This window comes from Phaseolus vulgaris, chromosome 10 (genome assembly GCF_000499845.2).
Source record: "Phaseolus vulgaris cultivar G19833 chromosome 10, P. vulgaris v2.0, whole genome shotgun sequence".
Taxonomy (NCBI): domain Eukaryota; kingdom Viridiplantae; phylum Streptophyta; class Magnoliopsida; order Fabales; family Fabaceae; genus Phaseolus; species Phaseolus vulgaris.
In genome coordinates, this window is record NC_023750.2 from 32,273,512 (window position 1) to 32,345,600 (window position 72,089).

A 72,089-nucleotide genomic window follows, 5' to 3' on the forward strand; every position below is an offset into this window, starting at 1 on the left:
CAAAGATAAAATGGTTTGTACGTGGTTTGAGAAGAGATATTAGAGAAATTGTAGAATTAAATGAGTACTCTTCTTTAAAGAAAGTGTTTCGCCAAGCCATCAAGGTGGAATCCTATCTTTTGAAAACAACTTTAAAAAATACTCATGATGATGATTTCTACAACTCTTCTAGGAAGGATGTCAACAAAATTTCTACTCAAAATTCTCCTTCCAATTTTTCCAAAAAAACCATGTTTCCAAAAAAAGTTTCTACTACAAATCCTTCTACTCCTAAGTCACCTACCAAAACTTCAAATATCAAATGTTTTAAATGTTTAGGTTTTGGGCACATAGCTCTTCATTGTCCACAAAAGCAAATCTTAAAAATAAACAAGGTAAAACAAGACCTAACTCACCCACCTACCACAAGTAAAAATGAAAAAGACAAAGAAGGCCAAGTTGACATGGGTCTTATCCTTCCACATCCAAGGTGTTTTCCTTCCTTATCTTTTTCATTACCAAAGGTTCTTACTTCACCACCATCTTGGTTAAAAAATGTTAGGGATGATTTGTTCATACCTCCTAATGGTTGTCACCATTTAAGAGGCCTTTTTCAAAAGATATGATCATTCCCAAACAAATTTTTCCAACTTGGTCGATTTATAGAACCTCATTTTCTGCAATCCCATTGTTTACAAATGCTAAGTCATGTTTGCCTTTTTCTTCCACTTTTAATTGTAAAAATAAACTGACTTTGTTATATGCAGGGATTTAGAATTCGTGGACGAATTCTATCCAACTCGAGGAGTATGATGAGAATCAAATAAAGGAGGCTTTTATTAATGAAGGAAGAGGACATTCGCCTTCACATTTGAAGTTCTTCCTTCTAGTCTTCTCAAAATTAAAAGAAGACATAAAATAAAGATGAGGCCCAAGCCCAAAGCCCAAGCCCAAGTCCATCCCATGAGGGGCAAGGCCAAGCATTAAATAAAAGAGCGTCATTTGAATTACTCTTGTATAGTTGTAGGAGGTGTGGATATTAAATAAGGAAGTGTGAAAATGTAAAGTAAAGTCACATTATCCATGTGACTTAGGAGAGTAGGTGTAGGTGTAGTTTTTAGGAGGTGTCATAGTAGAAAAAGGTCACACCTCCCATGTGACTTGTTTTTGGTGGGAATTTCAAATGAGTTTATTTGAATTTTCCCACCTATTTTTCAGCACCTCTTAGGCTATAAATAAAGGTGCTTGCCTTTGAAAAAATCAGATTGGAAATTAGCAATAGAGAAACTCTACTCAATTTGAGAGAGAATTTGTGAGAATTTGATTTCTCCTTTCACCTTGTCTTATCTTGAGTGCATTTGGTTCTCTCAAGTGGCGGCACTAGCTCACTCATCTTGGAGCCTTCATCCTCTAAGTGGCGTGATCATCAAACCAAAGCATCCATCTCCATAAGTTCTTCTTTCTTTCATCAACATTTTATATGAAGCTTAAACAAGTCTTAGTTTCTTTTGTTCGGTTCATCTTCCTTTCCTTGCATTTTTGTTCGGCTGTTTTCATTTGATTCTATTTTAATCCAGTTCAGTAGCTTCTTTTCATAATTCTGTTCGGTTCATTTCCTTTCTTAAGAGTTTCAATCGGTGCTTTTGCCTTTTTACACAATTTGTTCTGTTCAATTGACAATAGATGGCTCCTCCAAATGAGTTTGGTGTTTGGTGCAAGTCTTGGTGAGTTCTTGAAACATAGAACCTTGATCCAATTCTATTATAAGTGCCTAAGCTATCTCCAACTCAAGTTGAGTCCATAGAATGTCAAAGAATCATCTCTTCTTTGCTAGTGGATTCATATCATGAGGTGTACCCCAGACGCACCTACCAGGGAATTGTTTAGTCTTTGATATTTGTATCCTCAGCCCCGATGTTGGAGATCGATATCGAACCTCACCAGTAGAGGGAGAAGATCGGACATCGGTCGTCAGGACGTTGTAGAGGGCCACATAAGGTGGGCCTTAGAGTTTTGTTAAGATAACAGCTAAAGACAAGAGATATGTGGGAAGCCTAAGTCACGAGGGATCCATCCACGTGGTGCGTATGACGCATGAAGGTGTAGCACGTGTGGATAATCCTAGGAGGCGTTAAGGCCCATTAGGGTTAGGGCTTCCAGGGAAAGTTGCATGCATGGCACGTGAATACTTAGGGCACCCACGAAGCAGATGGGGCTAGAGATTAGGTGCACAAGTGATGAGAATCAAAAAGATGTTGTTAATAGGAAGAATGTACAAGGGCCAAATCATTTAAAGTTCTTCTTATTAGTCTTTTCAAAAGATGAGGCCCAAGCCCAAAGCCCAAGCCCAAGAAGGACCAAGCCCAAGAAGCCCAAGTCCATCCCATGAGGGGCAAGGCCAAGCATTAAATAAAAGAGCATCATTTGAATTACTCTTGTATAGTTGTAGGAGGTGTGGATATTAAATAAAGGAGTGTGAATATGTAAAATAAAGTCACATTGTCCATGTGATGGAGATCAAGCTCAAGAGGAAATAGAAGCCGAAGATCAAGGACAAAAGGAGGTAGAGGCCGAAGTAGAAGAAGGTCAAGGAGACACTACCTTACCTCAAAGGCTTACAAGGAGCAAGTTTAAGGAATTAGGAAGTAGTGGTAGATTGTTTTCTCTTTTTATAGTGTCTCTTGTATAAAAAGTAGAATGTTTAAATACATAGTCTTTAGGAAGGTGCTTAGAGAGAAACATTAGACACCTCTTTTGTAAAAGCATCTTTAAGCTTTATCTTAGAAAATTCTAGAAGCTTAGGCATTAGCTTAGGAGGGGCAGTAGCTTAGGAGACTCTTGAGTAGCTTAGGATGCAAGCTTTGTAAGCTAATGACCGGTCATTGCTCCTATAAAAGGAGGGCTTGGGTCCTTCATAATTGAGATTTGATATTTGAAGTAACAAAACTCTCCCAAATTGGTGATTGAGTGTAGTGAGAACTTGCCTTCTCCTCTTCCTAGTCTCATCTTGAGAGCCTTGGTTCCCTCAAGTGGCGGCATTTCACACTTATCTTGGAGCATTCACACTTCAAGTGGCGTGTTCATCAACCAAGAACTACAACCACATAAGTCATCTTTCTTCTCCATCTTCTCATTCCATTTCCGTGCCTATTTGAATTCCTAAACATGTCTTAGGTTCCTTTCTTGCTTTCTATTCGGTGTTCTTGCTTATTTTCATGTTTCAATCGGTTCATCTTCTTTCTCCTTTGATTTTGTTCGGTGCATTTCAGTTTTAAAGCATTTTAATTGGTTCATTTAATTTCTTAAGCAATTTAATCGGTTCATTTGCTTTCTTACTCCTTTTAATCGGTTCAATTGACAAGAAATGGAACTTCCATGTGAGCTTTGGTGTCTGGTGCAAGTTTTGGTGAGTTCTTGAAACATAGAACATTGATCCATTTCTATAAAAGTGCCTATTCAATCTCCAACTCAAGTTGATTCCATAAAATGTCAAAGAATCATCTATATCTTGCTATTGGAATCATATCACCATGTGACTTAGGAGAGTAGGTGTAGGTGTAGTTTTTAGGAGGTGTCATAGTAGAAAAAGGTCACACCTCCCATGTGACTTGTTTTTTGTGGGAATTTCAAATGAGTTTCATTTGATTTTTCCCACCTATTTTTCAGCACCCTCACACTATAAATAGAGGTGTGGGCTCTTGTAAATTCAGAATTTGAAATTTGATATAGAGAAACTCTACTCATTTGGAGAGAGATTTGTGTGAGATTTGAATCTCCTTGCTTGGTCTCATCTTGTGATGCATTGGGAGCATTCAAGTGGCGGCAAATCTGCACTTATCTTGGACCTTTCATCATCCAAGTGGCGTGTCCATCTTCCAACCGATCTACAACCACATAAGTCATCTTCCTTCACCTTGTTTCTTCAATTCCATTCGGTAGTTTGTTTCTAGGCTTCGTTCTTCATTTTTAATCGGTGCATTTTGTTCCTTGATAATTTCAATCGGTAGATTTACCTTTTCTTCCAATTCTGTATGGTGCCTTGTGTTCTTGATTCATTTGTGTTTAGTAATCTTGTTCCATGGATGTTTACAAGGAGATAGCACTCTTAATGGGTTTGGATCATCATTTTGGATGGCTATGTCTCCATTGATGATTCCTTAAGCTTCCTTGAAGTCCAATTCTGTTTTCAACATTCTGTTTTGTTGATGTAATTTCGTTTTCATTGTTTAGGCACTCTTTGATCCTTGAATTGTTGTTTTCATTCACATATAATGTTGTGTTCAAGAGTTTAAAAGTGTCTATGTTCAATCCAACTCATATCATGTGGTATCTAGAGCTATGGTTGTGTGCAAAATTTTTTTTGAGTTGCTGGACACTTTGATTCTGTTTTTGTGATTAGTGATTCTATTTTTTTTATTTTTTTTTGAGTATTTCTTGCTGTTTTACTTGTTAATTCATTGTGCTTGAGTCTTTTCAATTTTTGAATCCCTACTTGTTTTGTCTAGTCATGTTTTTTCCTATAATGTCATCAATTCCTTGTAGTACTTTTCTTGCTATCTTTGGTTGATTGCTTTTATTTGAGTACAAATTTTGGTTTCTGTTTTTCTTGATCCTTTGGTGCATTGTTTTTTTAGTTTTGAGTTCATGCTTGTGTATTAGATCTATACAAGTTCTTAAACATCAATTCTATTGTGTCTTTTGAAGTTTCTCCATTCTGTTTGTCATTCCAGTATAGGTTCCTCTGTTTTTCATAAAAACGTGTTGACTGTTTGGTTTATCAAAATTTCTGTGATTACTGGAAAATTATGAACTTCTGGATTTAAGTAGTTTAAAGTGTTACAAAAGAGTGAAAAAGAGAAGTACATCAAAATTCAATATACACAAAAAATGATAAATGAAATACGTACAGTGTGTAAAATTCTAACGCTGGAAAACGGTGATTCGGCAGTAATTTTCGGAAATTTATCACAATTAATTGGCTTACTGTTTTTGAGTGATTCCAGTGCCAATTTTTAGATAACATCTTGAATTTCCAGTGGTTAAAATTTCACATTCCAGTTCGCTTTCTACAGTTACAGTTAAATCTTTAAAGTCACGCACAGTTTTAACAAAAAAAATTTCAGTAGCATTGTTTTTGTTTTCTTCATCTATTCTAGTACTATTGTTTAGGACTCCTTTGTGTGCTATCCTTTCATTGTGTGCCTTACTTTTCTTGCTTGTCTTTTAATTCATATTCTTTTCCAGTTTTGTCATATCTTACATTCTGTTTTGGTTTAGCTTTTCTTGCTTATACCTTTTCTTGCTTGTCTTCTTTGTTTCTCTAGTTTTTGTGGTGATGTTGTTCCTTGATTAAGTGTGGTTTGCTTTGGCATATTTCACTTGAAGCTCATCCAATCCACAAGAGAGGCTTGGTAAAGGACAGAAAATTATTTTCTTGGAGTGGTTTGAGTGCTTTCTTTTGGCCTTTTCCAGCAAGCTACATCTTGCTTTATTTTGCTAACAAGTTTCCTTAATTGTTTGTTTCTGTTTTTGTGCCTTTTATTATCATGGATAATTTTTCTAGCAATGAATCTTGTAAGCCTCACTCACCTCAAAAGGCAGCTGTCATTGAAGATTTTAAAAATGCTAGACAATCAAATGCTCAATTTCTTGAGATGATGAGACAAATGGAGGCAAGGCTTCGAATCTTAGAAGTAAAACGCATGGAGAAAAGATTGTCAAAACTTGAATTGAAGTACGAAAGATCTTCACATTCCATTCATGAAAGACATCCTTTTCCTAGGCATTCTTCCAAAGATTTTTCCAATGCTCACGACCAACATCATCATGGGCATGTTTTAAAGAGTTCCAACACCTATGGGAGCTTTGAAAAAAAGGAAGAATGGAAAATACATAAACGTGAAGATAGAAGCCAACATGTGATATTGCCTTATTTTCAAAGTGTTAAAGTACCTAGCTTTAGTGGTGAGAGTGATCCTAATGTGTACTTAGGGTGGGAGGCCAAGGTTGAGCAAATATTTGATGTAAATGGGGTTATAGATGATCATAGGGTTAGATTAGCATCTTTAGAATTCTTAGACTATGCCATGCAATGGTGGCATCAATCTCTCTTGGACATTGACCTACACAAGAGATCGCCCGTGGTCTCTTGGGATGATTTCAAAGCTTATCTATGCGCTAGATTTGTGCCTCCACACTTTAGGAAAGACCTATTGTTGAAACTCCAAAGGTTTCATCAAGGCACGCTAAGTGTGGATGATTACTTTAAACAACTAGACACACTTTTAATTAGAGTTCATATGGATGAGAGTGAGGAAGCTAAAATAGCTAGGTTTGTTAGTGGCCTTCGAAGGGACATTCAAGACGTGGTAGAGCTACACGAATATTTTTCATTACAAAATGTAGTTCACCTTGCTAGTAAAATTGAAAATCAAATTGCAAGGAAAAATGCTTTAAAAAATTCTTCTAAAGATAGCTACTACCACTCTTCTTGGAAAAATAAAAATAGCTCTTTTTCAAATCTCCCTTCTAAGGACTCTACTTTCAAATCTAGAGATTCTAAGCCTTCCACTTCCACTTCTAGGCCTAAATCACCAACTAAATCATCTAGTACGAAGTGTTTTAATTGCTTAAGCTATGGACATATTGCTTCTAATTGCCCTTCTAAACGAAATATGTATATGCATGATGGGGTAGGGGTTAGTGAGCATGAGTCCGAAAACTCTAGACATTCCTCACCTTCTAGGTCCCCAAGTGAGAATGAGACTGAAAGCCCACATGAGGGTGACCTACTGGTAATAAGACGCATGCTTGGACAAGTTTAAAAACCCTTTGATGAAAGTCAAAGAGAAAATATCTTTCATTCAAGGTGTCTTATTAATGATAGGCTATGCTCTTTGATTGTGGAGGGGGGAGTTGTGCTAATGTGGCAAGCACAAGAGTGGTAGACAAGCTTGGATTATCTACCATCTCTCATGCCAAGCCCTACAAATTACAATGGTTAAGTGAGGTAGGTGAGATTATTGTTAACAAGCAAGTCCTTATTACATTTTCTATTGGTAAATATAAAGATGAGGTCTTGTGTGATGTTGTCCCAATGGAAGCCACGCATATTCTTTTAGGTAGGCCATGGCAATTTGATAGAAAAGTTTTTCATGATGGCTTTAACAACAAAATTTCTTTTAACTTCCATGGGCACAAAGTCATTCTTAAGTCTCTCTCTCCAAAGAAAGTGCATGAGGACCAAGTTAAAATGAGAGAAAAGAGAGAGAAAGAAAATGATATAAAAAGTTCCAAGAGAAGCCTTCTCATGTCCACACAACAAGTTAAAAAGGTAATAGTTACTCAAAAGCCTATTTTTTTAGCTATTCCTATGACTATTGAATGTGAGTCGGCTAAGGATAGTCCCACATGTTTGGACAATTTGGTAAAGGAATATGAAGATGTGTTTCAAGATCCTCCTAAAGGCTTACCACCTCTAAGAGGGATTGAACACCAAATAGACTTCATGCCTGAGGTTTCTTTACCAAATCGCCCTGCATATAGGACCAATCCCAAAGAAACTAAAAGAAAAATGAAAAAGCAAATGAAGTACATGATAAATCGAGTCTTAATACCTTCTCAACTAAATCACTTTTTTTGACTCGCGCTACGCCTACAAGGTATTCTTCTTCTTTGTCTTTTTCATTAACCAAGGTTCCTACTTATACACCATATTGGATAAAGAATGTTAAGGATAGTTTTTTCATACCTTCTAGTTTTCCAAATAATATCATTTCTAAACAATCTTTTCCAACATGGGTTATGTATAGGACATCTTTTTCTGAACTCCCAACGTTTCAAAGTGATAAGTCATGTTTACCTATTTCTTCTTGTATTCTCTTATCTAATTGCAAACTGACTTTGTGTTATGCAGGAGTACTAAATTGGTGGACGAATTCTCTCCAACTTGGGGAGTATGATGAGAATCAAAAAGATGTTGTTAATAGGAAGAATGGACAAGGGCCAAATCATTTAAAGTTCTTCTTATTAGTCTTTTCAAAAGATGATGCCCAAGCCCAAAGCCCAAGCCCAAGAAGGCCCAAGCCTTTGAAGCCCAAGTCCATCCCATGAGGGGCAAGGCCAAACACTAAATAAAAGTGCATCATTTGAATTACTCTTGTATAGTTGTAGGAGGTGTGGATATTAAATAAAGGAGTGTGAATATGTAAAACAAAGTCACATTGCCCATGTGACTTAGGAGAGTAGGTGTAGGTGTAGTTTTTAGGAGGTGTCATAGTAGAAAAAGGTCACACCTCCCATGTGACTTGTTTTTGGTGGGAATTTCAAATGAGTTTCATTTGAATTTTCCCACCTATTTTTCAGCACCCTCACACTATAAATAGAGGTGTGGGCTCTTGTAAATTCAGAATTGGAAATTTGATATAGAGAAACTCTACTCATTTGGAGAGAGATTTGTGTGAGATTTGAATCTCCTTGCTTGGTCTCATCTTGTGAGCTATTGGAGAGCTTCAAGTGGCGACTTCCTTCACTTATCTTGGAACAATTCCTCCAAGTGGCGTGATGCAGTTCCAATTCCCCATTCCAGTCGAGCTTCATTCCATAAGTTTTCATTCCTTTCATCTCCAATTTCAATTCCAATCGGTAGTTTAGTTTTCCTTTAGTGTTCTTCATCTTTCCACCGATTGATTTTGTGTTCTTAGCTTGTTCTTCAATTTTCTGTTCGGTTCCTTGTGTTATTATTTCATTTGTGTTTAGTAATCTTGTTCCATGGATGTTTACAAGGAGATAACACTCTTATTGAGTTTGGATCATCATTTTGGAAGGCTATGTGCTATGAGTTGGACACCTGAATCTGTCGACGCCCGCTCCTAGCGACGCCCATACCTGACGACGCCCATAGTTGGTGATGCCCACACTTGGCGACACCCACACCTGGCAACGCCCAAAGTGGTCAACCTATTGACTTTCTCCCTTGGAGCCCTTGGTGGGTCCCACCATATGTTTGACTTTGACTTTGACTTTGGTCAACGCCCGGGGATGGGCGGGTACAACTCGGCTTCAAAAGTAACACCAGAATTTTGAATAGTACTCTTTTCATCCATGGACTTCGTGTAAAATATACATTTATTCACTTCGTACGCTGTACATGAGATGACATCAAACTTCAATCCAGCAGCCAACCAGGTCAAGGTGTCTGATGCCGTTGAATCCTTGAACACCTCGTCTTTAAACCAAGGCATGAAAGTTCTATTATGTTCCATCAAGACCCATTTCTCTGCTTGTCTTGGGTTATTTGCCTTCACAATGGCTTTATGAGTTTCTATGTAAGGTATAACTTCATCTGTGTTATTCAATATGTACAAATGTGCTTGCAAGACTTCTGATCGAGATTTGCTTAGAATATTCACACCACGTAAACAATTACTTGTAGAATGCCTGTGGTGCCATGAATTAGCTGGAAGTCCTATTGGATTTGCTTTTGTCATGTACTCTGAACAAAATTCAATAATTTCTTCAGCTATGTACCTTTCAATCATTGAAGCCTCTGGAAGATAACATTTCAAAATTTTCATATACCGCTCAATAGGATACATCCATCTTAAGTACACTGGTCCACATAATCTAACCTCTCTTACCAGATGCACCACTAGATGAACCATGATGTCAAAAAAAGACGGAGGAAAAAACATCTCCAATTCACACAAGATAACAACAATTTCATTTTGAAGTTCATCTAGTTTTGATGGATCAATAACTTTACAACAGATAGAAGAGAAGAATGAGCACAAACGGGTTATGGTATGTCTAACATTTTTTGGTAAGATCCCACGGATAGCTACCGACAACAATTGTTGCATCAAGATGTGACAATCATGAGACTTCAACCCAATTAACTTCAAATCTTGCATTGACACTAGGCTCTTCACATTTGAGGAACGTCCTTGTGGCACTTTCCCGTTAATGTTAAGAAGTGTACCAATTAAGCTATCACACACATTCTTCTCAACATGCATTACATCTATATAATGTCTAACTTCTAACCTCGACCAGTACGGAAGATCAAAGAAGATTGATTTCTTCTTCCAAATGTTTGTCACAGATGACTTTTTTTTTTACTTACCGAAGGTGTGGTCTATGTTATTTACCTTTTCGTAAACCTCAACACCGGTTAATGGAGTTGGTGGACCACTAGCCTCTTGGTGTCCATTAAAGGCTTTTTTCAACCTCCGGTAAGGATGATGACTTCTAAGAAACCTCTGATGCCGAAGATATACTGTTTTCCTTCCATGTTTCAATTGTTGAGAAGCAGTGTCTTCTTCACATATTGGACATGCTTTATGACCCTTAACACTATAACCTGATAAGTTACCATATGCCGGAAAGTCATTGATGGTGCAAAATAACATGGCATGAAGCTTGAAAGTTTCATTAGCAAATCTGTTAAATACTTCAACACCCTGGTCCCAAATTAACTTCAAATCTTCAATTAGAGGACTTAGATATACATCAATATCATTCCCTGGCTGTTTCAGACCGGATATCATCATAGACAACATCATGTATTTTCGCTTCATGCACAATCCAGGAGGTAAGTTGTAAATAACTAGTAAAACAGGCCATGAACTGTGATTTGTAGTCATATTACCAAACATATTCATTCCGTTTGTAGCTAAACCAAGTCAGATATTTCTTGATTCTTCACCAAACTCTGGAAACTCATCATCAAATTTCTTCCACTGAATAGAATCAGTTGGATGTCGGTACATGCCATCACATTTCCTCTCATCTACACGCCATCTAAGATTCTTAGCATCGTTTGAGTTTGCAAACAAACGCTTCATCCTTGGAATGATGGGAAGATACCACATAACCTTCATTGGGGGTCCATGCTTTTCTATATCTTCAATAGTATCATCATCTTTTTGTTTCAACTTATAACGTGATAACCCACACCTCAGACAACTTTTCAACAATTCAAAATCTTTTCGGTATAATATACAATCATTAGGATATGCATGTTGTTGAACCAAGTGGTGTTCATGTTTTGAAGAATCCAAATCTTTTGAAGGATGTTGAAGCCTCTGCTATGCTTGATGTTGCTGTGCTGGTTTAAGCTTTGTTTTGGGTAGTTTATATGTTGTAATCCACCCTGTGATTAAATCTAAAGCATTAGCATTCTCAATCTTTGTGAAAGTAAAATGTTTTCAAACTAAGTTAAAACAACCTATTGTTTTGTCGAAACAACCGATTGTTTATACTTAGGTGTTTTGAGAAAAAGATTGAAAACTGTTTTGAATGGTTGAACTGTTAAAGTACCAAACAACCGATTGATTCGAGGAAACAACCGATTGTTTGTTTTGGGACCATAACAGAAAAAATGTTTTCTCTTTGACTGAGCTTTAAATGTTTTAACTGCTTACGCTTCAGTCATTAAATGCTTTGACCAATCTTTTAATGCAATTTAAGAGTTTGTTAAGATTTGATAACAAGCTACATCTTTGAATAAATTCAGAAAAACAGATTTGACAATTAAGAATCTTTAACAAAGTTTTTCCAAATAGTTTTTCAAAGTGCTGAGATTGCTAAGAGTTTGTGATTGATCAAAGTGTTGGAATAGGATTCTGCTTGTATTGATTTCAGATTATCTTCTGTAACAAGTGTAATCCTTGTACTCTGTTGAACAATTTGTTTCTGTGTTTGCTGAGATTGGCTGTGTGTTCTTGAGGTGTTCAAGATCAGCAATCTTAGTGTTGGCAAAGGAGAGTGTGTTTCTTGAGGTGTTCAAGGTCATTCTCTTGGTTGTTGTGTAAGTGATCAAGTGGTGATTGCTTAGTGGATTTCCTCAGGGTTTCTGAGAAGACTGGATGTAGCTCTGGTTTGGAGTGAACCAGTATAAACAACTGTGTACAATCTCTCTATCTCTAACTCTTTAAATTCAGTTTATTTGTTGTTTGCTGGTATAAACAACCGATTGTTTTTCTGGTACTACAGCTTTTGCTTGCTGTTTTGGCTAACTGAATTGCTGAATCAATTGGTTCTTGAGATAAATTCATTATAGTTTTGAAAAGTTTGCGAAAACCCTCTTTAAACAATTCACCTCCCCTCTAGTTTAAAGTTATCTTTTCTAACACATGTATCTTTTTATACTCCATACCCATTGGACAAAGAATCTTTTTGTCCTCATAATTACGATTAGGTAGAGTATTTCCCTCTGGAAGCATATCCTTCAACAATTAAAGCAATTCCGTGAAGCTTTTATCAGTCCATCCATTTATTGCCTTCAAATTCATCAATCTTAACACCGCCGACAACTGTGTGAAGTTAGTTGATCCAGGATACAATGGAGTCTCTGCATCGCTTGACAAACTTCCATATCCATGCGCTTTTGCAAAAGACTCAACTCCTACATCACGAATCATGTCCTCCAATCGATCATCATCTACATCATCGTGTACTGCTTCATCCATGGTGGACCCCATGTATTCTTCAGTTATGGAAACACTTGGTAAATTTAATAATTCACCATGCCATGTCCAAGTTGTATAAGATCGAAGAAACCCATCACATAGCAGGTGCTCCCTCATTATATTAACATCCAGTATCCTTCCATTCAAACAATTAACGCACGGACACCTGATCTTTGCTCCATCCTGACCACTATTAATCGTGTTACATTGTGCAAATTGTATAAATTCTTCTACTCCTCTTTCGTACTCCTCACTTATACGAACACAATTCATCCAATTTCGATCCATTATATATTCTGCAATAGTCATTCAGAATCAGGGTTCTATCTCACATGTTTGCCGAGGGTCGAACACCCCAGACTCAATCCCAGCACGTATTATTGTCGAGGGTCGAACACCCTCAGACTCAATACAACAATGATATTCTATTCAAAACTAACAACTAACATAACATAAGTACAAATTATAATAATTACTGAATAATATAAATTTTAAAAAATAAAAATTATAATTAATACATAAAAAAAACAAATTCATAACATTCAAAAAAATCAAAAAATTTTAAAAACCCACCAACCTTGTGTGAGAAGGCTTCATTGGTGAAGAGTGCACAAGGAGCGGAAGCGGGGGCGGCGACAGCGGAAGCAGTGGTGGACAATGAAGCTGCTACAGAGCAAAGAGAAAAACCCATCAAACCCACACAAAGGCAATGTAATAGTAGCTAACTAAACCAGAGAAAAACGAAAAAAATTCTATATACATTCGGTGCAACACAAAACGAGGACGAAGAACTTACAAAATGATTGAAGCTGAGAAGAACAGATTGAATGGAGTAGAAATAGCGCAAACACGAGTTGGAACGGAGCAGGAACAGTGAAAGGAAACACAAAGAGGAGAAAGAAAGTATGAAAAAATGTGGCGCGCTCCAAATGTTAGGGTAAAAAAGATTTACAACTGCGGCTATTAGGTAAAGCCGCATTTGTAAATCAACATAATTTCAAAAATGTCACCGTATTTTTTACGAATGCGTGTAAGCGCAAAACCGCACTAAATAAATAACAGTCTTTTCTTCATTTTGCACTAGTATATTCCAACTATATAAGATTGATCCTTTGTAGATGGTCTACCAGTTGCTCAATAATGAAAGTTGTCTACTACAAAACACTATGATCCTGAAGGAAGCATTCCTGTTGTCAACCCTGGCTTTCTAGGTGCGAGATTTGAACCGTCCATATTTATACTCCTAGAGCATCCATCTGTTCCTTTCACTATCAGCAAAAACCTTTCCCAGTTTATTCAAACTAATCTTAACTGACCAAAAATGGGTCATAACAGATACCAAGAGATAAAGACCTCCCACATGACCAAATCAAATACAATAAGGAAAACACATAACACAGTCTAAAATCTTTGTTTCTATTTCAGCTTAGCAAGAACACTACATTTACAAAGCTTGGTCTAATTTGACTGATGAATACAAACTTACTCACGTAAGCAAGTACCAATGCAATTGAGAACTCACTACTAGCGAGACTTTTTATAACGAATTTATAAAACTTTTTATGATGGTTCTAGAATTACATCAAAGTGTGAGTTACTATGATAGTTAACACCACAACCATCATAATATAAATTACTTTTTCTTATGATGGTTATTAAGATAACATAGTAAGTTATTGTTTTCTTAAATTTTTTATTTACGAGATTTCCTGTACTCATGATAATATCATTCATCTGAACACATATTTGAAAAAGAATTATTTCTAGATTAATCTGTTTTGCTTCAAAGTTTGAGTTAATTTAAAAACACTATAATGACAATTATAGTGATAGTAAGCAAATGATTTTGTACTAGTATTTACGCTGATATCTAACATTATGTAATCATCTTATTAAAATAAAATAAAATATTTGTTTATGCCATTTATTATTAAAAGATAGGAAGAAAGAGATAATACAACAAATACATATGCATGTACCTGCGCTACAATTACAACTACTAGAATCGGTAATGTTTCATTCTTATTCTCACTATAATCAAAGGTGCAAGTTACATGTTGGTATTTTTTTTTTATGGATTAGCTTATAAGGAGTCCTAATCAATTGGCTAATATCAACCTCTAAATTCCCCTCTCAACAACTTTAAGACGGTGATCCAAAACTTTCGGATCAACACGCATAACATGTTTTTTTGTATTGTAGATTTTGGAGGGTGGTTAATATATATTTAGCTTTAATGACAATTATATCACTCATTTCTTGTTAAAATTGAAATATAAGTCATTCAATAAACACCAGTGTCATTGCCTTGTACACATTCATAATAAGTACCTGGATAGAAATGTTCGCCTTGTGCTTCTTCAGAATGTCCAATACCCTTTGTAGCTTAGTAGTCCAAGGTCTCAAAGGGATCTTTCAGGTGTCCCAACTTTCCCTCCTTCTTCTTGGACAATATATGACTTTCAATGATTAAAATTTCAACAAATTTTAGTCACACTTTATCATCTAGGAACTTTAAATAAAAAAAAGTGCCTTTTGTAGAAAAAGAGAACTTACGAGAAGTAACTAGAAATTTGTCATAGCCTTTCCTTTTGTAAGGTGGAAGGGTGAAGAAGATACATGTCAAATTGTAAGATTCTTTGGAATGTTTTTCCTTCATAAGAAAAAAAATAAACAAAATCAACAAGATTAATAAAATAAATTTGTCGCTTCCCCACTCATTTGTTCCAGAAGGAACAACAAACCCTACTTTTCTTAACTTTATGCCATATTTTAGTGTCTTAATTAGCAGTTTGCTCTTCAAAAATTTCTTATTTTATGTTAAATCCTTTATGTGAGTTGATTTTAGGATTGTTCATTTACTTAGATTTGGATTTTAAGACAATTATAGGTGAGAACCTAAGGAAAGTCCCCGCTGTACATTAACTTAATCAAGTGGTTAAGTAGATACGAAGGTTCATTTCACAAAGGCAAAGGAAAAACACAATTCAATGGTGAGAATGATGACAATTATGTTGCGTAAATTTAACAAACACTAGAAGAGTAAGAACATGGACCGAATTGTAAGCAAGGAAACAAAACTAATAACAAGAATAGAAAACCGAATTAACACAATCAATATATGGAATGGATTAATGGAAGAGAAGATGAAAGAAGAACTTATGGAAGTGGAGCTAGGATGAGACACGCCACTTGATGGGATGGAATCACCAAGATGAGTGCATGAAAGCCGCCACTTGAGAGCTCATTTCTCACAAGATAAAATCAATTTAGGAGGAGATTCAATCACTCACAAATCACACAAAAATTGTGCAGGATTTCTTTACTCTAATTTCAAATTGTGAATACATGAGGTAGGCCTCCCTATTTATAGATTTAGGAGCCTTGGAAGAGAAGAAAATAAGGTAGAATGGGAAGGCACAAAATATGGTGCGGCTAGGTGTTGACATTGGTCAATGCCGCACCATTTCACATGTTCTAGAAGGTAGGGTTTCCTTCCTACCCTAATGGACATCTCAAAGGCCCAATCTTATGTCTTCACCTCCTATTATTGCTATATAGACCTACTCTTGCTTATTTTACTATTTGGACCCCTCAAGAGAGCCTAACTTGTTTACAGCAATTTTCTAGATATTAAAAAGACTTGCAGGAAGAACTTTAGGTGCTCTTGTCTTTGTCTAATTCTCCCTCTGGTGAGGTCTCTACTTTGAGATGATTCTTCTTTGTGTGCTTTAACATCCTTGGGCATCTCCTTGTGGGCTTGGTTTGCATCAAATCCCATTTACTAGTTAACACATATATATACCTTCATTTTGTGATGTTTTTATACAATTATAAAACTAGTTATAGAAATTGGAATAAACTAAAATTCTTCATTTTTAAGACTTAGATGTAAAAATTTCAATATACGAATCATAATGAAAAGTTGACATAAATATAGGAGCTAATTAATGTTTAATTCAGTAATTTTGTAGTTCATTTGAAATCGCTCACCTGTTTTACTAGGGAATGAAGAGGAAATGTTATGTAAATGCACACGACTTGCAAGGCTATCCCAGTGAAAACCCTTGTTAGTATTAGCGACAAGTTTTAATGGATGAAAAATGTGATCTTAAATTCATACTACAATTTGAAAACCTCGTTAAAAACAATGAAGTACTCAAGTTTGAAACCCCAAAATATTTTTAGAAATAAACATTTGGGTTATACATGCTACTAACCCACGTCCACAACAAAAGACTATTTGGAATGTGTACCAGTGAGGACCGTACGTGGGGCCGACCGACAGCACAAGTCCAATTACGCCCAATCAAGGTCAGCGAAGCTAATTTTCAATTAAAAGTTAGGTAATGTAGTCCTAATGTTATCCAACTCCTTAACCTGACCCAATAAGGAAAGCCCACCAAAGGTACTATAAATAACATATATTCCAAGAATCAGGTACGTCTTTGCTGACTTGAGCGTCGGAGTGCCTTCTACAGGTACCCTGCGAGCTTTGATTACGAGAAGACCGAGAGATGAAGCAAGGAAGAAAAAGCGAGGAGTTTGCAAGGAAGGGAGCTTAAGGATAGTACGATCGACTGATAGAAAGAGATAGAAGAATCCTCTCAATAGTTCTCTAGGCCCCAACCCTCATATGAGAACAATTGGTGCCCATCGTGGGCCGAGAGAAATCGAGAAAAAAACGCTAGTAGATAGTATCAACCCGTAGCATGACAAGCGAGAGGATGATCGAAGCTGACCAAATGATGTTGTTGTTGTCTTTGTAGAGAGAGATGGCTGAGCTGAGGAGGAGAAACAAAGAAGTGAGCAGGAGATCCAAGCTCTTCATAAGGAAAACGAGGATATGAAGAAGAAGTTGGTCGAGGGACGACCATCCGTTGTGTCAACTAATCTTGTTGGTAGGTCATTCACCTCCCCTCCCAACCCGAGAGTGATTGAAGAGACCAAGGATAAGGCCCCCACTTGGGAGATGGATGGTGAGTTTTGTCCTAACAAGTCGGTCCGCACGACTAACACCCTGGATTCGGTGCGCCGACACCCTTTCATCGATTCTATTATCGGAGTTTCACTACCGGATATGTGGAAAGGCTTCAACAGGGATTTCTATGATGGCACGACCGATCCAGATGAGTACATGGATGCGTACACTATACACATGAGCCTATATACCTCATACAATGCGGTCCTGTGCCGATTGTTTCCCACGTCACTGAAGGGAGGAGCTCTTACACTAGTAGAAAATGCGTAATTTACGACTTCCTATAAAGACGGTTCTTTAAGAACATTCGTACCAAGAGACGCGGTGGCCGTTTTCGTAAATTTAATAAAAATTTCTGGGTTTGTAATGACGGTTCAGGAAACAAAGACGGTTCTTAATTTTTTGATGGTGTGTGGAAACAAAGACAATTTTGTCTAGAACCATCGTGGATACGCTGCTCACAGAAAACAAAATCCCACGCGCGCACTTCTCTTTCCTTTACTCATTTTCACTCTCATTTTCGCACATGCTCTCCACTCTCATTTTCTCACACTCCCAACCCACCAGTCGTGTCACTTGCTCCGACCGCGCCGCCAGCTGCTTCGACAATGCCTTCTGCTCTGAACGCGTCGCCTCAAGCAGTCGCTGCTCCTTCAGACCCAGCTCCCGCCGCGACCTCGAGGTTCTTCCCAGTACCCGTCGCGACCAGGAGCGTCGTTCCACCTCTCGCTGTGAGCTTCCCTTCCTCGTCAGCCTTCTCCGTCGCACCAGACACCACAGCGTGTCGCTACCAGATCTGTGTTCGGCTTCAGCATCCGCCGCCAGCCACCTCTGCGTGCCACACCAACCAACTTCCACCACCGCACCAGCCACCGTGTTTCCCTAGCCGGCTCGCTTCCCGCTTCCTCCACCGTGGGACTTCCATTTTCCTCTAACTGAATGCCAAAACGAAAATGGTTAGTTTATTTATTTATTTAATTATTTTTATAATAAATATTTTGCATGTATATTTATATTAGTAATATTTTAATTAATTTAATTTAATTTATAATAAATATTATCCTAGGTTATTATATTTATTTATTTAATAATTTTTATAATAAATATTTTGCATGTACATTTATATTAGTTAGTATTTTAATTTATTTAATTAAATTTATAATAAATATTTGTATTTATATTTATAGTAGTTAGTATTTTAATTTATTTAATTAATTTTATAATAAATATTTGCATGTGCTGATTAGTAATGATTAGTATAGGTATTTATTCAACACTTTGTGAGTCAAGGAGTGTCTGACCCTCGACACATTTGATTTAGTTATAGGATTTATATTTATTGTACACGTTGATTCTGAGTCTGGGGGTATCCGATTCTCGACACATTTGATTTAATTATAGTATGTTATTTATATAAGACGTTGATTTTGAGTCTGAGAGTATCCGTCCCCTGGCAATTTTGATTTAATTATAGAATTTGTATATATTGAACATGTTGATTATGAGTTTGGGGGTGTCCTATCCTTGACAATTTTGATTTATATTTTCTTAGTTTACCAGTTCTATGGATCGGAGTTGGATTAATACACCAAGGATAACTGATGCTTACGAAAAACGGGTCGAAGAATTCTTACAGTTTGCGCAACAAAATGCCTTTAGTAATCATAATGGAGTAAAAATAAGGTGTCCTTGTGTCAATTGTTTGAATGGAAGGATATTGAGTGTTTTCGAAATTAGAGATCATCTTTTATGTGATGGATTTTTGAAAAACTATACAACATGGACGTGGCATGGTGAATTGTTAGACTTGCCAATTGTGCGCGGAGCTTCGGAGGAAGTTGATTTCTCAATGGACGATAGATTTGAAGACATGATTTGTAATGTGGGAGCAGAATCTTTTGCTAATGCAGTTTTTGAAAATATGTCTAATGATGCAGAGACTTCTTTGTATCCTGGTTCAACTAACTTCACACGATTATCAGCAGTGTTAAGGTAGATGAATTTGAAGGCAATGAATTGATGGACCAACAAAAGCTTTACTGAATTGCTCCAATTGTTGAAGGACATGCTTCCAAAAGGAAATACATATACCCAATCGAAATTATGAGGCAAAAAAAATTCTTTGTCCGATGGGTATGGAATATAAAAAAATACACTCATGTCTTAACAATTGTATTTTATTCAAAAATGAGTACGAAGATTTAAGAAGATGTCCTAGGTGCGGTTTGTCACATTATAAGGTTAAAGTTGGTCAGAATGATGAAATTGATGAATTCACAAAAGAAGGTTCTCCTACTAAGGTTGTTTGGTATCTTCCAATAATTCCAACACTTAAGCGTTTGTTTGCAAATGCAAATGATGCTAAAAACCTTAGGTGGAATGTAGATAATAGAAAATGTGATGGACTACTTCGTCATCCAGCTGATTCTTTGCAGTGTTAAAAGATTGAAAAAGAATTTCCTGAATTTGGAAAAGAATAAAGAAACTTAAGACTTGGATTAGTGACTGATGGAATGAGTCCCTTTACAAATTTAAGTAGTAATTATAGTTCATGGTCCATTTTGTTAGTGATTTACAACTTACCTCCTGTTTTGTGTATGAAGCGCAAATACATGATGTTATCTATGAGGATCTCTGGTTCAAAACAACCTGCAAATGACATAGATGTTTATCTTAATCCATTGATTGAAGATTTGAAGTTATTGTGGAATGAAGGGGTTGATGTGTTTGATGCGTTTAGGAATTAATCTTTTCGATTTCATGCGATGTTATTTTGTACTATCAATGACTTCCTTGCATATGGGAACTTGTCAGATTATAGTGTGAAAGGCCATATAGCATATCCAATATGTGAAGACAAGACATCTTATGAGCAGTTGAAACACGGAAGAAAAACTGTGTATCTTGGGCATTGTAGAGTTTCAGAATGCTAGTTTTGAGAGGTTCTGTGAGAAGCATGGGATATCACACACCTTTTCAGCCCTAGGACTCCCCAACAAAACGGTGTAGTTGAAAGGAAAAACAGATCATTAGAGGAACTAGCTAGAACTATGTTAAATGAATCCAAGCTTCCTAAGTATTTTTGGGTAGATGTAGTCTATACTGCAGCTTATGTGTTAAATTGAACCTTAATTAGACCCATCCTTAAGAAAACTCCATATGAATTGTATAAGGGCAAAAAACCTAGTGTGAGTCACCTTAGAGTTTTTGGGTGTAAATGTTTTGTATTGAATAATGGCAAAGAAAATCTAGGTAAGTTTGATGCTAAATCTGATGAAGGTGTGCACATTGGTTAGGCTTTGAATGGTCATGCATATAGAGTCTTCAATAAAAGGTTGCTCATAGTAGAAGAATCAATGCATGTTGTATTTGATGAAACTGATCATAGCATATCTAAAATTGTTGCTGATGACCTTGACAGTGATGAATTTAAATCTGTTTTAAATCAAAATGAATCGATTCATATTGATACTGCTGATGCACATGTTATGCAAGAACCTACTGTGTCTGCAGGTTTGCCAAAAGAGTGGAAAACCCCGAGAGATCTAACCCTTGATAATGTCATTGGGAACATTGAGAAGGGAGTGTCAACTAGAAAATCCTTGAATAACTTCTGTGAAACAATGGCCTTTGTATCTCAAGTGGAACCCAAAATTCTGAACGAAGCTCTCAAGGACAACAACTGGATTCTGGCCATGCAAGAGGAACTGAATCAATTTGCTTTTAATGAGGTCTAAACTCTTGTTCCTAGAATACCTGAGATGAATATAATTGGAACAAAATGGGTATTCAGAAACAAGATGGATGAGCATGGGGTGATTACCAGAAATAAGGCTAGGCTAGTGGCTAAAGGGTATAATCAAGAAGAAGGAATAGACTATGATGAGACATATGCACCAGTGGCTCGGCTAGAAGCTGTCAGATTACTACTTGGCTTCTCCTGCATCAAAGGGTTCAAGCTATTTCAAATGGATGTGAAGAGTGCCTTCTTGAATGGTTATATAAATGAAGAGGTATTTGTTTCACAACCACCAGGTTTTGAAGACCATCAGCATCCAGAATACGTGTTCAAACTCAAAAAAGCTCTCTATGGGCTCAAGCAAGCTCCTAGGCAATGGTATGAGAGGCTAAGTGATTTCCTCACCTCACAAGGCTATGACAGAGGCACATCAGATAAGACCTTGTTCATCAAGAAGAAAGGGGATGACACAATTCTAGTACAAGTATATGTGGATGATATCATTTTTGGATCAAACAATGAAGAATTGTGTGAAACTTTTGTGGAATTCATGAAGAGTGAGTTTGAAATGTCAATGATGGGTGAGTTGAACTATTTTCTAGGCTTGCAGGTCAAACAACTCAAGGATGGCATTTTCTTGAATCAAGCTAAGTATTGCAAAGATCTGCTGAGGAAATTTTAAATGGACAAGTGCAAACCAATCAGCACACCCTTCTCAACTAGCTGTCACTTGGATCATGATGAAGCTGGAATTTCTGTTGATGAAACCAAATACAGAGGACTCATAGGACCTCTATTGTAACTCACTGCCAGCAGGCCTGACATAATGTTTGCACTGTGCATGTGTGCTCAGTTTGAATATGCTCCTAAAGAATCACACTACAATGCTGCCAAAAGGATTTTGAAGTATTTGCAAGGAACTAAAGAAGTTGGCTTGTGGTATCCAGGTAACATCTCATTAAGTTTAACTGGATATTCTGATTCAGACTTTGCAGGTTGCAAAATTGATAGGAAGAGCACCAGTGGAACCTGTCACTTGTTTGGATCAAGCTTGATCTCATGGCAATGCAAAAAAAAAAGGCTTGTGTTGCTTTCTCCACTGCTGAAGCAGAGTACATTGCAGCAGGGAGTTGCTGTGCTCAAACCATATGGCTAAGACAACAATTGAATGACTTTGGTATCTTACTTAACCATATATCTTTGTTGTGTGATAACACAAGTGCAATCAACTTAACCAAAAATCCTGTCATGCATTGAAGAACCGAACACATTGAAATTAGGCATCATTTCCTAAGGGAACACATTTCAAATGGAACATGTGAGATTAAGTTCATTGGTACAAATTTACAGCTTGCAGATTTGTTCACAAAACCTTTGGCTAAAGATAGGTTTAATTTTCTACTTAATGAATTGGGAATTATCAATGCCAATTGTACCTCACAGTGAAAAATTAAATCTATTTATTTGCAATTAAATGTGTTTATTTTTGGTATTGATATGATTTGATGACTAGGAAAGAGAAATTCTGATCTTTGACTGATTGACTGACTTAGTGGGCATTAACCTCTGTACCTTTGACGGTTTTGGTTATGGTTATGTAACTGATTGATGGTTTGGGTGCTCAATCAAGGTGTGGTATGTGTGCTTCGTGACCCTAAATATTTACTTCATATTTTCAAAGATTCTCTGCACAATTTCAGAGCATAAAATCTTCATGCATATCCATTCATAACTGCCACATCAACTCATTCATTTTACAATATAAATCTGTGTAAAAATCTGCTACCCACATTGGTTGTCCATTTTCGGTTCTCACCATTTGAAACTACAAGAAAATTCTGGTTCAACCATGGCTTCTTCTTCAACACAGAAAAAGAAAAACCAGGACAGGCAAAGCACATTTCAAGGAGAGCTAGAAGGCTGGTTCGCTGGAGACGAAGAGGGTATCAATGCCTACATCCACGAGATGAGCAGAAAGCATATTAACATACCTAAGGTACTGGATTTCAACTGGCTGACATCAGAGAAATTGATTGAAGACTGCATTGAAGCACCAGAAACTGAAAAAGCTGCTGGAATTAACGGGTAATGTGTATCCTGATTTTGTCAAAGTGTTTTACACTAACCTAACCTTGGATGGAAAGAACATTGTCTCCTATGTGAAAGGGATCAAAATGAAGGTCACCAGTGAAGTCTGGAATTCAGTGGTTGGAATCAAATATTCTGGTCTAAAGGTTGGAAAAGGGAACACAAGTGGGATTCAGGAGTTCAACAAACTTTAGTATTACAAAAGCTGTATGAGGAATCCTTCCCAGAGCATAAGCAGATTCCATGCAGTTCATTTGAACCTAACACCACGTCTTGTTGCCTACATTATAGCATGGCAGCTCATCCCAAGAGATACAAATCATGTTGTTTTACATGAAGAGGATTTAATCCTTTTATACTGCATCATGAACCTGATCAAGGTTAATTGAGTGTATATCATCAATGAGCATATGCTGAAATCCAAAAGATTAACTGATTATCGCTTTCTTTATGCTATACTTGTTTCAAAATTGATTGACCACTTTGGCATTGACACTTCCAATGAGCGAAATGATACCATCAAAGATGTGAGTGAGATTGACAACTCAACTCTCACAAAAATGGGGTTTCACAAAGTGGAGGACAACTGGGTGATTCTCAAAGGTAAGGATCCTCAAAAAGAACGTGGAGCCTCAAACCTCAACAATGAAGATGGAGATGAGGTTGTTCCCATGGAAGATGACACGGTTCAAGCTGCAGAACACTCATGTTATGTTATCCATCACTCCTACAGGCAAGAGCCATCTGCTGGTCATGCTGGAAGTCATAGGACAAGCTCTCCATCTATAGAAATCAGAGGACACTCACCTGCTCCCCAATCAGTGCATGAAGAGGCTACTGCAACTCATCAGAATGTTATTGTTGCCTATCAAACTCCAGAGTACAGAGGTGAACCATTATCCATATTTGAAAGGCACGTTCTGTATCGCCTTGATGCCATGACAACAGAATAGAGAGCATATTTTGAGACCACTCAAGCAAGGTTTCAGCATCTTGATGATAAAATTGAAGGAGTTCAGTTGCAGCTTGCAGAGTTATATTACAAAGATTAGAAGTATCTTGCTTTCCATGCTTTTCTTTCACCAGTTTATATTTCTGCAATGTTGAACAATTTGTATTTGTTTATGGACTATTATGGTTATGTTTTTGTTTTATCTTCCCTTATGCTTAAATGTTGTTTGATGAATCCAAAGGGGTAGAAAAATAGCTCACCATGCTAGGTGAAGCTAGCTGAAACAGAAAGTTACATTCTGCACCTTAAAACTAATTCACATGTTATGCAATGTTTCAATTTTCTGGTTTAGTATTTGGTGCAGTACAGGTTCTTAAAGCAACAGAGCTATGGGGATTTGTCTCCATCAAACAGGGGGAGATTGTTGAAGATGGTTGCTGCCCCTTCAAGACATGTGTTTGATGAAGCCATTTGTGTACATTTCATGTATATTTACCTTTGCTTTAAGAATGTCTTAGGTAGAGTTTAGAGGTTGTTTAAGAGTAGGCTTTTTGCTGAGTAACTCACCTCTTAATCCCTGACCATGTGATAAGAGCAAGCACAAAATTTCTTAAACAATTTTTCACATGTTTTGCAAAAAACACCTTTACTGCATAAAAATAAATTTGTTCTTTTCTAAATAAACAGATTCTTTTTTAAACTGATGCTTTGGCTAAGTCTTGTGAAAATCAAATTTTGTGCAATCAAGTAGTTTGACTAAGTCTTCACTCTTTCAAAACGACTGTGTTTCAATAGTTAAGTCTTTTCTTTTATCGTTTTGAAAAATAAATCTGTTGATTTGTAAATGAATAGATTCTTTCTAGTCTGGTGCAATGCTTATCTTAAACGGTTTTTTCGTTTTTTCCCTGCACCAGAATGGTTAACTGAGTCACCTTCACGTAACAAATTCTCTAACTGCTTTTTGAAAATAAATCTGTTCATTTTATTTTCAATTTGTTCTTTTTATAACAGCTTTAACTGTATTTTGAAAATCTGTTATAAGTTGTTTTTCTATAAAAAGGAAACTTGTTCCTGCGTTTAAAGATCGATCATACAATTGAGAAAACAAGTTTTGCATCAGAGAATTAAGGATTTACAAAGAATTAGCATCTGTTCTTGAAAGATTTCCAAAAATCAAAAGTGTACTTGTTCTTGTTTGGTTCCAAAGCTTGGTGAGAGGTGCTGCTACTATTTAGGCGATCTGTTCTACTGGTTTAAGGCAGATTTCTGCATCCTCTATCAGGTGTATTCGTTTCACATTTCATTTCTTGTAAAAGTGTGGTTGTAAACTCTTCTTGATAGGGTTTCTTGAAGAGTGTGTATGCTGAAATAGTGTTTTTCAGCAAGTGTACCAAAGTTCTTGTAGGGTTCAAAAACAGTGGTGTTTGTGGTTGTTTGAATTGTGATTTAGTGAATTTCACCTTGGTTTAGGTGAAGACTGGATGTAGCTCATTGGAGTGAACTAGTATAATTGCTTTGTGTTCATTCTCCCTTAATCTTTGCACTCTAATTCACGCTTATCTGTTAATCTTCCAGAAATTGAATCTGTTCAATTAAAAATAAATCTGTTCTTTCTGGGCTTGTTCATACAATTCTTATTTTCTGGAAAAACAGTTTGATTCTGAATAGAAGATATATGATCTGTTAAATATCACTGGAACAGGTTGATTGTGATAGGTTACCCAATTGATTGTCAAGCTAATAATTGAACCTTAATCACTTGCTTAAAATTGAAGGTTGCTGTTTTGTGTGATTCACTGTTTTTCTCTGTTATACCAGTGTGTGTGTGGCTTGCAAATTAATCTGCATAATATCAAGAATTACTTGGTTGATATAAACGTTTTCAAACATAAACAGTGCCAAAATAAATCTGTTCATTTCCAAATAGATTGATTTATTTTCTGTGTACTGTGATAGATACTGATTCTGGGAGAAACTTTTAAAAGGTCAATTCCCCCCCCCCCCCCCCCCCCCTCTTGAACTTTGACACTATTAAACCCAACATCATGTTCCCTAAGCTTCCCAGACAAAGAAGCCATACTCAATGATGTTAGATCTTTAGATTCAGATATTGCAGTTACCTAAGGTTGCCAAGCTCTATCAAGACATTTCAAAATCTTGATGTTTAGCTCTTCCTTTTCAAAGGTCTTGTCAAGGCTCATGAGATGATTGATGATGTGCGTGAATCTTTTCTAGACTTCAGCAATTGTCTCACCCTTGAGCATTCTGAACATTTCATACTCTTGGATTAGAGTATGCTTTCTAGCTCGCTTCACCTCATTGGTACCTTCATGAGTTACCTCCAAGGTGTCCCACATTTCCTTTGCTGATTTGCATTGAGAGACCCTGAAAAACTCATCTGAATTTAAGGTAGAGGTTATTATGTTTTTAGCAATGCAATCAAATTTGGCCTTCTTGCTTTCAGAATCAGTCCATTGAGACCAAGGCTTTTCAATGCAAGATCCATCTTTTTCAAATTTTGGGACAAAAGGACCATTTTCAATTGCATCCCAAATACCTTTGTCAAGTGATTCCACAAAGATTTTCATTATGACTTTCCAAAATTGGTAGTTCAAACCACAAAACAGAAGTGGTCTGTTGATTGAAACACCTTTCACAAACTTTTAAGGCAAGAATGAAATTACTTTGAGAAACACTTGAATCAGAATTCAGTTTGCCAAAACACAAAGCAAATAAGCACAGCACCAGAAAAACAATCGGTTGTTTCGCAGAAACAATCGGTTGTTTATACCAGTTCACAAATATAAAAACTGAATTTAAAGAGATTAAGGATAGAGAAAATGCACACAGAGGTTTATACTGGTTCACTCTAAACCCAGAGCTACATCCAGTCTTCCCAGAAACTACTGGGGAATCTGTTAGAATATATGACCTTAAACGAGAGGGGGGTGAATTGTTTAAGAAGGATTTTTGAAAACTTTTAAGCTTAGAATGAAAATACTTCAGAAGAACCTTGATTAAGGATTCAATTTTTCCAAAACAAACAGCAAAAGCACAAAGCTGGAAAAATAATCGGTTGTTTTAGCGAAACAATCGGTTGTTTATACCAGTTCCAAAATATCAAACTGAATTAAAAAGACAGGGATAGAGAAAAAGTACACAGTTGTTTATACTGGTTCACTCCAATCCAGAGCTACATCCAGTCTTCTCAGAAACCCTGAGGATATCCACTAAGCAATCACCACTTGATCACTTACACCACAACCAAGAGAATGACCTTGAAAACCTCAAGACACACTCTCCTTGGCCAACACTAAGATTGCTGATCTTGAACAACTCAAGAACACACAACCAATCTCAGCAATACACGCAAACAAATTGTTCAGCAGTTTAAAAAGATTACACTTGTTACAGATGGAAATCTGAAATCAATACAAGTAGAATCCCTATTCAACACCTTGATCAATCTCTCAACTCTTTAGCAATCTCAGAATACTTTGAAAAACTCTTCTTAGATCAAAACTCTGTTGCAATATTCTTAATATATCAAAACTGTTTTTCAGAATATATCTAAGAATATAGTTTGTTATCAAATCTTAACAAACTCTTAATTGCATTTAAAATAGATTGGTCAAAGCATTGAATGACTGGAGCGTATACAGTTAAAGCATTTAAAGCTCAGTCAAAGAAAACAGTTTTTCTGTTATGGTTTTAAAACAAACAATAGATTGTTGCCTCGAATCAATCGGTTGTTTTGTTACTTAACAAAAACACCATTCAAAAACAGTTTTCAAACTTTCTCAAAACAGCTAAGTGTAAACAATCGGTTGTTTCGATAAAACAATCGGTTGTTTCGACAAAACAATCGGTTGTTTCAACTTAGTTTGAAAATCATTTTGCTTTGATAAAATTGAGATGCTAATTGCTTTGAGATTTAATCTAAGTGTTGATTACAACATTGAACTACCCCAGAACAAGGCTAAAAGCAGCACAACAGCATCAAGCAAAGCAGAGGCTTCATCATCCTTCAAAGGATTTGGATTCTTCAAAACATTGAACACCACTTGGTTCAACAATCTCCCCCTATTTGATGAAGACAAATCTCTGGTGCTTGTGTTGTACTGATTAAATCTGAAGCAGGTCCTGCAGAGAAAGCATTCATACTATCCAAAGCTTCTTACAGCAGCAAGTTGGATTTCTCTCATTAAGCATAATAAACAATCGGTTGTTTACACGAAACAATCGGTTGTTTCTATCAGCAGCAGCAGAAAGCAATTTTAAATTCAGAGATTTAAACATTTTATGCTTATAAGACATAGATATACAAGAACCAATAATTCTCCCCCTATTTGTCTTCACAAATAGACTTTAACACGTATTAAAAACAGATTTAAGAGAGATTATTAAGATCAAGAATACCTAACTCATTTCTCAAGAAGAAAAACCTCTCTTTTGGCAAAGGCTTTGTGAAGATGTCAGCTAGCTGCAGTTTGGTCTCCACAAACTTCACTTCACAGTTCCCATTTTGCATATGATCTCTGATGAAATGATGTCTTATTTCAATATGTTTTGTCCTTGAGTGCTGAATCTGATTTTTGGTAAGATTGATTGCACTTGTGTTATCACACATCAAGGGAACTTTGCTGATTTGTAATCCAAAATCTGCAAGTTGTTGCTTGAGCCATAGGATCTGTGTACAGCAGCTACCGGTAGCTATATATTCTGCCTCAGCAGTAGAGAGAGCAACACATGCTTGCTTCTTGCTATGCCATGAGATTAGGCTTGAGCAAAGAAGGTGACAAGTGCCACTTGTGCTTTTTCTATCTAGCTTGCAACCTGCAAAATCAGAATCTGAATAACCAATTAAATGTATAGGAGAATGAGAAGGATACCATAGTCCTACAGAAGATGTTCCTTTGAGATATTTCAGAATCCTTTTTGCAGCTTTGAAGTGTGACTCTTTAGGATTTGCTTGATATCTTGCACATAGACACACCGCAAACATGATGTCCGGTCTACTTGCTGTTAGATAAAGCAATGATCCAATCAAACCTCTGTATTTTGTTTGATCTATACTCTTTCCAGCAGTATCTGCATCCATATAGCAGCTTGATGGCATTGGAGTGCTTGCCTCTTTGCAATTCTCCATGTCAAACTTTTTGAGAATTTCCTTGCAATACTTTGATTGACTTAGGAAGATCCCATCCTTTGTTTGTTTAACCTGCAATCCAAGAAAGAAAGATAGTTCTCCCATCATAGACATTTCAAACTCACCTTTCATTGCAGCCACAAATTCTTCACATAGCCCATCTTGTGTAGCACCAAAGATGATGTAATCAACATAGATTTGCACAAGAATAATTTCTGCAATAGACTTTTTGATGAAGAGAGTCTTGTCTACCATTCCTCTTTCATAACCATGTGATAGCAGAAAGTTGCTAAGCCTCTCATACCACTGCCTTGGAGCTTGTTTCAGACCATACAAAGCTTTCTTCAACTTGAAGACATGGTTAGGAAACTTGTGATCTTCAAAACCCGGTGGTTGATCTACATAGACTTCCTCATTGATGTAGCCATTCAAAAAGGCACTCTTTACATCCATTTGGAAGAGTTTGAAGCCACTCATACAAGCAAAAGCCAGCAGCAGCCTCACAGCCTCCAATCTAGCCACAGGAGCAAAGGTTTCACCATAGTCTATGCCCTCTTCTTGATTGTAGCCTTTGGCAACTAGCCTTGCTTTGTTTCTAGTCATCACTCCATCCTCATCTAGCTTGTTCCTGAAAACCCATTTTGAACCAATAATATTCATTTCATTAGTTTTAGGGACAATAAACCATACCTCATTTCTTTCAAATTGGTTTAGCTCTTCATGCATAGCCTCAACCCATTTTTCATCTTTGAGAGCTTCTTCAATTGACTTTGGTTCAATTTGAGAAACAAAAGTGCAGAAGTTTAAGATGGAGCTACGTGTGGAGACACCTTCCTTTATCTGCTCTATGATGTTATCCACTGACAGATCTCTAGGAATCCCCCACTCTTTGGGTATCTCACTCTGTTGCAGAATTTCAATCGGTTGTTTCTGCGAATCAACCGGTTGTTTTTCTGCACAGATATCTAGCTTCTCCAAACTGATGCTTTGTTCGTCTTCCTCAACACTGATCTTTGGGTTCTCACTGATTCTGCGATCTACCTCATCAAAGACTACATGTACTGATTCTTCTACAGTCATCAATCTTTTGTTGTAGACTTTATATGCATGGCTTGTGAGAGAATAACCAATGAAAATGCCAAGGTCAGCTTTTTCATCAAACTTTCCCAAGCTTTCCTTTCCATTGTTGAGAACAAAACAGCTACAACCAAATACTTTGAGGTGACTGATGTTAGGCTTCCTTCCATTGAACAACTCATATGGGGTTTTCTTCAAGATGGGCCTTATAAGCACCCTATTCATCACATAACAAGAGGTGCTCACTGCATCTGCCCAAAATACTTAGGAAGTGATGATTCACTAAGCATTGTCCTTGCAAGCTCTTCAAGAGATCTGTTCTTCCTCTCTACAACTCCATTCTGCTGTGGTGTTCTTGGAGAAGAGAAATTGTGTAGGATCCCCAACTTCTCACAGAACTTTGCAAACTTCTCATTTTGGAATTCTCCTCCATGGTCACTTCTTATGGAGCCAATGTTGCTGTTCTTTGTGTTTTGAAGCCTTTTTGCTAGCTTTTTGAATGCAGCAAACGCATCACTCTTTGATTCCAAGAACAAAGTCCAAGTGTACCTAGAGAAATCATCAACAATAACAAGAGCATAATAATTTCCACCAAGACTCATAGTTCTAGAGGGTCCAAAGAGATCCATGTGAAGGAGTTCAAGAGGTCTCAATGAAGAGACAAGATTTTTGGTTTTAAAAGAACTCTTCACTTGTTTCCCCTTTTGGCAAGCTTCACAAATGTGATCCCTCTCAAACTTGAGTTTTGGCAGCCCAATCACAAGATCTTTTGATATTAGCTTGTTCAAATAATTCATGTGAATATGAGCAATTCTTCTATGCCAAAGCCAAGATTCATCTTGCTTGGATAGAAGACATCCAATTGAACATGGTGTAGAGATATCTAGAAGATACACATTATTAACTCTCTTACCTACCAACATTACCTCTTTGGTGTTGGGTAGACAGATTTCACATGTGTTTGTCTTGAACATTACTTGATATCCCTTGTCACATAGTTGGCTAATACTTAGAAGATTATGCTTTAGGCCCTCAACAAAGAGCACATCATGAATCACCAAGATGCTTTCATCTCCTATGGATCCTCTTCCAAGTATTCTTCCTTTGTTGTTGTCTCCATAGGTGACTTAACCCTCTTGCTTGAAGGATATTCTCAGGAACTTTGATTTGTCCCCTGTCATATGCTTGGAGCATCCACTGTCCAAGTACCAAAGATGTTTTCTTTCCTCCAAGATGTCCTACAAAAAGATTATCAAGTACATAGGTTTGGTCCCCTTATGAATGTGGGTCCATTTGGTTTATACTCATCAATACAAGCTTTATTTTTCTTGGGAATCCACTTCATAAGCCCTTTAGGAACAGCATGTTTTCTGATTTTACAAAATCGCACATAATGACCTCTTTTCATGCAATAGAAGCATGTAACAATCGGTTGTTTCGATGGTCCAATCGATTGTTTTTCTGGCATTTTCGAAAATGATTTTGAAAATCTATCTTGCTTGTTTTGTGGATAAAAACCCAATCCTGATTTTCCAAAAACAAAATTTTGAGATGCTAGCACACTCTCAAAGTTAGATTGGCCTTTAGAAAGCTTATCCACTGTTTTAACAAGATAGTGGACCTTCTTTTCAAGATTTTCGCAATTTTCACAAACTAGAGTATCACACTTGCAAGAGGAGTTTTTGTAAATGATTTCCAGATTTTCAAAATCCACTTTTGAGTTTTCTAAATCCTCTTCCAGTGCCTTTACTCTGTTTTCAAGCCAGCTATTCTTTTCTTTCAACCGATTGTTCAAGAGAGCCAATCGGTTGCTTCTTCATGAGTTTCTTGAAAGGCTTGAAGCAATTGACCATAATTTTCAGAGTTTGAAGAGTTTGATGAACTTACACTACATGAGTCATCTTCCGTTCTGGCCATTAAGCAAAGATTGAGGCTTTTCTTGTTTTGCCTTTTCTTTCTTCTTGCTTGACTCTTTGTCATTGCTTCCTTTGGTTCATGACCAGCTTTGAGTGTCTCCCACATTTCCTTAGCAGTTTTGCACTTTGATATTCTGAAAAATTCATTAGTTTCTAGTGCAGAAGCTATAATATTTTGGGCAGACTTATCAAGCTGAGCCATCTTACATTCATCATCTATCCATTTGGACAAAGGTTTTGTAAAGAAAGCATTTTCCTTTTTGAACTTTGGAATGTAAGGACCATTCTCAATTGAGTCCCAAATTCTTTGATCAATAGATTCAATAAAGATTTTCATTCTTGCTTCCCAAAACTTGTAATTCAATCCACAGAATAAAGGTGGTTTGTAGATTGAAGCACCCTTCTCAAAAGATAGTTTTCCAGCCATAGAAAAAAGATTTTTGGATCAACTTGAATAACTTTCAAGAACCAAGCTCTTGATGCCAATTGTTAGAATATATGACCTTAAACGAGAGGGGGGGTGAATTGTTTAAGAAGGATTTTTGAAAACTTTTAAGCTTAGAATGAAAATACTTCAGAAGAACCTTGATTAAGGATTCAGTTTTTCCAAAACAAACAGCAAAAGCACAAAGCTGGAAAAACAATCGGTTGTTTTAGCGAAACAATCGGTTGTTTATACCAGTTCCAAAATATCAAACTGAATTAAAGAGACAGGGATAGAGAAAAAGTACACAGTTGTTTATACTGGTTCACTCCAATCCAGAGCTACATCCAGTCTTCTCAGAAACCCTGAGGATATCCAGTAAGCAATCACCACTTGATCACTTACACCACAACCAAGAGAATGACCTTGAAAACCTCAAGACACACACTCTCCTTGGCTAACACTAAGATTGCTGATCTTGAACACCTCAAGAACACACAGCCAATCTCAGCAACACACACAAACAAATTGTTCAGCAGTTTACAAAGATTACACTTGTTACAGATGGAAATCTGAAATCAATACAAGTAGAATCCCTATTTAGCACCTTGATCAATCTCTCAACTCTTTATCAATCTCAGAATACTTTGAAAAACTCTTCTTAGATCAAAACTATGTTTCAAGATTCTTAATATATGAAAGCTGTTTTTCAGAATATATCTAAGAATATAGTTTGTTATCAAATCTTAACAAACTCTTAATTGCGTTTAAAATAGATTGGTCAAAGCATTTAATGACTGGAGCGTATACAGTTAAAGCATTTAAAGCTCAGTCAAAGAAAACAGTTTTTCTGTTATGGTTTTAAAACAAACAATCGATTGTTTCCTCGAATCAATCGGTTGTTTTGTTACTTAACAAAAACACCATTCAAAAACAGTTTTCAAACTTTCTCAAAACAGCTAAGTGTAAACAATCGGTTGTTTCGATAAAACAATCGGTTGTTTCGACAAAACAATCGGTTGTTTCAACTTAGTTTGAAAATCATTTTGCTTTGATAAAATTGAGATGCTAATTGCTTTGAGATTTAATCTAAGTGTTGATTACAACATTGAACTACCCCAGAACAAGGCTAAAACCAGCACAACAGCATCAAACAAAGCAGAGGCTTCATCATCCTTCAAAGGATTTGGATTCTTCAAAACATTAAAAACCACTTGGTTCAACAAAATCCACTAAGCAATCAACCCTAGATTACTTACAACACAACCAAAGAAGTGACCTTGATCCCCTTAAGACACACACTTCCTTTGGTCCAGCACAACACCACTAAGAATGCTGATCTAGATCCCCTCAAGAACACACATCACTTCTCAGCAATACACACAAAGTTTCTTTCAAAAGTACAAAGGATTACTCTTGTTATAGAACAAATCTGAAATCAATACAAGATGAAAATCCTATCTCACACTCTTTGATCAATGCAATCTCTAAGCAATTCTCAACTTTTTAAAATCTCAAATCAGTCTTAAAAACTCAAATCTGTTTTTCTGTATTTAAAACAAAGTTGTTTGTTGCATAATCTTAACAAACTATTAATTGCATTTAAAGATTGGTCAAAGCATTAAAAACCAGAGCGTAAACAGTTAGAAAATCATTTAATGCTCATTCAAAGCACAAAACAATTTTTCTGTTATGGTCCGAAAACAAACTGATCCTGCCTGTTGACCGGGACGCAAGAACCTTGCCTCGTCAAACCTGGATCGACTTCTGCGCCGTGTTAGCCTCCGTCCTTCACCGCAATTCACCTCAAGAACCTGCAAAAGACAGAACGGCGTCGCTGCGGCTGATCACGCTCCGACGCCCAAGTCAGCGACTGAACCACCAAATACTAAGAGAAAAACTCAAGAACTCTCTGGAACCGTGCAAAATTCTCTCTCAGCGTACTCAAGACTCGCAAGCGTAAAGAAGTAATCTAAACGTGCGTACCTCAGAAGTTCGTTAGAATCTCTTATATACCTGTGCACTTTCTCTCTCCTGACAGTTACACATCTGGACACGTGGCTCGCATCCAGCTGTACACGTGTCACCATCTGGAGCATCCTTGACTTGGGCGCCGCTTCTTACTCTTCAGGCTTTTTGGCTAAGTTACTTATGCATGACACAACTCAGTGCATAGCTGCCTTAGAGCGTGATCTCTTCTGAGTGGCGAGTTTGGGTGCCTTCGTACACACCTTCCCTGTGGTCTCGCCGCCCGCCTTCATGATCTACTTTACTTGCTTCACCGTGTATGTTCAGGTAAGCTGTCTCCCGACCTCATCCTCTGGCTAGCTAGGAAATGACTATCTGACTTCATCTTCGGCGATGTCCTCCTTTCGGCGATCTCTGATCATTTGGTCGCCTGGGTTTGCATCCGCCGGTTTAGATATGCTAGAGACCGGGGCACGCCAACTTAATAACTGGCGACCACACGAGCCCCCCGACTTCCTTCCCTTCTGCCAGCCATGGGCCCTGCTCAACACGCCTACATAATAGCTCGCTGCCACGTCATCACTTCCGACTACCAGGACGGTACACAAACAATCGGTTGTTTCCACGAATCAATCGGTTGTTTTGGTATGACATCAAGTCAACCATCAAAAACAGTTTTCGTCCTTTCTAAAAACATCTAAGTTATAAAACAATTGGTTGTTTCGACAAAACAACAGGTTGTTTTTCACTTAGTTTGAAAAACAATTTTCAATTAAAAGGTTTGAGAATGCTTATGCTTTGTGATCCTGCCAGTTGACCTAGCGCAAAAGCGTTGCGTCGTCACGAACCTCCTCACCAGCTTGACACCACGTGCCCTTCAAGTCCACACCACAAAAAATCTCTCTCTGAGAACCTGAAAACACAAGATGGCGCCTCTGCGGCCGGTGGCGCTCCGACGCTCAAGTCAGTAACAAGAACACCAAAAAATTGAGAGAAAATATACTCTGCAGAACCGTACTAAAGTGCACACAACCCATAGCAATGAGCCGTAATGAAAAACGTACCTCTGCAAATTCTGTTAAGTTTACCTTTATAGCTAGGTTTTTTCTCTCTCTAGGTAGTTACGCTTTGGACGCGTGGCTCGCATCCAACCCTGCACGTGTCACCATCTGGACTGGGGTCGAAGGTTGTACCCAGCCCTACACGTGTCATCATCTAAGATAGGATAACTCGAGCATCATTTCTATATTGCATCCAACCCTACACGTGGCATCATCTGGGTTGGAGGAACAGGTAGCATCCAACCCTACACGTGTCGTCATCTGGGTTGGGGGTAACTTGAGCGCTATTTCTGAATAGTAGCCAATCACGCGGCTAAGTCTCCCACTCAAGGAGTAAACTGGCAAGTAATGCGCTCTGGAACATCACCAGACAAGGCGAGTATCGGATGCAACTAAATACACCATCTCTGTGATATCCCTTGTCGCGAGTGGCACCTTCCTTACTGCTACGCCATGCATGCTCTGGTTGAGGAGACCTTGCCATTGACGAATGTCCGCTTTGGGAATCCTGTCGCTGATGGGCAAGTTGTCCCCTTCAACCCACTCGACCTTCACATCCCATGCCGACGCAACAATCATCTTACTAAACTTACACGCCTCAACTTGCTCTTCGGAGCCACCTGCATCTTCAACCAGGTATATTGGGAAAAACCGGCGATGTGCTCCTTTCATCGATGTCAGACCACCTGATCAACCATTATTCAACACGTCGATGACACAGAAATCCGGCGACAACCGACTATGTGCACCGCAAAACGCCAATTCCTCGAACGACGATCATGTACACTTCTGAACCATCCCTCTTTCTCTTGTCCACGTGTCCTGCTGAGTACGCCCCACGCCGTCACTTGCCGGACACGTCATCACACCCGGTGACCTGGTCAGTACACAAGCCCCCCAGTCTTGAGCTGCGATTTGATCAGCGAAAAGACTAAAGAGTTGAAATTTCGGCGACCTACGTGGCACTGCGCGTTGGCGCTCATACTGTTTTCTGCTTTGACATTTCACCAAATCCTTCGATCGCGCGACACGTGGACGCATCAACAACTATTACTCATTGTCGTTTGCGCTTCTCGCAACGTTCGAAATTCTTAAAACCTTCGCGCCACTTCACTGTTTCATTATCTTCTTCTTCACTTCAAACCCCCTGAGTACTCTAGAGAAAATACTCCAGCGAACTCTTCGTCTCCTTAATCACCATCTTTCTGAACGCTCTTCTGATCATTAAAAGGTAACTTTTTTATCACTCCCACTGATATTTGTTGCATTTTAATCGGTTTGCATCATCCATTAACTGTCTGGAGCATACGTTGTGGGATGTTTTTCTTGCTTCACTTTTTCTGCGCTTAGGGTTTCTGGATCTTTCTCTGCGAGCCCCCCTTGTCCTCTCTGCCTTCTTCTTTTCTGTTGGGTCCCTCTGCTTTCAAAGTCTCATTTCTTCCCTTTTCATTTTCTTTGCAGCTCTTCCGATGGCTCGCTCCAAAGTTACACCAAACCCTCCTCCATCCCTTCGAGCCAGGTCGTGAGGCCCTCGTCTTCTCGACCGAGCCAATCACAACCACACCCACCTCACACCAGTGCGGTTGCGAGACCCCTTCCAAACTACAAGCAATTGTACCCTTGGGCCTCTTCCGCTTTGCTAAGTGAGACCTCCTCCGTCAATACTGATGTTGATGTCCTCCGCCTCAAGAAAGGTGATCCCGTTCACCTTTCTTTCAGCAAAGAACACGACGACAAGGTGTCCGTTCGTCCTTGCCCTCGTGGGGAACCCATTTGTACTGACAACCAGGGAAGCGACGACGGACCCTTTTGCTTTATCTATGCCACCATGTTCAAAAAAGTCAAGCTTCGCTTTCCCTTCACTCGCTTCGAGAGGGAGCTTCTGACGGAGCTTGACATAGCCCCCGCCCAGCTTCATCCCAACGGCTGGGCGTTTGTTAGGGCGTATCAAATAATCTACGCGCACTTGGGGCATCCGGCTTCAGTGGACGTTTTTCTCTACCTGTTCGAGGCTAAAAACTCGGGTGATCGCCTATGGGTAAGCCTCAATGGGGTTGCTGGGAGGTCCATCCTCTCCATCTTCCATCAATCCTATAAGGACTGGAAAGGGAAGTTCATACGCGTGTGCTGCAACGCTCAAGACCCCACCCTCCTCGACGGTTTCCCCTTGTATTGGGTGAACAAGGGAAAGAAAGAGACCAGCTTCAGGAGGGCAAGGGGGTAGGAGAAGATGGGGGAGCTTGACAAGGACTTATGCAAGTTCTGGAAGGGAGTTGCCTCCTCCAAAGTGACCTTGGCCACCTCCTCCATCATCACCTTTGAGTTCCACGAAGGTCAACTGGATGCCCACATAGGTTCGTCTTTAAGTCCTATCCATGGCTCGAATTCGCCTAACCTTGTTTTTACTTAGGAGCCACTGTTCTGGTTAGCGCATAGTTTTAACTTATTCCATGAATTGACTTACACTGCTTGTTTTCCTATGCCTCATCGCCTGTTGAATATCTGTGCTGGTTTGTAATTGTTGACCTCTTTGTGCAGATATGATGCTAGGAAAAGACAGGATGGCTGAGCTGCGCTCCATAGCCAAACTCCACAAACTTGCGGCGGGCTCTCAAACCGTTCCAAACTCAGTCGCCGAAGCCACCGCCGCCCGAGGCGAGTCTCCGTCGGTGGGCCCATCCAACGTCGCTGCTCTTCCCGCCCCCGAGCGGAAGAAATTACAACCCAAAAGGGCTAAGAGGAAGGCCCCCAGGGTTGTTTCAGAGGATGAAGCTGATGAGAGTACCGAGGACGGGCTGATCTGCAAAAGAAAAAGGGGAGTTGCAATTGAAACGCCAGCAGCTGAGGTCGCCCTCCCTGATTACGTTGAGAATCCCCCCAGCGCCTCCACGCCCTTCGAGTCCGTTGGGGACATTCTTGCTTCAAACGCCTCGACTGCTGAAGTTGCCCCTGAATAGCTTGCTGATACGCAAACTTCCTCTGAAGCTGCGCCGGAAACTCTCGCCTTACCACCGCGCCTCGAGGCTCCTCTCGCCATCCAACCTTGCGAGGGTGGTGGTGAGCACAAACCTTCAGCTCCTCCTACAACTCCAAGCCTTCCAGCTCCTCTCCAGGACGCCTTGAAGTCTTTCACCGTGCGCCTAAGTGCCATGGTTGACGATTGTCTTCCCCAAATCATCGGCGAAGGGCTAAAGCACTCCTTGGAGAAGTTCAAACTTGATAATCGGGTCCAGCAGGAGGTGGCGAGCACCGCGAAAGCCGAAGCCGAGAAGGTCAAGTGCGACATGATGATGGAAGGCTTAGAGTTCTCGCGGGTCGAAAACACTCTCAAAGACGAGCTTTGAAGCGTGCGCAAGGACAATAACGAACTGCGTCGAAAACTGCATGACAAGCTTCAGGAGGCCATCGAGTTGGAGAGCAAGGTTGTCCCCTTGAGGGAGAAGGTTGCGAAGCTGGAGGAGGCAAAAAAGGTCGATGTCCAAAAGATGTCCAACCTGGAGAAGAGGTCGATTGAGAGGGAAACCCTTCTGGGAAAGGTCGAGCAAGATCGGGATAAGGCTTCCCAAGAACTGAGTGAAACTGCTACTGAGCTTGCCTGAGTTCGCGAAGAAAACAGCGGGCTCAAGAAGAAGGCCGACAAGCTCGAGCTTGAAGTCACCCAGGTTCGTGAAGAGAACAGTGGGTTCAAGACGAAGATCGACGAGCTTCAACTTGAGGCTGCCCAAGTTCTCACTTCCGGCTTTGGAGCAGCTTTGGAGCAGTTTGCTTGTAAATATCCCGACCTTGACCTCTCCGAGTTCTCGGTATACAACGAGGTGGTAGATGGCAAGATCATGCCTTCAACATAATTGTTGCTCCCACTTGCCACTTTCGACTTTACTGCCTTGAAAGTCTTGTATTTAAGTTTGACTTGTATGTAATACTCTTCATTCTGCTCAAACTGTTCGATATTCATGTGCACACACACACATATATATATATATATAGTCTTCTAATTTATCTGTTGTGCGATCAACTGGTTGAACTGGCTGGTTTTTTCTCAACTCAATATACTTTGCAAAAATTGGTACTTAACTTTCTGTAAACCACCTTAACTTAAACAAACGGTTACTTTGTAACAATAACGTTTAACACGAAATCACTTACTCGGCAAAAAGGGCGTATGTCGATCTTAGTATCTGAAATCTCTCCCGCCCGATCTGCCAAGGAACAAACGTATTCCTACGTTGTCGCCCAGAACTTCACTGATGCGGCTCTCGCCATGCGATCCTTTTTCTATTTCAATCTCAAGCCATGGGCTTCTGGCGACGTCATCTTCCTTTTAACTGAGAACGTCCCCTACGGGACCACCTCATGACTTCATCTTTGCTCATTTGGAAGGAGAGCTGTCTTTCGGATCTCCCTCTACCTTCCCCGAGTCTTTACCCTGAGATAACTTACATCATTGTTCCCTCATCTGGGGGTAGAGCAACCTTTCGGATCCTTCTCTACCTACCTGAGGTTTAGAACAATGATTTAGGTGGTGAGGTGCCCTCTGCGAACCTCCCCCAACCACCCTTTAACTTCTAATTTAACTGGTCTTACTAGGTCAATATTGGTGTCTCACTCAAGGGGAAAAGAGTTATTCTCCAACCCTCCTTTCCCATACTTAAGATTATTAACACCCTGACTTTTCAGTTTCATCTTGCCTGAACTCACTCGAGGGTGAGAAGAACTTTTCCTGATGCCTCAACTTGCCCAGGGGTTACATCTCCTCCTCCCCTGGATGCACTGAGGGCTTTCAACTTGCCTCAATTTGCTCACGCAAAGTGGTCTTGTGATCTGCTCTTGCCTGTGCTCGCTTAGGGCGAGGAGGGCTTTAATCTTTTCTCACCTAAACTCGCTTAAGGAGGTCTTTGATCTTTTCTCGCCTACGCTCGCTCAAGGCGAGGAGGTCTTTGATCTTTTCTTGCCTACGCTCGCTCAAGGCGAGGAGGTCTTTGATCTTTTCTCGCCTACGCTCGCTCAAGGCGAGGAGGTCTTTTAAATCTCTTTCTCGCCTACACTCGCTCGAGGCGAGGAGGTCTTTTAAATCTTTTTCTCGCCTGGTGGCGGTCAGAAAATTTAATACTTGTGCCTCCGATCGCCGGGTGGCGGTGAGGACTTAAAAAACTTTATTCCTGTGCCTCCGATCGCCACGTGGCGATGAGGACTTAAAACTTAAACTTGCACCTCCAATCGCCGGGTGGCGATGAGGGTTTAAAACTTCGTGTTTCGAAAATTTTGTACTGGATGCATGCGATTTGGATTTACCATTGTTTAAAACTACACAAGGGCAATAAAGTCTCTCCCCACAAGCTTGAAAAACAAACAACATGCAAACTTAATAACTGGGAAACTTCGATAAACTTCGAAACCTTCTTTATTGGGTGGCCTCATTAAAAACCCTCCTTAGGGAAAAAAGAGTGCCCCCTTGAAAAATTGTTTAAACTATTCGAGTTAATTGCTACTTACAATGCCTTAACTGTAGTAAAACTTGAGATGGGTGGCGTTCCAAGTGCGAGGAATCGCCCCTCCTTCCAGCGTCTCCAAGCGGTAGGCGCCGTTCCCGAGTGCTTCGGTTATTCTGAACGGTCTTGTCCACTTGGGTGACAATTTGTTCTCCATCTAGTACTGGTGGGCCTTCCTCATCACCAAGTCGCCATCTCTGAATTGCCTCAGCTTTATCTTGGAGTTGTATTTACGCTCAACTCTTCTCTTTACTGCCTCGGCCTTCACCCGTGCTTCCTCCCTGACCTCGTCCAGCAAATCCAAGTTCATTCTCCTTTCTTCATTCGAGTCTTCCACCACGAAGTTCTAGAATCTCAGCGAGCTTTCCTGGATTTCGACTGGAATCATCGCATCACATCCATACACTAAGCTAAACGGGGTTTCATGGCTTCCCGATTGCTCAGTGGTATGATATGCCCACACTATGCAGGGAACTTCCTCAGCCCAAGACCCCTTGGCCTTTTCCAACCTCTTCTTCAAGCCTCTCAGCAGAACCCGATTAGCGGACTCCACTTGCCCATTCGTTTGCGGGTGTTCCACGGAAGCAAACACCTGTTGTGTCCCGATGTCCTCGCACAGCTTCTTCAACAGGTGGCTTGCGAACTGAGTCCCATTGTCTGATACTAGACGCTTGGGCATGCCAAAACGACACACAATATTCTTCCACACGAAACTCTGGATTTTGTGCGCGGTGATCTGGGCTACTGGTTCTGCCTCAATCCATTTCGTGAAGTACTCGATCGCCACAACCAAATACTTCATTTGCCTGATCGCCAACGGGAAGGGTCCCAGAATGTCGATTCCCCACGTGTGGAGCGGCCAGGGGCTGTAGATTGATTTCAACTCTTCTAGGGGCGCCTTGTACCAATCGGCGTGCTGCTGGCATTGCTTGCAACGCTGGGCATATCTCTTGCAATCTTCCCTCATTGTGGGCCAGTAATAACCTGCACGGACAGTCCTTGTCGCCAGAGCTCGACCCCCGATGTGGCTCCCACAAATCCCTTCATGGAGCTCGGCCCTAATTCTCGTGCACTTTTCTCCGTGTACACATACAAGAAGAGGGTGTGTGAATCCGAACCTGTACAACTCGCCGTCGATGAGGGTAAACTTGCTGGAGCTCTTCTTTATCTTTCTGGCTTCCGTTGAGTCCATTGGAAGCACGCCATCTGCCAAGTAGCGTTGGTAGGGCGTTATCCTCGTATCTGGCTCGTGGATAGCGCAAACTTGCATCGTTCTTACCTCTTTCACTGGGCGCGCCCTGACCCTCGGCGTCCTCAAGGTCTCCTGCGTTAGAGATCTATGGCCCCTTGCCGTCCTTTCCGTCGATTTGCAAACGTGAAGGACCTGGTGATCTGCGACAAAAGCCCGAGGAGTCTTCAAAGTTTCTTGAATAACGGTCCTCTGTCTGCCCCCCTTGCCCGAACTGGCAAGCTTGGCTAGCAAGTCAGCTCGGCCATTCGGCTCTCTTGGCATGTGCACCACTTCAAACAAAACCAAAGATCTCCTTAGATCTTGCACGTACTCCAGGTAGGCTGCCATCTGCGGATCTTTGGCTTGGAACTCGCCAGTTACCTGCCCAGTGACCTACAACGAATTACTCTTTGCCATCAGCACCTTTGCCCCCATCTCCTTTGCCAACAGAATACCGGCGATCAAAGCCTCATACTCTGCTTTATTGTTGCTTGCTTTAAAACCAAACCTCAGTGACTGCTCTATCAACACACCGTTGGGTCCCTCCAAAATAACCCCAGCCCCGCTACCTAGCTGGTTAGACGACCCATCCACCGAGAGCACCCAACGAAAATCATCCTTGGCATTTTGCGCTGTTTCGGAAGACAGCTCGACCACGAAATCAACGAAGATTTGCCCCTTGATCGGTCCCCGGGGCTCATAGTTGATGTCAAATTCCGACAGCTCCACCGCCCACTTCACCATTCTTCCAGCTACATCTGGTTTCTTCAAAACCTTATGGATGGGTAAGTCGGTCATTACCAACACTGTAAAGCTCTGGAAGTAATGGCGCAGCCTCCTCGCCGAAAATACAACCGCCAGCGCCACCTTTTCCAAGGCCTGATACCTCACTTCTGGGCCTTGCAGCACCTTGCTAACAAAATAGATGGGTTTCTAGACCTGATCTTGATCCTGGACGAGCACCGCGCTTATTGCCCTCTCAGTTATGGCAAAATACAGCCTGAGGGGTGTTGCTGCTTGAGGTTTGCATAGAACTGGCGGGCTCGCCAAGTATTCTTTGAGCTTTATGAAAGCTTCTTCACACTCCCTCGTCCAGACAAACCTGTTATTCCTCTTCAAGCATTGGAAGTATGGGTGGCCCTTCTCTCCGCTGGCAGATACAAATCGGGACAGAGCGGCCATCCGTCCCGTGAGCTGCTGTACTTCCTTCACGGTGGCGGGACTCCTCATCGCCAATATGGCGGCACATTTTTCGGGGTTGGCCTCGATTCCCCTCTCCGACAAGAAAAATTCCAGAAATTTCCCTGCCTCCACGCCGAAAACACACTTCTCAGGATTCAGTTTCAGCTTGTACCTGGCTATGGTAACGAACAACTCTTCCAAATCGGCGACGTGCCTGCTCTTTTCCAGGGACGTCACGACCATGTCGTCAACATATGCCTGCACATTCCCCCCGAGCATAGGTGCGAGCACCTTGTCCATTAGCCTTTGGTACGTGGCCCCTACGTTCTTCAGCCCGAAAGGCATCACCTTGTAGTAAAAGCATGACCTTTCCGTCATGAAGGCAGTCTTTTCTTCATCCATGGGGTGCATTTTGATTTGGTTGTATCCTGAGAAGGCATCCAGAAAACTGAGTAACTTGCACCCTGATGCACTGTCTACCAGGGCGTCTATACTCGGTAAAGGATAAGAATCCTTTGGACAGGCCTGATTCAGATCTGTGATGTCAACACACATCCGCCATTTTCCGCTACTCTTCTTGACCAGGACGACATTGGCGAGCCATTCTGGATATTGGATCTCCCTGATGTGGCATGCTGCAAGGAGTTTCTGCATTTCGTCCTTGATCAACTGCCTTTTTTCCTCGTTGAATTTTCTCCTTCTCTGGCGGATGGGCCTGACTTGGGGATCCATTGCTAAACGATGGCACAAGAAATCGGGGTCGATCCCCAGCATGTCTGAAGCGGACCACGCAAATGCATCCAGGTGTCTACTTATCACCTTGGCGATTTGGTCTTGTGTCTCGCTGTCTAAGGTTTTCCCCAGTTTAAGCGTCTTGTCGTTGATCTTCTTCTCAAGCCATTCCTCCACTGGCTGAGGCTTCTTTTCGCTGGCGATCAGCGCCCTCGCGATACCTGCTTCCCTGGCGGTCTCCGAGCAGTTTCTCTCTCCCTCCACCCGGGCGACGCTCTCGGACCTCGCCTCGATATCTTCCATTGGCACATCGCCCTCGGCGGCCATCTCCAAGGCCGTATCCGAAACTCGCCGGTTTTCCCGCGCAGGGGGCAGCGTTGTGGTTACGTGACATACAGATCTCTTGTTCTTGAGGCTGTTTTCGTAGCACTTCTTCGCCTCCTTTTAGTCAGAACAGATGGTGATGATCAAACCTTCCATAGACGGTAGTTTGACCTTCATGTGCCTTGTTGAAGGCACAACTCCTGTCCTGTTGAGCATTGGCCTTCCCAACAGTATGTTGTATGCCGACGGAGCGTTTTCTCTGTTCGTGAGGCCAAACCATCTGTGAACGTCGTCCTTAACTCAATATACCCCCTGACCTCCACTTGATCGCCGGCGAAACCGTACAAGCAGCCCCCATATGGCCTCAGTTGATCGGGGGATAGTTGTAACTTTTCAAAAGTCGGCCAAAACTTTACATCTGCCAAGCTTCCTTGGTCGACCAGCACCCGGTGGATAGTCCTTCCCGTCGTGACAAGCGAGATCACAATAGGGTCGTTGTCGTGAGGCACAACATCCCTAAGGTCTCCTTTGGTGAACATGATGTCCACGTCGGGTGAGTGATCCTCAAAAACTTCCACTGACATCACCGACCTTGCATACTTCTTGCGCTGCGATGCAGTACACCCTCCACCTGAGAATCCACCAGCTATGGTGTGGATCTCACCGTGAATGGGCACCTCGTGCTGCTGTCCTTCATTGCCCGCCGGTTGGGAACCTGTTGACTGGCCCGCTTGCTTCTCCAGCAAGTAATCTTTCAAGAATCCATACTTGACCAACTCGGCGAGTTTTTGTCCCAAAGCCAAACACGAGTTGATAGAGTGGCCAAAGCTCTTGTGGAACTCACACCACACGTCCGGTTTTGGTCCCAAAACCTTTTCCGTCGTCTTCTCAGGCACCTTGAGCTTGGCAGCAATGTTAGGGATGACGATCAGATCGGCTAACCCCATCACGAACTCATACCTTGGAGGGCGATTAGTCTCTCTTGGCCGCCCCGGCCCCTTCCCCTTATTCTTCTTAGGGTCATAAGGATGGCGCATCCTTTGGTCCCTCTTCCCCGCCGCCGCCTCCATTACCCTCTGCGGCTGGGCCCTTGCCTGGGCGCGCGGCTTGGTTGGGGCCACGTTTCCCCTTTTCTCGGTGACTTCGCTCTCAGCGGCGATGTGAGCCACGGCACGTCGCTGGATTTCAGCGAACGTGGCGAGGTGACTCCTGATAAGCGACTTACTAAAGGGCCCAGGTAACACACCCTTTTTGAAGGCGTGTACAAACAATTCTTCATCTTTGCCTGGCAAGCGGACTATCTGAGCTCTGAATCTGTTCAGGAAATCCTTAAGGGACTCCCCTTGGTACTGCCTCACGTCGAACAGGTCGTAAGACACCAACGGTGGTGCTTTGTTCACTATATACTGCTCAACAAACATCTTGGAAAACTGCTGAAATGTGGTAATGTGGCCAGTAGGCAAACTGACGAACCAGTCCAGCGCTATCCCACTAAGAGTGCTCATGAACACCTTACAGTAGACCGCGTCCGACCCCCCCGAGAGCATCATCTGGGTGTGAAACGCCGTGAGATGAGCCACAGGGTCCTCCAGACCGGTGAAAGACGCCTTCACCGCCACCGTATTGGCCTGGACCACCGAGTCCATGATCTCTTGAGAAAATGGCATGGGAAAGCTATGCGGTGGGGATGGGGGTGTAGGTCTGTCCCCGACCGCACGCTCCTCCCGCTCTTTGAGAGCTTTACGCAACTCTTCGTTAACCCTGTTGAGCTCCTCATTCCTAGCTTGCGAGGCCACCAGCGCCTCGTGCATTCTTTCTTGTTGAGAACGTGATGCAACTACGTTCTCCTGCAGCTTCCTCATCATATCCATCACCTGCGTCATAGACACAACATCCTCATCTGTTGGCGGCGCGACTGAACTAGATCGCGTTGTCCTCATCCTTACTCAGCAACTCAAAGAAACTCCAAACGAACGGTGAAAACTCCAGAAACCGACTGCGACAGCGAGCAGTGGAACAGAAAGCACCAAAACTTCAACAAACACGAACTATGGTTGGGAATCACCTTTTATACGGCCCCCGGTGGGCGCCAGATGATCCTGCCGGTTGACCTAGCGCAAAAGCGTTGCCTCGTCACGAACCTCCTCACCAGCTTGACACCATGTGCCCTTCAAGTCCACACCACAGAAAATCTCTCTCTGAGAACCTGAAAACACAAGATGGCGCCTCTGCGGCCGGTGGCGCTCCGATGCTCAAGTCAGTAACAAGAACACCCAAAAACTGAGAGAAAATATACTCTGCAGAAAACCGTACTAAAGTGCACACAACCCCTAGCAATGAGCCGTAATGAAAAACGTACCTCTGCAAATTCTGTTAAGTTTACCTTTATAGCTAGGTTTTTTCTCTCTCCAGGTAGTTACGCTTTGGACGCGTGGCTCACATCCAACCCTGCACGTGTCACCATCTGGACTGGGGTCGAAGGTTGTACCCAGCCCTACACGTGTCATCATCTGAGCTAGGATAACTCGAGCGTCATTTCTATATTGCATCCAACCCTACACGTGGCATCATCTGGGTTGGAGGAACAGGTAGCATCCAACCCTACACGTGTCGTCATCTGGGTTGGGGGTAACTTGAGCGCTATTTCTGAATAGTAGCCAATCACGCGACTAAGTCTCCCACTCAAAGAGTAAACTGGCAAGTAATGCGCCCTGGAACACCACCAGACAAGGCGAGTATCGGATGCAACTAAATACACCGTCTTTGTGATATCGCTTGTCGCGAGTGGCACCTTCCTTACTACTACGCCATGCATGCTATGGTTGAGGAGACCTTGCCATCGACGAATGTCCGCTCTGGGAATCCTGTCGCTGATGGGCAAGCTGTCCCCTTCAACCCACTCGACCTTCACATCCCATGCTGACGCAACAATCATCTTACTAAACTTACACGCCTGAACTTGCTCTTCAGATCCACCAGCAGCTTCAACCAGGTTTATTGGGAAAAACCAGCGATGTGCTCCTTTCGGCGATGTCAGACCACCTGATCAACCATTATTCAACACGTCGATGACACAGAAATTCGGCGACAACCGACTATGTGGACCGGAGAACGCCATTTCCTCGAACGACGATCATGTACACTTCTGAACCATCCCTCTTTCTCTTGTCCACGTGTCTTGCTGAGCACGCCCCACGCCGTCACTTGCGAGACACGTCATCACACCCGGTGACCTGGTCGGTACACTTTGGATTCAATCAAGAATGGATATATACAATTTAACTACCCAGACCCTATCTAAAGATAGCTCAGCAACAACATGCACATGCAACCTTTTATCAACCTTCAAAGGGTTTGGATTCTTCAAAGCCTGAACATACTTGGTTCAACAGAAGGGTGCCCGTATAAATCCATCAGGGACATGGAGTTCTAAGTCTACAGAACAAACGGTTGAACAAATTGTAAGAAATATGTTTTCTATGTGTTATTTTAAATTCAATGTGTTGAAGTTTGACAATTTCTTTTCATTTGTTTTACGATTCTCTTGTTGAGCAATCAACATATGTAACTTTTCATCCATGTGGTCATGAAGATATTCTTAATGTTGCTCTCGGACGACCTGAGAACCCTTGACGTGTTCATGTGGCTGGATATGGGGTTGTGATTCGGTCATACTTTGGACCTTCATCACATATCAAGGAACAATCGTCCAGTCAACCTAGCCAGGAGTATTTACTACAATTACGTGAATAGATAAAGGTCGAGGTAACTCAAAAGCTTCAAGAAATCTTAATGGAGGAGTCTAATAAGCGGATGGAAAGGGAGTTTGAAAACCGGTGGAAGGGTTTAGGACTCTCGCAGCAACAACCTTCTATGGTAGAAGATGAACCGCCTCTGGCTCCTATTAAGAAAGTCAACACTAAAGGGAGTTGTTCGACGATTGATCTATCGGGAGATGACTTTGGCTCAACTAGCCAATGCGAGTTATATGTTGAGTATAATTCCTTGAGCCGATTCTTTTCCCTACGTAAGTGTTATGAAGGGGTCACAATGTTACACAATGTGCCTCTTCCTTCTAATTTCATAAAGTTCATGGTGGAGAAGGTCTTTTATGGTGATGTTGTAGTTCCGGTGTCGACATCAGAGGTGCCAATTGTAGTAGACCTATAGACTCTACAGTATATCTCTGCACTAATACTAATAAGATTATATATCAGATATATTACATTCTAACTAATTTAACTATTTGTTTGTTTATTGATGAGTAGCAGGAACCTAAGACAAAACTGTCTCTACGAAAGAAGAAAAAATTCTCCATTGATGATCATGTGGCGACATTGGTGGAAGTTGCTACAACTTTATATACACACGTCATAGAGGTTCCATGGGATGCCAATGTTTTTTGAAGGCATAGTGATGTACTGTTGTACTTTCACATGTCTAATTTGTTTGACCTTGCATCCGAAGATCAAGAGATTAACATAACAGTTATGCAATTATGGATGATGTAAGTTCAAATATTAAAATATTTTTACTTTTGATTTATTAAATATATTAGTACTAACTTATTGAAATTTAGGTATGTTTATGGATTATGCTTCGATGAGGGGAAACACAATATTTATGGGTTTTAGACCCTTAAGTCATTCAATTAATTGGAAACAAGTAGTCAGAAACACAAACATATATCACAACTTCCTTAGAGAATGGAGGAAAACAAATTTATTTTGCTACATACATCCATAAGTAAGTCTTTATTTATTAAATAAGTAATACTAAATATTGAAATAAGAGAAACTAACTGATTTGTTATATAGGTGTCATTGGCAACTATTGGTCATATCTGTTCAAGATCATACCGCTGCATGGTTTTGCTCATTCCATAAAAAACCACATACCTATTTTAAACACATTATAGATAGGTACGGCAATTTCATTTAACATTTATCATTACTTATTCATTATATAATGTTATGTATTCTGACATGAAATCTTATTATTTTAGTGCTTACTCTGGATATAACATGTTGAGTGGAGGAGAAGTGCAAACACACAAAGACTCACTTGGATTTACCTTAAGGTATTTAAAGTATATTTTTTCACTCAATTTAATGTGTCTAACTCATTCATTTAATAAATTTATTTTCACATGCAGTCCAACAGGAAATCTGGAAGTTATGAGTGCGGTTATTATGCTATGCAGTGGATGTCAACTATTGTGCGAGCTACAATTGATATAGGTTGGGATCAGTTAATATCTCAATGCAAAAAATACTTTAAAATTTGGGATTTATTATTTAAGCACTAATTCAAAAAAATTCAAATGTCTCACAGTTTTTCAACGACCAACAACCGCTAGGTTCGGAAGCATTGGAGTACGTGAGAACAACATGGTCAAAGTATTTTGTAACCATGTATAACACCTTAGGGTAGATAAATTATTAGAATAACATAGAACTTTTTCATATATTAGCAAAACTTTTTATAGAATGTTATAATTTGTTGTATGTATTTTTCATATTTAAATTATGATTTTAAATGTTTTGATGTTCTGGAATTGGATATTTTATGCAGGTTTGAGGTTTATAAAAAAAACAAAATAAATTTTTTTTAAAACCCACAAATAACGACGGTTCCTTTCAAAGTCATCGTCTCTTTTAAAAAGAGGCATACATACAATGACAGTTCCCATGGGAACCGTCTTTAAAAGATATTTTAATTTTTTTTATTATTACTTAGCAACAATTTATAAAGTTAGTTAAATGAACAGTCGTTATAATATATTTATAACAATTGTTGGTCAACCGTCGTTAAGAATGACTACTTTATAACAACACCCGCAATAACGACGGTTTGGGAACCGTCTTTACATGTTTTTTTTAACCATCGTCAATGTACCTTTTTGTACTAGTGTTAGTTGGTTTACAAAGCTCCCTCCCAACTTTGTCGACAGCTACGCGACACTGATGCCAAAGTTCGAGACGCAGTTTTCCACAAACCGACTGCACCACTTGACCTCCAGTACCCTTGTTGGTATCCGCCAGAGAAGGGAGAGTCTTTGAGGACCTATGTTGAAAGGTTCAAAAAAGTAGCGATGAGTATTCAGAACCTTAGCCCGACATGGCCATGAACCATATGTTGTCAGCCTTACGACCGAGACCGTTTGCCGACAACCTCTGCATGCAGCCGACCGCTAGCTTGGACGAGCTCAGGAAGAGAGTCGCCAAGTACATGCAGTTGGAGGAGCTGAGAGAGTTCCGCAACAAGGCCCAGGTGGTGACCAGCAGCGAGAAGTGATGAAGAGGAAAACTCTAGGATGAAGGAATGTACAAACATATCCAAGAAGACCTCCACATCATCCATAACATAAACTAGAGCTTTGGCCAGAAGAACAAAGAAGACTGAGTTTCTGCTGACTAGTCAACATTATTTGTGGGCCAAGCTTTAGCTTAAATAAATTGTATAAATTTGTTTAGGATTTCATGGGCCATGTATTGGGCCTAGTAGCATAAAGTAGTTGGACCAAATATTTGGACCAAGTAGTATAGGTTTTTGGGCTTGTATTTGGGCCAATAGTAAAATATGACTAGTTAGGGTTAAAAGTGACTAGTTAGGGTAACAATTGGGCTTCTTTGAGCCCAATGCAACCCTTAAACATCTAGGGCATATTGGACAACGAAAATACCTTGGCATGGAGCACATGGACGTCATGGCAACACAAGAGTGGAGAGGATTTAGCATGGAAGGTGTGAGCTAAACATGGAAAGCATGAGTTCACATGGCGCCTTCTCATTGGAGAGTTTTATTTTGAATTTTCAAAATTTGGCTCCAAAATGTTTAGCCCTCTCTCCTATAAATTGAGGTGCTTGGTTCATGTATTTTAAAGATTAAAATCTAGAGTGAATTGCTGCCAAAATTGTGCCAATTTTTCTTTTTATCTCGTACCGCCTCACCACTCACTCTCTATACCTAGCATGCACCTTCAAGGAGTCCAGCTCTCTACGTGAGATCCTTGCTCAATTCTCCTCCATGAAAGCTTCCGCCACTCCACCAAAGAAATTGCAAACGGATGAAGGCACTACTCCATCAAGAAGGGGAAGGAGGAGAAGCAATGTCAAGGTTGATCGACCAATCGGGGAGACAGGCGCAAGGATAACCGGGGCAGCCGGTTCTCAAGATACACCCCCTTGACAACCGAGAAGGGGAGGATCCTGGATGAGGCTCTCAGCGCCGAGTTGATTCCTCCACCTAGGAAGGCATCCATCCCAGAGAATGCCGACCGTAGGAAACGGTGACAGTATCACAAGAACACTGAACATTCCACTGAGGAATGTCAAGCGCTCAAGGATAAGATAGTGTAACTTATCCAGGCCGGGCACCTACAGCGATTCATCTAATGTAGCCAAGGCACAAGACAATCCCCTAGATGGGACGAAACTGCAAAACGGATGAACTACTCCCCTTCAAGGGCAAAAGAATATGATTGTCGACTCGAGCGTCGGTCGAGGAGGGATGACTATCCATGTATAGAATACCCCCCTCGAGAGAATGAGAGGAGAGGCGACCGGGAAGTCATCAACACCATCGTCGGGGGGTTTGCCGGTGGTGATAGCGACCGGAAGAAGCACCTAAGAGCGGTGCACCAGGTGAATACGGTATCATTCCGACCGAGGATGCCACCCATCACCTTCATCGACAACAATTTCAAGGGTGTTGATTATCGGCAGGGCGACCCGATGGTGATATCGGTCGACATCAATAAATTCACCATCATCAAAACGTTTGTGGACTTAGGAAGTTTAGTAGATATCCTGATGGAAGAGGGCCAAGCTCACCTCACCATGGAAGCCAAGACCCGAGTCTAGACCGTCTAGAACCATGTGGGAAGCGTCTAGACTCAAAAAGGAGAGCGTCTAGCACAAGATGAGGGGCGGCTACATAAGGAGCGTCTAGGATGATGCTTAGACCGTCTAGGACCAAGCACCTTCACGTACACATGGGTCAAGCTACGGTTTTGAGAAGAGAAGACCTTGTAATTTTTACATGGAGGCCCATTAGGGGTGCCTTAGTAATTAGTGTAGTGTTAGAAAGTATAAACTTGTCTTACACATGATTTACCGTAGATTTTGTGCACATTCTAGAAGCTTGCTTACTTGGCCGGCCATGTGCCCTTTTCATTTCATCTTAGAAGCATTTCATCTTCTCTTAGCTTAGGAATTACGGCTTCTTTGGCTTATAAAAGGAGAAGCCATCTCTTGTATTTTGCAAGATTAATGAGAGTAAAGTTATGCTGCCAACATTGTACCATACTTTGCTTTTCCCTAGTTTCTAGGATCTAATCTTCACCTTCATCACCTACCATAGGGTTGGCCGAACCTCCCTACTTCCATACACATCATGCACCTTCAAGATCACCATAGCTCCTAGGAGGATCTTGCACATTTACATTCATAGCTTCCGCACCATTTTTCACATGATTCCGAGAAGAGCTCCATGAATTTGCCATCATTTGGTATCATGAGCATAGGTTCTTCAAAGATGAGTAGTTCTTGGTCTTTTCATTTTGAGTTCTTCTTTATTTCATGTTGTTCATCTTTTTTCCATAATTGTCTTGCTGTTTTTTAATTTTTACTTTGTTTTGGTGTGCTATTTGGAAGATCCAACCGGTGCACTTTGTTCAATTGATCTTGAACAATCCTTGTGCAATTTGTGATAGGATTCCATACACCTTGAGTTGCTGTTTTTTATTTTAGGTATTTGAGTCTTTATTGCACTTTTATTTGGTTCATATTATGATCTTTGAGTCTTTTAATTTCTGAATCCATATATGTTTTGTCAAGTCATGTTCATCCACAATGTCATCAAATCATAAGTAGTCCTTTGTTGGCTTGTGTTTCTTGATTTTGGGTATTTTTGCTTACTTTGAATCTGCTGTGTTCTTGATCTTTTCGTGCCTTTTATTTTTTAGTTTGAGTTCATATTTGTGTTTAGATCTTACACAAATTCCTTTTATCAATTCCATTGTGTTTATCTTTTGGTCTCTTGCTGTTTTTTTCCAGTTTTTACAGAATCCCCTGTTTTACATTCTCTGTGCTGGCTGTTTTGTTTCAGAAAATTATTTTCCCTCATAAGAAATTTTTGATTCTCTGGATTATTCAAGATTGAGGTGTTACAGAAAAGAAAAAAAAAATCAACTCAAAAGAGTCAATAGAAAAAAAATGATAAATATTTTAAAAGCAGTGTGCAATCTGGGCGCTACAATTGGCGTAACTGAACACTGAAATTGAAAAATTTATTAGAAAAAACTGGTTCATGCGTTTGGAGTGATTCCAACGTCAGATTTTAGTTAAGATCTTGAATATTTTGCATATCAATTTTCAGAGGCAAATTCTAAAAGGGCTCAGGATAAATTGGGGAAAAACACGTTCTTTGGCCCACAACAATTTTCCAGTGGTGTTGTTTTTTATTTTGAAATCTAATTCTATTGCTATTCTTAGGATTCATTTTGTGTGCCTACCTTTATTTGAGTACCTTTATTTGCTTGTCTAATATTCTTGGAACTCTTTCTAGTTGTCACAATCTAACTCCATTTGTGTGGTACTGTTTTCTTCAATTAAATTGTTTCTTGCTTTAATTCTTTGGCCTCTAAATTTGGTGCTGGAATTTATTCTCAATTGGTGCTTATGTGAGTGGAAATTTGACTTGAGTAAGGTCTAGTCTTCTTGATAGGTGCTGGAATTGGAGAATTAAGTCCTTAATTCTAAGGGGGAACAAAGGCAAAGGCAGAATCAAACACTTCTCAAAACACCACAAACACTTGGAGGGCCCAACAAGAAAAGACAACCAAGGAAGTGCCAATAGCAAAAAAAGATCAATGAGTTTTTTTAATTTTCTTTGCAACTTAACTTGTGTTAATTACTTCTTTAATTACGTGATTAGACGGTGAGTGTGTCTTCAAGGGCTCCAAGTGTCCAAGAAGCCTCACCTAGGGCCGACTAGTGTAGAGTTTTCTAATTAGCAATTGTTAATTGTTTTAGCTACACTTTGCATGTGTGATTGCCTTGTTTAAGCTTTGGTTAATTCGTTTTGCTTGGTTCATTAGTTAGCTTGCATTGTTTTCTTGCATTAAAATCTGATTTCTCAACTTAATTGTGTTATAAGTAGTTTACTAAGAGAAAGCTTTGTGTGAAGACATCGAGGGATAGTTTTTGGCTAAGGCAAAGACTTGGTACTTAAGTAGTCCTTTGTGACTCACCTCCCTTACCTGGAAAAGTACCTTCTTTGACTTTCCTAAATTTTCTTAAGGTAAAATACTTGTATACACAAAACTTTAGCCATGTCTTCTTCTCCTCACTCTCCAAAGTCTATTGAAAGTGAAGTAAAATATATAAAAACTCTTTTGAAAGAAGTTTCACAAGCTGTGCAATTGATCTCATTTAGACAATTGGAGAATGAGACTAAAATTAATGAGTTGGCTAAAGCCGAAGAAGAGAAATCACAAAAATCAAAAAAATCTCATACTCATGCATCTAAGAGTAATGAGTCTCTAGGGGAGGGAAGCCTTAGAATCCATGATTACTACCAACCACCCCCTAGAAGAAATAGGCAAAGAGAGGAAGAGAGCCCAAGGGAAGTAAGGGTAGACCTACCCCATTTCTATGGTAAGGAAGATGTAGAGGCATACCTAGATTGGGAGATGAAAGTAGAGCAACTCTTTGCTAGCCATAGGGTGAGTGAAGAGAGGAAGGTACCCTTAGCAACCCTTAGTTTCCAAAGCAATGCCATGTATTGGTGGACCTCTCTAGAGAGAGACCGACGTCTTCATAGGGAGCCTCCCATAGAATATTGGAATGACCTTAGGGGAGCCCTAAGACGTCGCCACATACCTTCCTACTCCCATAGGGAGTTAATGGACAAGCTCCAAAGACTCCGACAAAAGAACATGAGTGTGGAAGAGTATAGGCAGAAAATTGAGCTCTACATGATGAAAGCATCCATTAGAGAGGAAGAAACCACCACCATATCTCGGTTTCTAAGTGGGCTCAACCTTGAGATAAGGGATAGAGCATAACTTCTACCCTACCAAGACTTGAATGACTTGGTTCAACTTTGCATTAAAGTTGAACAACAAAATTTGCGCAAAACTTCAAGTCAAAGGGTGGGTTCTTACTACAACTCTTATCCCAAGAAAGACTTTAAAAGGGAGGGTAGTACACCTAGAGATGAACCCAAAGAAACTACCAAACCCTTAGTGAAAGATGCCTCCACCCCATCCATCCGTGCTAGGGACACCAAGTGTTTTAAATGTTTTGGAAGAGGGCATGTACAAGCGCAATGTCCAAACCAAAGGGTTTTGTTCTTAAAAGGAAAAGATGAGTGCACAAGTGGTGAGGATGAACCTAGTACATAAGAAAAGGGGGAAGGAGAGAGAATAAATCCTTTGGAGGGGGACTTATTGATGATTCAAAGAATCCTCCACAATCAACCTAGTGCATCCATCGAGACACAATGAGAGAACATTTTTCATACTAGATGCAAGGGTACTTCACGAGTCAGGCTGCCCTTCTCTGGTACTATCACTATGGCCTTGAAGCCACCTTTTCCTTCTCTTTATCACTTTCCCGAGATATCGGGTCCTGAGGCTTTCCCACGGCGTCGCTCCCTCCATGGTCTTTCCTACCCATGGGTATCGGGGAACCATACTGTGATTGCCTTACTTTTACACTGTTTGATCTGGCTACGCCCTGGTTGGGCGACGCCTCCACCCAGGCGACGCCTTGCCTTGGCGACGCCTTGTCCTATCTTGGCGACGCTTCCTCTTGGCGTCTCTGCACTTGGGCGACGCCTCGAGTTGACTTTGACTTTCCAGTCGTTGACTTTGACTTAGTCAACGCCCTGATACGGGACGGTACACAAGCCCCCCAGTCTTAAGCCGAAGACTTGTCTTCAGCGCAAAGACTAAAGCCTTGCCCCCACCATCCGCGTGCCTTCCTGATGACGTGTCATTCTCTGCTGACTCAACAATTTTTCGAATTACTGACGCGACACTTTCTGAACCACAGGGTATTCTTAATGACCGATCGGACATTCCCTGAAATGGGGATGATAACGCCTTTTGGGCTACCCTTGATCGCGCGCCACGTGGCCCATCGCGTGGTCCTCCTTTAGGGACCTTTGCGTTTCCCCTGGGCAATCGACCCTCTGACGCGTGGCCCGATCCTGCGACCCTTAGTTAGCGCCTCTTGAGTTGCGAAATGTAACGTTTAAGTTACTCCAAACCCCGCGCTTACCCTAATGTTACATTCATTCACTCTGCTACTTTGCCCTGTTCATCGCCTCCAAAACCTTTTCTCTCTGCAATTGCGATTCTCCCCTTCCTGCGCTCTCCTACCGCCTCCATTTCAACAGCAAAGGTATGGTTTCGAGCACTCTCAACTCTTCACTTTCGCCGCATTATCGGAAACTGACTGGGACTGTCGTTATTCTCGTATTTCTCTGGATATTGTTTGTATGCTTCGTTGTTCCTCTCGCTTCCCTTCGTTCTCTTGTGGGTAGGGCGCTCCTAGGGTTCTTCCATTTTCCCCTTTTCTTCTCCCCAAACCCCTTTTCTCTGAACCCTTTCTTTCTCTTTTGATCTTCAGCATTGGCGTTGATGGCGAAAACCAAGACCACTGCGCCTCCCCCGCTCCCCAAGTCTCATTATAAGGGCGAATATGACTGGGCCCCCGACGAACTTCTGGACGAATGTTCCCTCCTGAACTCTGTTGAGGACGTGGAGGCTCATAGGGGGACCCTGCCCTCTATAACTTCAATGCGTTCCACAAAAATCACGACTCCCAAGTCCTGGTAAGCCGGGTGCGACCTGGGATGCCCGTTTGTGCGGACTCACGGGATACTGGGGGATGCCCTTTCTTCTTCCTCTATCAGATGGTGCTCAAAAGGGTGGGCCTGCGTCTACCCCTCACTCCCTTCGAAAAAGAGCTACTGACAGAGATAAACACTGCTCCCGCCCAACTCCATCCCAACAGTTGGGCTTTCGTGAGGGGGTTCCAAATTCTCTGCGGCTATCTAGGCGTTCCTTCCTCCGTGGACGTTTTTCTTCACTTCTTCGAGGTAAAGAAGCAAGGGAAGAGTCTCTGGATGAGCTTTTCTGGCATCGTCGGGCGCATCATCCTTACGCTCTTCCAGAATTCGTTCAAAGGATGGAAGGGGAAATTCTTCAAGGTACGCGCGACCAAGCGCGATCCTTCCATCCTAGAGGGCTTTCCCCTGTACTGGACAGACAAACCCATAACCATGAAGCCCTTGGCTCTGGACGAGCTCGCCCCGCCTGACCGGGATGTATGCAAAGCCTTGGCGGGACTGGGAATAGTCTTCGATACCGCCAAACTCATCGCGAACGAATTCAATGCCCATGGGCTTTCTACCTACTTCGGTATCTGCTCTTGGTGATTTATGATGCATTAGTTGTTGTGGTTATCTGCATGTATTTGGCCATAGGATCTTCCTGCTGATTCATCTGAATTAAACTTATGCTACCATTTTTCGCTGTACAATGTTACTTGCATTTTCACGCCTCTTCATGTATTGTGAATTCGCATAACTGTTCTAGTGCTAATCCTTGTTGTTTGACCTGTCTTGATATAGGATCGGTGATGGGCGTTTCCAAAAGAATAATGTTGGCGAAAGCACTGAAGGAGGCTCGTGCCGCCAAGGCAGGCGTCTCCTTCAGCCCTGTTGCCAATCCGGTTCTCCCACCGGCTCCGTCACCGCCGCCTCCAGTCACTGCTGAAGCTGCTTCTAGCCCATCTCTGACGTCTCCACCTGGCTCCGCCGTGCTTCCAACTCCCCATTCTCCTCCGCCTATCGCCGCCGTTCCCCTAGCTGCGGCCTCATCACCGGCTCCAACCCCCCTTGACAAAGGGAAAAGGGTTTTGGAGATTCTGTCAGATGATGAGGATTCGGAAGGGGTGGCACCCTTCAGAAGGAGAAAATCCGCGCGGGTTCCTCTTCTGGTAGAGACGTCGCCGCAGGGAGGGAACCCCTTTAGGGACAACCCACCAAGCGCAACCTCACTCCCTCCTATGATACTCCAAGAGGAAAAGGGCGAAGGCGCCGAATCTGCCCCGCCTCCGCCGCCGCCAGAAACCACTGCTTCCCCGGCTCCCGACGCTGCTGCCCCCGACTTCATCGCCATCCCTCCTCCTATCATGCATCTGATGAGGGGTTTCAGTGGCGGGACTATGCCAGAAGGTACCGACAGGAGGGAAGGCATGCCTTTCTACTTGGGGGCCTTCTTGGCGGTGGCTCTTGAATGGCGCTCCCAGGCCAGAAACGCGGTCCTGCAAGCTCATACCCTCCAAGCCTTGGAAACGAAAGCATCTACTCTGGAAGAGGAAATGAGGACCCTGGGACGCCAGAACGAAGCCTATCAAACTTCCCTGAGACAAATGCAAGAGTCCAAAGCGGAAACAGAGAGGCGACTGGCAGAGGCATTGGAGCTCCAGGCAGGTTTCTACACTCGGGAAGTTGCTCTTCAAGTGCAGGTAGCGGGTCTTCAGGAAGTGGTCAAAGATGCAGAAACTCACAAGGACCTGAAGGACCGTTGCTGTGAACAGGCTGCCAAGGTTGAGCGGATGGAGGAGGAAATGGCCACCCAGGCCAAAGCTATGGACCTTCTCCGAGTTGACTACGACAAACTGCAGGTCGAGGTTAGCCGGCTTCGCGTGGAGAAAGAGGCTCTGGAGAAGCAGGTGGCCTCTGGAGACGCCGCCATTGAGGAACTGGAGAAGGAGAAAAAGTCCCTTATCCAGGAGATGGCGGGTACCTTCGAGGAGGGGTTCCAAGAGGCCCTGACCCAGGCGTCCTGCGAGAATCCTGGCGTCAACCTTTCGAACTGCGACCCCACACACCACGTAGTCGACGGGAAGGTCGTGCCCATGGACTTGAACGACTGAACCGCTGCCCCTCATCCGCCACCTTCCTCTTCAAGCTTAACTATTCATTCTTTACCTTCGTTTTTTGATTTTATCTGTCAAAACTTGTAATTCTTTAAACTATCCGCACTCTTGTTACTGATTTGGGACGTTCGTATGGTTGCCTTTATTTCTTTGTCACATACGATTCTGCCTATGTGATCTCATTCTCATCTTTTCCCTTCACGCGCTTCACTTACTTTATCTGGGTTCTGCCCATTTCTTTCACTTCGTTGGCCGGTTTGGTATGATTGGGTAAGGTCGCCCGCCAACCCTCACGCCCATGGAGAGGCTCACTAAATGGCGCCGTATCGTCCACGGGACGTCTCTGATACCGAAAGGCCCTTTTCTTGGTCTTTAACGCTCGGCGCCCACGCCTAAGGAGAGGCCTGCTAAAGCAACACCGTATCGTCCCCGGGTGTCTTAAAACGCTGAGTGCTGTGGGGGTCTGTTCCCTCCATGGTCTTTCCTTCCCATAGGTATCGGGGAACACCCTGCCAGCGATTCGCTGGCGTTTGGCGATCTCATCTCCCTCCACAGTCTTTCCTACCTGTGGGTATCGGGGAGGTAACGCCTGTGACTAACTTTGCCTTTCTTTGATTTCTTCTCCCTCCTCAGTCTTTCCTACCTGTGGGTATCGGGGAGGTGACGCCAGTCGGTATTTGGGTTGGCGACGCCCGCGACATCTCGCGCTGTCGTCGCCCTTTACGTCCTTCCTGGCAACGCCTCGGGCGTTACCTTTACTTCGACATTGACCTTAATTCTTGCCTTGGTCAACGCCTGATAGCAGCGAAGAGCCCAAGACTTTGCCTATGCCATCCACGTGGCGCTCCTTGTATAGCTGATGGGACCTTCTGTCATTCGACTTGATCCACGTGGCGCTGCTTGCATGGTTGATGGGGTATCTAGTCATTCCATTTTCTGACTCCTGCTGTACCCCTGGCTCACTTTCGACGGCGCATCGTACCACTGGATATTCTGCTGATACGACGTTTTCTGATTTAAGCCAGTGGTGCCAGCGTCATCCTTTCATCTTCTGCCACGTGTATCAATCGCACGGTGCATCCGTTCGCGTCGTTTGGCGCTCTAACCGCTTTATTTAACTCTTCAAACTCTGGAACTATCTTCACCATTTTCTCACTCTTCATAACCTACTTGCGTTCTTTCTCCTTGCACCCTTCCTTCTTGCACCCTTTCTTCTCTGTCGAAGGGTTGTTCTAACCTTCGCTCCCCTTGCTCAACTCTTGCATTTCTGGCCATCCTGCTCTTGTTAAAGAATGTCTTCGCACGATGCTTCCTCCAGGGTCCGTCCCAAAGACTTGTACCCCTGGGCCTCGAGTGAACTTCTTGATGAGTGTTCATGCTTGCTCTCCACCAGGGCCGTACGGGAACACAAAGGGGAGTTGTGTTCTTATGACCACCGGGCCTTCGCAAGGAGGCACGATGACGACATCGCTGTGCTCCCTTGCACTCTGGGGGAGCCAGTGTGTGGAGACGAACGGGCCAACGAAGGGGTCCCTTTCTTTTACTTTTACTAGGTGGTGTTCAAGACCATCGGGGTGCGCTTACCCTTCTCCTGGTTTGAGAAGGAACTTTTGACGGAGATCAACGTTGCTCCGGCCCAGTTATATCCCAACAGCTGGGCCTTTGTCAAGGCCTTCGACGTTCTCTTCGGGTTTCTGGGTTGTGCACCCTCGGTTGACCTCTTTCTTCACTTCTTTGAGGTGAAGAGACAGAGACACAACCTCTGGGTAACTCTCAGTAATGTGCCCGGAAGGGTTCTCTTCACACCCTTCCAGAGCTCGTTCACCGGGTGGAAAGGCCGGTTCTTCAAGATCTGTCGTACTGACCTTGTTCCCGACGCTCTGGATGGGTTTCCACTGTACTGGGTGAGAGAGGAAAAGGCCCTCAAAGCCAAACCCCTCAAGAATCTGGCTCCAAGTGATCAAATAGCTTGCCGGATTCTTGCTGAGGCGGGAGGCTTTGACTCTGCTACGGTGATCAGCTTGGAGTTCAACGCTAGGACTCTTGAGAAGTACATATGTGAGAACCACTGCCTTAGGCAACTTCGGCCTTCATTACTTTCTAACTGTGCCTGTCTTTCTTCACGGTGTCTCTAATACATCTGTTCCCTTTGTGCAGGTTCGAAAATAAGCCAAGAAAAGAGGACACGACTTACTCGAGCGCTGCGGGCTGGGAAAGGGGCTTCGCCTTCCTCCAGTGATGACTCTGATGAGCGCTGAGAAGTGGCTTGTTTGTGTTTTTGCATTTTGTACTGAACATTGCTTGTAACAACAACTTTTCAATATCATAATTCTTTACAACGCCATTTTACTTTGCATATGCTTCATATACCGCGTGATTTCCTTTCGTCTCATTCTGCCAACGATGCATGCTTTTACTTGGGCGATGCCTTCTTTCTGGGCGACGCCAAGACCTAGGCGACGCCTTCTTCCTTGGCGACACCATGGCCTAGGCGGCGCATCACATTACTTCTAACAAGGAAAGATAAGGCTGAAAACCAAGGCACTTCTTTTTCTCAACTGGTTTTTCCATTTATTAGGGTGACCCCATTAAAAAACCCCCGAAAGGGAAAAAGAGCGTCCCCTTCAACTAAATTGTTACATGCTGCTTACATAAGTCAACTGAAATAAAATTTTAAGTTGGCTGCATTCCAAATGCGCGGGATAGGGCCTCCATCTAAAGTCTCCAGGTTGTACGAACCGTTGCCCTTAGCCTCAGTAACTCTGAAGGGTCCGGTCCACTTGGGAGACAGCTTATTCTCCAACTCGTATGGGTGAGCTTTCATCATCACTAGGTCGCCCACCTGAAACTGTCGCGGCTTTACTTTAGAGCTATATTGCCGCTCCACTCTTCTCTTCATTGCTTCAGCTTTTATTCTAGCTTCTTCCCTGGCCTCTTCTAGCAGATCCAGGTTTACCCGCCTCTCCTCATTAGATTCCTCCACCACAAATTTTTGAAAACGCAGCGAGCTTTCGTGTATTTCTACTGGAATCATCGCGTCCGACCCGTACACCAAACTGAAAGGCGTCTCCATAGTAGAGGATTGGGGCGTGGTGTGGTATGCCCATACAATCCTTGGCACCTCTTCCGCCCACGCCCCTTTGGCCTTCTCTAACCTTCTTTTTAACCCCCTCAGCAGAACTCTGTTTGCTGACTCTACTTGTCCATTGGTCTGGGGGTGTTCGACCGACGCGAACACTTGCTTGATTCCCACTTCAGCGCACAGATTTCTCAACTGCTGACTGGCGAACTGGGTCCCATTGTCAGATATCAGGCGCTTGGGTACGCCAAAGCGACACACGATGTTTCTCCACACGAAATGCTGTACCTTATGCGCAGTGATTTGTGCCACGGGCTCTGCCTCTATCCACTTAGTGAAGTATTCTATGGCGACGATCAGATACTTCATCTGCCTGATTGCCAGTGGGAAAGGGCCCAGGATGTCAATTCCCCATGTGTGGAAAGGCCACGGGCTGTATATGGACCGCAACTCTTCTGGCGGCGCCGTGTGCCAGTCGGCGTGCTTTTGGCATTGCTTACAACGCTGGGCGTGCCGTGCGCAATCCTCTTTCACTGTTGGCTAGAAAAAACCTGCGCGTATTACCTTGGAGGCTAAGGACCTTCCTCCCACATGGCTTCCGCAGATGCCTTCGTGTAGCTCCGCCATTATCCTGGTGCACTCATCGCCACTGACGCATGTTAGGATAGGGTGGGTGAAACCGTGCCTGAACAGCACCCCATCCACCAAAGTATATCTTGCGGCATTTCTTTTGATTTTCTTACCCTCTTCAGGGTCCACTGGAAGGACCCCATCCGCCAGGTATCGTTTATAGGGCGTCATCCAGGTGTCTCCCTTGGACAGGACACAGATCTGCATCTGCTCTTCCTCAGACACACCCGCGTATATGCTGATGCGGGGCGCCCTCTGCGTATCTTGGGTCAATGAGGAGTGACTCCTCGGCCTTCCCCTTGATGCATAAATCTGGAGGACATCCACCCTGTTGTCTTCCACGAATCGACGCGGAGCTTTGAGAGTCTCCTGGATCACTGTCCTCTGTCTACCCCCCTTGCCTGAGCTGGCCAGCTTTGCGAGCAGGTCAGCTCTGGCATTCTGCTCCCTCGGGACGTGTATTAACTCCAGAGCGTTGAACGCCCCTCTCAACAACTGGACGTATTTTAGATACGCCGCCATCTGGGGGTCCTTCGCCTGGAACTCACCCGACACCTGCCCCGTAATCAACTGGGAGTCGCTCTTCACTAGGAGGTTCTGTGCGCCCATCTCCTTGGCCAAGAGCATTCCTGCAATCAGGGCTTCATATTCTGCTTGGTTGTTACTTGCCTTGAAGGCAAAACGCAAGGCCTGCTCGATCAGTATGCCGTCGGGTCCTTCCAGCACGATTCCCGCACCACTCCCTTGTTGGTTTGAGGAGCCATCAACCGAGAGCAGCCACTGTGAACTCGCTTCCACCTCTTGCTCACCTCCGGGCGAAAGTTCCGCCACAAAATCCGCGTACACCTGCCCTTTGATGGGTCCTCTAGGCTCGTACTGTATGTCGAATTCTGACAGCTCCACTGCCCAGCGTACCATCCTTCCTGCCACATCGGGTTTCTGCAGCACTTTCTGTATGGGGAGATTGGTCATCACTACCACCGTAAAACTGTGGAAGTAATGACGGAGCCTCCTAGCAGAAAACACTACCGCCAGCGCCGCCTTCTCCAGTGCTTGGTACCTTGTCTCAGCCCCCTGTAAGGCCTTGCTTACAAAATAGATGGGCTTCTGACTCTGGTCCTGCTCTTGGACCAACACAGAACTGATGGCCCGCTCCGTTACAGTAAAATACAACCGGAGGGGCACGCCCGTTACCGGCTTGCAGAGAACCGGTGGCGTCGCCAGGTACTCCTTCAGCTTAATGAAAGCCGCTTCGCACTCATCAGTCCAGGCAAAGCGACTGTTTCTCTTGAGGCACTGGAAGTACGGGTGCCCCTTTTCTCCTCCGGCGGAAACAAACCTCGAGAGCGCCGCCATCCGCCCTGTCAACTGTTGCACCTCCTTTACCGGTGTCGGACTCCGCATGGCGATAATAGCCGCACATTTGTCGGGGTTCGCCTCTATTCCCCTCTCGGTGAGCAAAAAACCCAAGAACTTACCGGCCTCTACCCCGAAAACACACTTTTCGGGGTTCAACTTCAGGCGGTATTTGGATATTGTGTTGAACAACTCCTCGAGGTCTGCCATGTGGTGCACCCTACTCTGCGACGCCACCACCATGTCGTCGACATAAGCGTACACATTCCTCCCAAGCATTGGCGCCAGGACTTTATCCATTAGCCTCTGGTACGTAGCGCCCGCATTTTTCAGCCCGAAGGGCATCACCTTATAACAGTAACTGCATGTCTCCGTCATGAATGCAGTTTTGCTCTCGTCTCTTGGGTGCATCTTGATTTGGTTGTACCCTGAGAAGGCGTCCAGGAAGCTTAACACCTTGCTGCCGGACGCGCTGTCCACTAAGGCGTCGATGCTGGGCAACGGATAGGAATCCTTTGGGCACGCCTTGTTCAGGTCCGTGAAGTCAACGCACATTCTCCACTTTCCGTTCGCCTTCTTCACCAAGACGACATTGGCGAGCCACTCAGGGTACTGAATCTCCCTAATGTGGCCAGCACTCAGCAGCTTCTGCGTTTCGTCTCTCACCACCTGTTGTCGTTCCTCATTGAACTTCCTCCTTCTCTGACGCACGGGGCGGACCGTGGCGTCCATGCTGAGGTGGTGACACAGGAAATCAGGGTCGATGCCTGGCATATCCGAGGCGGACCATGCGAAGGCATCCAGGTGGCGCGAAATCACTTCTACCACCCCTTCCTGTTCTTCTGGGCTTCGCGAGCTTCCTAACCTGAAAGCTTTGCCGCCAATCTCCCTTTCTATGGCGTTAGCTGCAGGCTGCTCCCTGCTATCATCTTCGACGGACGCCGCCTCTTCGACAGGCGCCGCCTCTTCTACGGGCGCCGCGTCGTCAGGGCCTTCCTCCATTGGCACACCTGCCTCGAGCCTCGCCCTCTCTGCTATGGCCGCTTCGGGCGTCAGCCCAACGGGCGTCGCCTCAACCATCGTCGTGTCCGCTCTTGGCGGACGTTCATACACCATAAATACGCCTCTCTTCGTCTTCAGGATGTTTTCATAGCATTTCCTCGCCTCCTCCTGGTCTGACCTGATGACTATCACCTGGCCACTGAGGTCCGGTAGCTTCATCTTCATGTGACGGGTGGAGGACACTGCACTCAGACGGTTTAACGCCGGTCTGCCCAGCAAAATATTGTAGGCAGAATTGGCGTTCACGACGAGGTACCGAATGCTCTCTGTACGGGAGGCCTCTCCGTCTGTGAACGTAGTCCTCAACTCCAGGTACCCCCGGACCTCTACCTGGTTATCCCCAAACCCATACAAACATCCCGTATAGGGACTCAGCAGATCGGGGGACAACCGTAACTTATTAAAGGTCGACAGAAACATGACGTCTGCCGAGCTTCCTTGATCAACAAGCACTCTGTGGACCTTCCTTCCAGCTGTGACGACTGAGATGACAACGGGATCGTTGTCGTGGGGCACCACATCTCGGAGGTCTCTTCTTGTGAACACAATATCTGACTCCCAGGGCTCCCCCGAGAGCCTCTCTTCTATTGAATTCACCCCCCTCGCGTATTTCTTCCACTGGGAGGCGGTGGGTCCTCCGCCGGAAAAACCTCCAGCAATGGTGTGGACCTCGCCAAGCACAGGCATCTCGTGTGCTGGCTCATCTGTCGCCGGCGGCAAGGTGGCGGTCATGGTGGAATCTGCGACATAATGTTTCAAAACCCCAGTCCTCACCAGCTCATCTAGCTGGTAGCCCAACGACAGGCAATTATCAATTTGGTGCCCGAAAGCCTCGTGAAATTCGTACCAAGAGTCTTTGCGGGGCCCTAACACCTTGTCGGTCTTCGCCGGTCGTCTCAGCCTCTCGGCTATGTTGGGTACGGCGATCAAATCCTTCAACTCAACTACGAAGTTGTACCTCGCCGGTCTTGCTCTTTCTCTGGCGGGGCGTTCGCCTCCTGCGGGGCCCCGGGGCTGGGGCTTTCTGGCCTCGTAGGGGTGTCTCGCCTCTGGTTTCTTTCTTCCCGTCGTGGTCTCATTGACTCGGACGGGTTGAACTCACGTTGGTCCCCTCGGGCGCGAGGGTACGGCGCTGGTGCGCTTCACACGTACCTCCCCTTCCGAAGCAATATGCTCTACCGCCCTACGCCGTAATTCAGTGAAGGTCCCAGGGCGATTGCGGATAATAGATTCTCCAAAGGGGCCGGGGCATACGCCTTTCACAAATGCGTACACGATCATAGGCTCCTCTGTTGTACCAACCTTCACGACCTGGGCCCCGAAGCGATTGATATACTCCTTCATGGTCTCCCCCTGATACTGCTTCACGTCAAACAGGTCGTAAGAGACCGGCGGCGGGGCCTTGTTGGCCAAGTACTGTTCTCTGAATAACCGCGACAATTGGCGGAAAGACGTGATATGGCCCTCGGGGAGGCTAATGAACCAGTCCATAGCCATCCCGGTCAGGGTGCTCATGAAGAGCTTGCACTTGGCAGCATCAGAACCGCCTATCAGGACCATCTGCGTGTGAAATGTAGCCAGGTGCGTCTCTGGGTCCTCCATACCAGTGAAGATCACCTTGGGTCCCGCGAACGTGTTCGGGATCGCTGCGTCTAGGATCTCCTGTGAGAAAGGAGTGGAAAACTCCCTTGGTGGGGACTGGTTCTCCGTCTCGTCATGCCCAGGCCGCCTCCTATCGTTTCTCAGGCCCTGACGCAACTCCTCATTCACACGGTGGAGCTCTTCGTTCCGCTCATGCGAGGCGTCAAGGTCTGCCTGCATTCGCTCCTGCTCCATTTTCGAATCCGCCATGTCCTGCTGCAGCCCCCTCATTATTTCCAGGACCTGCTGCATGGATAGGTCTGCTGGGGCTGCGCGCGCTGCTCTTCGTCTGGTGGGGGCCATTGTCGCTCCAAACTCCTTCACCGTTACTGTAACTTGATAAACCTTCTCGAACTTGTGATGGGACTGATGTTTTATATCGGCCCCACGGTGGGCGCCAAATGTTCCGTCCGGCTGACCGGGACGTCTTCGTGCACGACCTCAACCGTCAGCTGGGGTCTCCTTCCCGCTCGTTGCCCGCGGATTCCTGCAAAAAAGGGGACAAAGAGGCGCCCTAGCGGCCGTGTGCACTCCGACGCTCAAGTCAGCCAGCAAGAAACACCAAAAAACTGTCCACCCACGTATCTGAGCACCGCGTGTGGCACTCTAAAGGTGGTAAAAGAACTGTGTATATGTGTGTGTATTGTCTCCTTCAGGCAAAAATATTCTCCAGTCCCTTGTACGTAATCTTAAAGCACGGGCAAGCAACCAGAGAGTTTTTCGTAAATTTGCCAAAGGTTCCAACCCTTTTTCCGACATTCCCAGCGTTATTTAAACTGCCCCAACATTTAAAGCGCCTTAAAGCGCTTTTAATCTCAAACGTAACGCACTCATTAAAGCGCTTAATTACGAAACGTAGCGCATTTAAGACGTTGAAACGCTCGGGAGCCCTAATAGTACCTGAATGCTCGAAAGGGAAACTGTATTGAATATCTTTAATTACCTGGCACCTAACTAGAGGGTGTTTCTATTCTGGCATGGCTGTCGTACACGTGGAGGGCCTCACGACGCCATGACCCCATCTGGGGGCGTTTCTACCCATCTGGGGACGTTTCTACGTGTGAGTCCTCCTGCTTGGGAGTGCTACTGCGCTAGGGGTGGCTTTTTGGGTGCTAACTCATGCCCCCAAGTATCTAGCCACTTACTCTGAGAGCGTATCTGCCTTCCTCTCGCACCCTGCACCCGGTTATCCTGGGCGTGACCTTCCTCTTGGGTCGTATCTGTCCCGAAGGCGTCTCTGGGGCGGCAGGGGTACTTCACGAGTCAGGCTGCCCTTCTCTGGTACTATCACTATGGCCTTGAAGCCACCTTTTCCTTCTCTTTATCACTTTCCCGAGATATCGGGTCCTGAGGCTTTCCCACGGCGTCGCTCCCTCCATGGTCTTTCCTACCCATGGGTATCGGGGAACCATACTGTGATTGCCTTACTTTTACACTGTTTGATCTGGCTACGCCCTGGTTGGGCGACGCCTCCACCCAGGCGACGCCTTGCCTTGGCGACGCCTTGTCCTATCTTGGCGACGCTTCCTCTTGGCGTCTCTGCACCTGGGCGACGCCTCGAGTTGACTTTGACTTTCCAGTCGTTGACTTTGACTTAGTCAACGCCCTGATACGGGACGGTACAAGTGTCTTAAGGGAGGACACAAAGCCTTTTTTATACAAGATGGCTTTCTTTTTAAGGGAAAACGTCTTTGTGTTCCTCAATGCTCTATTAGATTATCTCTTGTTAGAAAAGCTCATGAGGGGGGTTTAATGGGACATTTTGGGGTTGCTAAAACTTTGGATGTGTTGCATGAACATTTCTTTTGGCCTCATATGCATAAACATGTTCATAGTTTGTGTGATAAATGCATAGCTTGCCGCAAAGCTAAATCTAAAATGCATCCCCATGGTCTATATACTCCTCTTCCTATCCCTTCAATGCCTTGGGTAGATATATCTATGGATTTCATCTTAGGCTTACCCAAGACATCAAAGGGAAAGGACTCCATTTTTGTGGTAGTGGATCGTTTTGCAAAGATGGCTCACTTTATTCCTTGCCACAAAGTGGATGATGCATGTCACATTGCAAACCTCTTCTTCCAAGAAGTGGTTCGCCTACATGGGATTCCTAGGTCTATAGTGTCCGATAGAGATCCCAAGTTCTTAAGTCACTTTTGGAAGACCTTGTGGGGCAAGCTTGGGACTAAGCTTTTATTTTCTACCACTTGCCACCCACAAACTGATGGTCAAACCGAGGTGGTGAATAGAACGTTGGGACAACTATTGAGATGTTTTATTTCGGGGAATCCTAGAGTGTGGGAGAATTTACTACCCCATGTTGAGTTTACATATAATCGTGTAGTAAATTCTACCACCTCACATTCTCCTTTTAAGGTGGTCTATGGGTTTAATCCCCTAACACCTCTTGATCTTCTTCCTATTCCCCTTCTTGGAGATGTCTTGTGCAAAGATGGGGATGAAAAGGCTTCTTTTGTGAAAACTTTGCATAAAGACATCAAGAAGAGAATTGAGAAGAAGGTTGGCAAGTATGCTGAACTTGCCAATAAGAGGAGAAAAGCATTGTTGTTTGATGAGGGCGATTGGGTTTGGCTTCACTTGAGGAAGGATCGCTTTCCTACTCAAAGGAAGTCCAAACTAATTCCTCGAGGGGATGGACCTTTCCAAATCCTCAAGAGGATTAATGACAATGCTTATGAGTTAGATATGCCTGATACATTCTTAGGTAGTCATACTTTTAATGTCAGCGATCTAACTCCTTTTTCTGTAGGTCTCCAGAATTCGTGGTCGAATTCTCTCCAACTTCGGGAGTATGATGGAGATCAAGCTCAAGAGAACATGGAGGCCAATCAACAAGAGCAAGAAGAGGTAGAGGCACAAATGGAGGACGCCCATGGAGGTCAAAGCCCACCTCAAAGGCTTACAAGAAGCATGTTCAAAGCTTTAGGAGCTAGGGGACATTTATTTTCTCTTTTTGTAATTTCTTTAGTTGAATGTGCTTAGAGGGAAACATTAGAAACCTCTATTGTTATAGCATCTTTTAGTCTTTCGTTAGGAGCTTTAGGGGGGTGTGTTAGTAGATAGGTGTAGAAGTAGAATAGGAGGTGCCAAAGTGAAGGAAGGAGTCACACCTTCCTCATGCTTGGGTTTTGGCGCCGATTCTAGATGATTCTTAGGAGGGAATTTTTGAATTTGTGTTGCTTACATTTCAGCACCTTAGGCTATAAATAGAGGTGCTCTCTTTGTAAATTTCAGATTTGAAATTTAGAGAAAAGAAACTATACTCAAATTTTGAGTGATCATTGGAGAGCTTTTGAGCCTTCTTCTCTAGTCTCATCTTGAAGGATCCTTGGTTTCCTCAAGTGGCGGCAGCACACTCATCTAGGAGCATCCATCCTTCTAGTGGCGTGATCATCCAACCATTCCTCCATCTTCATGAGCACTCTCTTCTCCTTCCTTTCTTCTCTTTCAATTGTTCATGTTGTCTTGTTTTCTTGAGTTTTTGGTTCGGTTCTTTGGTTTTTCCAGCAGCTGTTCTTGTTTTTCTTGTGTTTTGGTTCGGTACCTTTCATTTTCCAGCTTTCCTTTATAGTTTGGTTGCCTTTTACTTCATTTTGTTCGGTTCAAATGTGTTCTTATTCAATTCTATTCGGTGCTTTTTAGTTTTACCTTTTTTTGTTGGTTCAATTTGACAATATGAGGAACTTCCATGTGAGTTTGGATTTGGTGCTAGTTTTGGTGAGTTCTTATTCATAGAACCTTGATCCAATTCTATGAAAAAGTGCCTAACATTTGTCCAACTCAAGTTGATTCCCAAGAATGTCAAGAATCATTCTCTTCTATGCTAGTGGAATCACATCAATAGGGCTGGCCGAACCTCCCTACTTCCATACACATCATGCACCTTCAAGATCACCATAGCTCCTAGGAGGATCTTGCACAATTACATCCATAGCTTCCGCATCATATCCTCTACTGGAAAACCTTCAAGGCAATGAGGATAAGAAAGGTCGAGATGGTGTCGTACGACGACCACGTTGTCGGCTTCGTGGGCGAGAGGGTCGATACTAAAGGCTACATCAGCTTTATACTTGGTGATTGATGCTAACACCTCGTACAACATCTGATGTGATTCCAATAGCCACATAGAACAAGATTCTTGACACTTTGAGGAATCACCTTGAGCTGGAAAATATAGAGGCACTTTCTTAGAAGTTGGATCATGGTTCTAAAATCAAGAACTCACCAATAACAAGTACCAAATCCCAAACTCATTTGGATGAACCAAATATTGTCAAATTGAATCAACAAAGGAGAATGAAAAGAAGAGACCGAACAGAATTGAATTAAAAACAAAAGTACCGAACAGAATTAAGAAGCAAACAGAAAATAGGTGCTGGAAAATTAAAGGAACCAAAACAAAAACAACTCAAAACTCAAGGCTACATGAACAAATTGAAGAAGAAGAAAGGAAGGAGAAGAGAATGCTCATGAAGATGGAGGAATGGTTGGATGATCACGCCACTAGAAGAATGGATGCTCCTAGATGAGTGTGCAAGCCGCCACTTGAGGAAACCATGGTCCTTCAAGATAAGACTA

General features: G+C 42.6%; 1 protein-coding gene and 1 pseudogene across 1 annotated transcript; both read right to left on the bottom strand.

Annotated features, from left to right (window-relative positions):
* Positions 1–14,486: 14,486 nt before the first annotated feature.
* LOC137817923 (putative MYST-like histone acetyltransferase 1) lies at positions 14,487–16,230 on the bottom strand (annotated as a pseudogene).
* A 28,705-nt stretch (positions 16,231–44,935) lies between these two features.
* LOC137817924 (uncharacterized) lies at positions 44,936–46,702 on the bottom strand. Its single transcript, XM_068621150.1, has one exon. The coding sequence runs from the start codon at positions 46,700–46,702 to the stop codon at positions 44,936–44,938; it is 1,767 nt and encodes a 588-aa protein (XP_068477251.1).
* Between the last annotated feature and the right edge of the window lie 25,387 nt (positions 46,703–72,089).

Bases quoted from the DNA above. Each gene is read 5' to 3' on its own strand.
- LOC137817924 (XM_068621150.1), bottom strand. From the start codon at position 46,702: ATGAGGACAACGCGATCTAGTTCAGTCGCGCCGCCAACAGATGAGGAT.